Here is a 72,089-nt window from a genome sequence, read left to right as displayed (position 1 = left end):
CTCTCTAGCTAACAATTCACTATATTGTCCTTTAAGTTCTCGTTCCTGCAGAAATTTCTCTGATGTCACCCCCATTTGAATGATGTCTTCTTGCAAGCTTGCTAATCTGTCCTCCAATTCTCTTTTGTTAGCAAAAATATTGTCAAACTTCACTCGGTTCCATTCTTTAAGTTTAGACTTGATGAATTGCAGCTTCTTAACAAAAATGAAAGCCTTAGTTCCACTCACCTCCGGAGCCCCTGACCACCAACCATTGATTAAATCCCTCAAGTTTTGATCCCTCAACCACATTTTCTCAAATTTAAAGGGGCATCTGATGGGGGGGGGCATCAAAGGTTATAGATAGTTCAACAGGTAAGTGGTCCGAGGCAGCCACTGGATGGATAATTGAGGAAAAAAGAAGATTGGTTTCCGCCCAGGGCCCTCCTAAGAAAAACCTGTCCAGCTTCTCTGCAACATGTTGTCCAGTGATCCTACAATTTGACCACGTAAAATGGCCTTCCTTGGACTTGATTTCTCTTAGTCCATTTTCTGTCACAAAATTTTGAAAGTGTGCAAGGTTCGTTGGAATTTCACCGTTGCCCCCCAGTTTGTCACTCAGCTCCAAAATAGCATTTAAATCCCCCCAATGATTAAGAGACCCCCTTCCAGATCCCTAATGAGGGAGGACAAGGATCTCCAAAAACCTTTTTGCAGCCCGGATTTACACGGTCCATAAACATTGATTACTGTGAAATCAACATTGAGAGGGTAAGAGTGGAACATACATACCTGCCACATATTGGAGGCCAAACCTTCCTCCACCTTATGAATATTTTTGTGCCAGAGGATACCCAAACCTCCTGAGGCTCCTACCGAATCCACAAAGGCCCTCGACCACTGCTTCCAGGATCCCAAAAGAGACTTCTTTTCCCCATTGTCCAACTTTGTTTCTTGAAGGAAAACAACATCTGGCCATAATTGATCCAAACCTCGCTTGATCAATCGATGTTTATCAGGGGCATTGTAGCCCCTGACATTATAGGATATGATTTTCATTGTCCTTCAAGAAGGGTGACTCCCTTCCTTACTGTCAGTTTACTTTGGCCTTTCGCACTACCAACCATTGCAATTTTGAATTGGTTTGACTTTCTGCCTCTTGATCTTTTTTCTCCTAGTCGTATCTTAGAACAAGTCGGTTCTAATTGCTCTATGGTTCTTATTTCCATAATGTCTTCCTCGTCCATCCATCCCCATTTATCATCCTCCTCATCGCCCTCCAACTCTCTACCATCTTTGACTTCCTCATAATCCATCCTCGAACCCATTTCCTTCTCTAAAGGTTGCTTCAGCTCCATACTGATACCTACATCCTCAGGAGGAGAGGTCCTGGCATTAATCTCATCCAGGATATTCATTGCTTTCTCAACTCTTGTAATGGCTTCTTCCACCCATTCTGCAGCCTCCCTGTGCTTGTTGAGGATATCATCTTTTGTATTATTTTCCTTTGCTTCCAGAGTGGTGGAGATGGGAATCTTCAAAGCCTCCCCCTGTAATGTAGGGTTTTGAATGGTTTGGATCTCATCCTTAGGGGGTCCCATTCCCTCACATGTGTTAGCCTTGCTTGCGAAAAAGGTCACTTCATCTTCTATCGTTGTCTCCACCGCTTTCCCTTTAAGCCCTGTAGACACCTAAAATTGTCATGTCTAATTAAATAAATATTTTATTTATTTAATTATCTAAGCTTAATTCTTCTATTAATTAAATAAATCTTTATTTATTTAATTAATTCATTTATCCTCTTCTAGCCTTATTTCTCATTTAAATAAATACATTTATTTATTTAAATTATCATTTTCCTAAATTAAATAAATATCTTATTTATTTAATTGATCCCACTTCTTCTATTAATTAAATAAATCTTTATTTATTTAATTAATTCATTAACCTTTTCCACCTATGACACATGTCATTCATCTCTTAATTCATACACTACCTACCCCTCTCATTATTTTATTATTTCTTTTACCTACCCTCTAATCATAGCCGACCTCCTTTTACACCTCTCAATCTTATCCCTCCATTTCATATTGTGTCTTCTATTTAAGGAGATGCTTCCTTCATTATCAAACCCTAATCGTTCTATGCATCCTAATCAATCATCCTAATCATTCATCCTAATCACTGATCTTAAGGACTTGACTACACTACGATCCTACTTGCAACCACATTCCGTTCTTTGTTGAGCTCTTGTGCACATAAAATCTGAGAGCAAATATATCAAGCAAGATCAATGGAGATAGGAAGAATGGAGATCAAAACCCTATTGGACATGTAATGGTATAATCTTTGTGATTTCATTTGATTTGCATTGTCTTAGGTAATCTTCATATGTTATGGTGGATCTTTGTTGATTGTTAGGCTAGGGTTTGGTGGTTGAATTCATTTAGCCTTTCAATATTGTTATTATTGTTATCCATTTTCACCATATACATTTTGGCATGCCCGGTGGGACATGGATTTTTCTTAGATCTGTGTTTTTTGCAGATTTTTCTAACCCTTTATTGCTATTTTTTAAAACAATTTGGAGAATAACCTTGTGCAGCTAGGGTTTTAGACACAAAATCAAGATCTTGGAGAGATTCGATCATATCTCAAAAAACGGCTAGGAAATTTTGCACCAAATTTTTTTTGCAGGTTGAAGAAAGTATCAGGAGCTCTCAAGCCAAAATTCAGAATTTTTGGAGCACATTTTCATTTTCTATGAATTTTTTATGATTTTTCATAAAAAATTAATTTTGAGAGAAAATGAGAGAATTTTTTGGATTTTCTTACATTTTGGAAATCTCTCATAATTATACATAAGATCTTTTTTTGTGATTTTAATTTTGATGCAAAATATTTCCCTAAAAATTGGATCTTTAAAAATTAAGGTTTTTCCTTATTTTGATCAGATCTCACAAACCGATTTGAATTTTGACATCAAATTTTTTGTGCAGGTCAGGAAAAGTATCAGAAAGATTCAGTAAAAATTTCAGATTTTTTGAATCTATTTTGCATTTTGTATGAAGTTTTTATGATTTTTCATAAAAAATTAATTTTGAGAGAAAATTAGCGAATTTTTTGGATTTTCTTACATTTTTGGAAATCTCTTAGAATTATACACAGGATCTATTCTTTTTGATTTTAAATTTGATGCAAAATCATTCCTCAAAAATCAGATCTTTGAAAATTAGGGTTTTGCATTATTTTACTCATATCTCACAAACTGTTTGGATTTGTTGCAGAAAATTTTTTGTTCAAGTTTGGAAGACCATCAAGACTCTCCAGTAAAAATTTTAGATTTTTTGGATCGATTTTGCATTTTATATGAATTTTTTATGATTTTTTCTAAAAAATTAATTTTTGGAGCAAATTAGCAAATTTTTTGGATTTTCTTACATTTCTGGAAATCTCTTGAAATTTTACAGGTGGTATTTTTTTATGATGAATCAGATCTTTGAATTAGTCAACAAAACGCATTATTGAAGGCCCCTATTTCATAAAGTCTTTTGGATCTAAAATTTACCTAACTTGTGTGCTTGCAGGAAGGGGTGATTATTTCAAACAATCCAAACTACTAATAAATCTTTGTTGCAGATCCTTGGCAAGGGTTTTTGGATTTTTATTGTGTGCCTTGTTTTCATAGACTAGCAAACACTTCAATTGGTGCACTAAAATTGAATCATTGTCTTTTGTGTCTTGAGCAATAGGCTCTTTTTGTTTAATCTTTAGAGGGTCTGTCTTCCCGTGTGGTCATTAGGACTACTAGTGAGAAGAGAACGACCCAAGTGGTAGCGAGGAAAACCCACCTCATCCGAACCACTATAATCAAATGTATTCATGGTGAAAACTATGAATAACGTGTGCTGATTAGTTCATACCGACACTATGTCTCCCCATAAACCCATTTGATCAAATTTATTTGATCATTTGTAGGGCGTAATCCCTACCGGCTGGGAGCCTTCTGTATTTACAGAGCTGAAAGTGCCGCATATATGGCCACACGAGTGGATGCCCTTACTAGCACCTTTTTGTTTTAGAAGCCCAAATCCTTCTAGTTGTTGGGGCAGGAGGTCGGACCTCTGGTAGCGGCCCACACACATACGGTTCTTAGTAGAGATACAAAGTTCGCCACGGGGAGTTTTCATGGGGACTGATGCTTGGCTAACCCAAGAAGTGAGTGCCGAGGGTGGAGCCAGTGAGGTCAAGCATCTAAGTATCCGCTCTGAATAGCGTAGCCTCGGGGGTAAAACCTCATGTGGGATCAACAACTATTGTCTTGGCCAGCCATAAGAATTGTGCTTGACTTATTTTAAACATTCAAAACATTCAAAACCAAACAGCAAAACATTGTGTCTTTTGTGTTTTCAAGTGTATGCAAAACATTTTTACATCAAACAACACACTTTTCTTGGTGTCATTTTGAGTCTAAACACTTGCAAACATTGAGTCCTCATCAACATTGTGTCCTCTTGTCAGTCAAACATTCAGATTTGGTCACAACTTCACAAATTGGAAAATTTTTACAGTCCAGCAAACAAGAGCAATCAGTTTCGGAATTCTTGAGCTTCCTAGGTTGTTTCTCCAGGTTTTCATCTAGCATTCAACTTGTCTTTGGGTCTCACAAAATCCATCATTGCTTTACACCTTACATTACATTCACATTTGTCTAAACTTGAGTCAAAAGGTCACTTGCTTGTCCTCATCATACTTTGTCAACACACTACATACAACAACACTTTGCTAAGTGGTCCCTCATCAAGGTTTCTTATCTTTGGGTCTCATTTGGTTTTACTTAGAGTCAAGGTCAACTTACCTCATCAAGAGAAACTATCCTCTCTTTGGAAGTCACACATACTCTACTACATACATATTTGGTCTTACACTTTGGACATTACAAGTACACTTCAGACTCATTTACATTTCATCCAACTCTTGGTCTTCCATACTCTTTCCATTTTTCATCTAGTCTCACACATCTTGGTCAATACCTAGTTCATGGTTGAAACCCATCTTCAAAAATCTAGGAGAGAAACTAAAGAGGCTCAAGAGTCCGCAAACATGAGTTCTTATGAGTATGACAATGAGATCTTTTTCAATTCTGATCATACTACATTACCTGACATGGATGCCTATAGAAACAATCCAAATGTTGAGAACATGGACACTATAAACAACAATGCTACACAAAATGACAATGTGGACAACTTTTCAGTACATTCAGCAGATGTGGAAGAATCCATTATGAATCCCCATTTCAATCGATTGGTTGAGGAAATAATGAGGAGAGATAGACAATACTTCTTACACATGATGGCACAAAGTGGAGCCAAGATACCTCATGATTTTGACATGTCTCAAATAATGGAACATAGACCTTTACAACAACCTCACTCCAATATGGATCAAAGGAGACCTAATAGTGGAGGAAATAGAGGACCACACATGGTACCTGAATCACCATCAGCTTTGCTTCAAAAACCAGAGGTCCCACATACACATGGTCAAACATATGATACTCACCTTCGCAGACCATTATGGAAGTCTTATGGAGAAAAATATGCTCAATCACATATCAATGCTAAGGATCAACCACCAAAGCAATGGGATATTCCAAGGCATGCTCAAAATTTGGACACAAGGAAACCTCATGTCAAATTTGGGGGCAATACAATAGAACATGACATGCCTGTAGAGTATGGTATACATGCACAAAATAGATATGGTGTTCCTCAACATGAATCTATACCAAGTGGTCCATATATGCAACATCATTACAGACCTCCTCCATATGAACATGTGTATGATCAATATCATCCATATATGCAACATGCACCTCCTCCAATGGGTACCTCAAACATAGGATATGGTCCAAGAAGTCGATCTCCACCTAAGAGCAATTTGGAGCAACAAATCAAGGACTTACAAAAGAAAATGAAGGACATAAATACACCGAAGCCAACATACACAATGAGAGACATATGTCCTTATCCATTTGACAAGAGCATTCCAATGCCTCCTTTTCCTACACACTTTGTGACGCCTAAATTTGATAAGTATAGAGGAAAAGGGGATCCTAAGGCACACATAAGACAATTTTTCACAGCTTGCATTGAGGTAGCAGCAGAAGAGACATATTTGATGAGATTATTCCCACAAAGCTTAGGCGATCAAGCTATGGAATGGTTCTCCCAACTCCCACCTGGTATTAAGTCATGGGGTGACCTAGCAGAAGCATTTATTTAACATTTCTCCTACAACATAGAGACAGACATATCAGTCACTACTTTGTGCAACACCAAGCAAAAAGAGGGAGAATCTTTTGCATCATTTTTACAAAGATGGAGAAATCTAGCCAGCAGATGCTCTTGTGAGATTCCACAAAAACAAATGGTAGAGATGTTCACCCAAAATGTTAACAAAGAGATTGGTTATGACTTAAGGAAAGCTTGTTTGTCTACCTTCAAGGACGTTATCGAAAAAGGCCTAGCAACAGAAAAGGTCCTAATTGAACAAGGAGTCATTAAGATACTTAAGGAAAACAAAGATGACTTTAAAGGAAAAGACAAGCCAAGATTTTGGAATAAAAACAAGAACATAGTCAATGATGGTGTTGTTGATGCCAACACAGTGCGACCTAAATTCATCTTTTCAGGATCAAGTTCTACAAACAATCAAGTAAATACTCAAACAACTTCCAGATCACGAAGGAAGTACACTCCATTGGGAGAACCACTTGAGTCAGTTTTCAAGAAGCTTGTGGCAAACAAGGTAATCACAGTTCCAGATTTTCCTCCATATGAACCAAAGGTTAAGCCGAATTGGTGGAATGATGATGAGTATTGTGAATTTCATAAGAGCAAGGGTCATAAGACAGGAAATTGTCATCGACTGAAGAACATCATACAGGATCTCATTGATAGAGGTGACATTGAGATTAAGGGACATTTGTCTAATCAAGAACATGAGATGTTTAAGGAACCATTCCCAAAACATGACAAGGGAAAAGCTAAAGCCATAGATGACCAAGCCAACTATACTAGAGCACCTTACAACTATGATTCAACTATCAATAATATCTTGATGGACAATTACGTCTCTACTATTATCATCAAGGACAAAGCATCTGAGAATTCTACTCAGAGACCCAAGATTGTCCTAAAAGGTGTTGGATCTTCTTCCGAACCTACCTCTGAATGTCACGTTACAACCCGTCGAGGTAAAATTACTTTGCAAGGTGCTCCAGCTAAAAACACTGCCTCTTCATCAACCAAACCTGAGTATGACCTTGTAGAACAGTTAGGGAAGACACCCGCACTCATTTCAATCCTTGAACTATTATGCATATCTCCCACACATAAAGCCATTCTTGATAAAATCTTGAGAGATATTGATGTTCCTACTGATCTAAACGTGGACCAATTTCAAGCCATGGTGGGATACCTTTCCATTCCACACTCCCTTACATTCACAGAAGCCGATGACGCCTCCATAAGTCAGCCACATAATGCACCTTTACACATTGAAGCCTTCATACACAAACATCGAATAAAACGAGTCCTGATAGATGGAGGAGCAGGTCTAAACATTTGTACATTGAGCACAATTAAACAATTGGGATATTTGATAAAGCTGTGAATTCTACAAACAAAGTCACCATCAAGGCATATGATGATGAAGAGCGTTCATCCAAGGGCACAGTCACCTTACCTCTCAGAGTTGGGCCAGTTACAAAGGATGTGGTTTGTCAAATCCTTGATCTAGATCTCACATACAACATACTCTTGGGACGTCCATGGATTCATGAGATGAGCGCAATCCCATCTACATATCATCGATGTATCAAGTTTCCACACAATGGAGTTGAAGTGACCATCAAAGCATATCCAAATCCATTCATATATTGCAACAATCTGCAACCTCAATCAGAAATAACAATCCCAGTCAATCGCGAAGCTGTTCCTTCATCAGCATATGTGGATCCTGAATCCTTAAAAGCTTCTACATCCAAACAAGCAGAGCTAAAAGAAAAGTTCAAGATTAAAGACCTAGGATGTGGTGAGTATATATTTCATGTTGACCAACTCCCATTATCTCCTAAGGTATTCTGTCAACAAGAACAACCTACAAACAATTTTCAATGCCAAGGAATTGGGTGTGAACCACCTAGTGTTGTGGCTACTAAGTCTGAATGCAAATCTCCTCTAGCAGTGCAAGCAACTCTTGATATCAATAGTCCTAAGAGTGGTTCCAACAAAGAATCTATTGAGTCTATCGCCAACCCTCTGGAGAACTCACATAGCCTTACCATTTCATCCACTCCTTCCATTTCCACTCCACTTCCAGACTTGGATCAACAAGAATCACAAAAGCCCTCACTCATTGGGGATCAAAAATCAAGTGTTGAAAAGAAAAATATAAAAGTCACTAATAAAGAAAAGTCCTTTAGTCCAAATCAAAATCAAAAGCTATTGGACTCTACAAAAATCAAAGTCAAGGATAAAAATCCTATGAAGCAAAAAGAGCAAGAGTTGATCTCCCCTAATATCAAAATAATTGGGGGCAAAAATTCTACAATTGCAAGTCAAAAAGATTACTTGTTGATCCTAAGTCTCCATCGTGCTATCCTACTTTAACTTATTTTCACAATCATAAGCCCCCATCACTCATCCACTTGTTCCACACATCCATTCCCTTCTGGCGATACATCATGGACCTTTAATGGAGCTTCCTTGAAGGACTTTGTTATCAGGGATGCCCAAACTTCTTCAGGTGACACGCATACGGGCTTGTGTAGTCCACACACTAGTAATTCTATCTCAATTCCTTCATCAAGGAAGACAAACACTCAAGCTACACATCATTCAGTCAAGGAACAATACATCTACAATCATAAAGTCAAGCCTCGCACATTTGAGGTAGGTGACTTGGTTCTCAGAGAAAATCCTAAAAATCAACAAGACAGAGAGAAGAAGGGCAAGTTCGAACCAAACTGGCTTGGTCCCTACATTATTACAACAACATATGGATCTGGGGCATATCAGCTCTCAACTACAGAAGGTGAACCTTTGGAGGATCCGATCAACAGCATGCACCTTCGCAGGTTCTACACATAGCTCTTTGGAATATCCTAATTCAAAAATACAAAAAAAAAAAAAAAATCAAAAATTTCAAAAATACAAAAAAAAATCAAAAAATTCAAAAATACAAAAAAAATTATAAAACAAAAAAAATCGTTACTTGGTGAAAACCTGGCAAACAGGCGCCTTGTGACACAAAAAAATCGAAAAATCAAAAAAAGTAAAGAAAAATAATTTCGTCCAATGGTGAAAACCACTTCGGTGGCGCCCTGGGCAAGTACCATGGTGAAAACTGGGTCACCAGCGCCATGTGTAGAGACATTGCTCCTCCCTCCTTCAGGATTCTCTTCATCATTTCACTTTGCACACACTCACAACCTATTCGTTCATAATAAACTTACCCATTCCCATCATGGCTTGTTATTGATCTACCCAAGATTGGTTAGCCATTCATAATAAACCTCCCTTTTCGCCTCCCTTTCCATCCATAATAAATCAGATCCGATCTGTGGCTAAGGCAAAATCCTACGTCTAGTGATGGGTGTGGAACTGAGAACATCACATGTTTCAAGGAGTACAGTTTCTTCCAGCTTCCTTCAGTCTATCCGTGCACAATCCGCAATAAAGCAACATTTGCATCACAGATCCGCAATAAAGTTTCATCTTCTCCGCAATAAAGTATCAGTTTCATGGATTCAGTCAGTTTTAGATGAGACACAGCAGCAACAATGGGCTTCAACAAATCAAATATTTCAATAGACTCAGACAACATTATGGTTCAGTGCTATCTATCCTTTCTGTGAAAGTGAACATTGTGACCACAATAAAATAAGACTTATACAAGTGACAAGAGACACTAAACTTGAGGACTACAGTGGATGTTGGTGTCGAGTGTTGGTTTTCTTTTGATTTCATCTTTTTTGGTGACATGTCTTTTAGCTTTTTCGGGATGTCTCTGACTAGAGCTTCTATCTCCAGGATGTCTTTGACTAGAAAGGCGAGGATGGGGTATCGTCACCTATTTGTATTTGCTGTCTGTGGATTGTCTCTTAGTAATGCTATGACTTGTCCAAGGATATGAGGACACTGTGAGTCTAGTGTGAACTGGGGCATTCCTTGTTTGTGACTGTCTTATCTCCATGCAAACAGGTACAATGACTTTCTGGGTCGAACATATGCCTCGATTGTCATAACCTATTTTGCCATAATAAAGCTCAATGATGATAACGCACAAGAAGCTCTTTCACTTTCATATCTTCTGTCTTTCATCCCCCCTTTCTTGATTGACTTCCATCGTCCTTCTTAAGTCCGCGTAGCCTGCTATCACATGACTGAGTATAATGACACACCAAAAACATTTGCATTTCATGTAGCTGCACCTACATTATCACATATAAGTATTTCATACATACATATAGATATCACAACTGCATCACATCTTGCACACAACACCCATTAGCACAATTTACATTTGCATTATCATATTCATCTGCATTACATACATTCACATTTGCATCATGCATACACATATAAAACATAAACGAACAAAAAAATATATATTGCATTGCATCATATACATATTTGCATCCATATCATAAGCATCACATAAGAACATCTCATCACATAGATACACATGCATATAGCTGCCGCAAAGATGAATCATCTCATATATATATATATATATATATATATATATATAAAGTGTCATGATACAATGATGTCAAAATCATATGGCTACAATCACCCGCAGGTGTCTACATCATTATACAAAATGGTACAAAACTGATACAGAGGAACTCATTGATCACTCCTGCCAACACTATTGGTAGTGCTAATCCTATCCATGTCATGGTATCCCATGCCACGTGTCCCACCCTCATCTCCAGTCTAGGATCCTAGAACACTCGTCTAAGGGCATCCCTGTCTCCGTCTCGATCGTACGGAATCAACTCCCCATCAATCGATATCCACATAATCCTATATACATCCTCCAGGGTGACTGTCATCTTACCCATCGGCAGATGGAACGTGCACATCTCAGAGTGCCATCTCTCAGCCAGGGCAGTCAGCAAACCCATGTTTGCCCGAAACTCAGGCACATATAGTACATGTCTCAAGCCCATCTCCTCGATGGCAGCTCGGTCCTCGAACGACAACTCCGGTCGCAACCTCTACGTCAACGGGAATCTCTCCCGTGACTCTAGCATCGGCAAATACTCCTGTAGTCAAACAAAATCATGTCAGTTATAGTGGCATTCATTGTTTATCACAAAATGCTACTCGCTATCTAAATGCATATGGCTATCTACCCTAGTGACACTCACTGTTCATCACAAAGTGTTGCTATTTATCCTAGTGGTACTCACTGTTCATCACAAAGTACTACGTGTGTGACACTCCCTGTTCATCACAAAGTGTTACTCACATTTGCACTCCCTGTTCATCACAAAGTGCTGCTCATATTTTAGTACTCCCTGTTCATCACAAAGTACTCTATCTTGGTACTCACTATTCATCACAAAGTGCCTTGATCTATCCTAGTCTTCCTAGAGGACCTGCTTGAGTGTATCCCCTCAGCAGCTTATCCAATCGACAGCATATGTTCATCACAGAACTGTCGATTTGACCTAGAAGATGCAAATTCATACTTTTCAAACGCAAACGCGCTTACATGACATAAACGCACTCAAAGACTACATAGACGCGCCTGAAAAACACAGACGCGCCTTCTTGACACAGACGTGCCTATGCTCTGCACAGACGCGTCTAGACGTTTTTTGACACTTTTTGGACCCTAGTCCAAGCGCATTTATTGCCTTATTTGACATGCATTAATGACAATAAATGCATCAAAGTACAAGGAGGTTTTGTGGTACTCACCGGCTCTCCTGCCTCTGCTGGCCTCTGAAATCGACGAACACGGTCGAATCTATGCACGAAAGCCATCGCTGCTGACTGCTCCTGCTCTATTTTCGCTCTGCAATGTTCTCTCATGGATGTGTAGATGACAATGAGGATGTTTTTTCCCCCGTGGTCTATCTTATAGACTACCCCTAGCCCTAGCATTCATTTCCCGAGTCAGTCTTCATTATCCCGTGACTTTGTCACTTTATCCGGTCAATCCATTCTATCTTGTCTTTCTTATCGAGAGATTGTCTGCAATCTTTCCAGACATTTTCATCCAATCTCTCGAGGGGGCATATCATTCCCATTCTGGGGCAACTCTGTATCATTTCATCTTATCTTCTTTGAAACAACGTGACAAGCCGCATTGTCTCAAAGAGGGGCAAATGTAGACACCTAAAATTGTCATGTCTAATTAAATAAATATTTTATTTATTTAATTATCTAAGCTTAATTCTTCTATTAATTAAATAAATCTTTATTTATTTAATTAATTCATTTATCCTCTTCTAGCCTTATTTCTCATTTAAATAAATACATTTATTTATTTAAATTATCATTTTCCTAAATTAAATAAATATCTTATTTATTTAATTGATCCCACTTCTTCTATTAATTAAATAAATCTTTATTTATTTAATTAATTCATTAACCTTTTCCACCTATGACACATGTCATTCATCTCTTAATTCATACACTACCTACCCCTCTCATTATTTTATTATTTCTTTTACCTACCCTCTAATCATAGCCGACCTCCTTTTACACCTCTCAATCTTATCCCTCCATTTCATATTGTGTCTTCTATTTAAGGAGATGCTTCCTTCATTATCAAACCCTAATCGTTCTATGCATCCTAATCAATCATCCTAATCATTCATCCTAATCACTGATCTTAAGGACTTGACTACACTACGATCCTACTTGCAACCACATTCCGTTCTTTGTTGAGCTCTTGTGCACATAAAATCTGAGAGCAAATATATCAAGCAAGATCAATGGAGATAGGAAGAATGGAGATCAAAACCCTATTGGACATGTAATGGTATAATCTTTGTGATTTCATTTGATTTGCATTGTCTTAGGTAATCTTCATATGTTATGGTGGATCTTTGTTGATTGGTAGGCTAGGGTTTGGTGGTTGAATTCATTTAGCCTTTCAATATTGTTATTATTGTTATCCATTTTCACCATATACAAGGCCTATAAGGCATGTCTCCTCCGAGTGTCCTTCTTTTTTACAAAGCTGACAGGTTTCGTTAGACTCCTCCATTTCTATTTTTTGGAGCCATTGTCCTGCGTTTGTAATGATCTCCACTTGATCAGGAAGTAGGTAGTGAGGTTTCCAGCCAATACATATTCGTGCGTACATGCTAAAGTCTTTGGCCTCAATGGCTTCATCCGCTCGGATGAAGAACCCCACTTTATTCCCTAATGCTTTAAAATACTCCTCATTCCAGTATTCTCTGGGTAGATTATATAATCTGAGCCAGACAGGAACTATTTCGATCGGGGCTATCACTAGGTTGAAATTTGGCTCCCAATCCCTAATGTAGAGACCCCTTCCACCTATGAAAAAGGACCCATTATTTAATATTTCATGCTTATCCTTACTATCCTCAGTTATTACCAAGAAAAAACCATTTGGGAGGGTTTTAAACTCGATATTGCATTTCCAGGTTTTAGTGCACCAATTTTTCAACTTTCCCATTGTCGGCCAATCCCCAAAGCATTTAACAAAAAAACCCCTCGCCCAGAAGAAGGAAACCGAGTCGTCCGGCTTTTATTATCTATCATCAAAGATATTTTCTCTGTTTTCCTATTTTCTTTTTGATCTGGAGACTTTCGTTGCTTCTGAGCATTCCTTTTCGGATGCCATTCTTTCTCTTGGCAGTACTGCCACATTGTTTTCGGTCCATACTCTGATCTGTAAAGTCCTTGGTTTCTGGGTGCCCCATTTCTCAGATATTAAGGATTTCCATCTGCTCCTTCATCCCCCCATTTCGCGTGAGAGTGAAAAAACCTATCCTGATCCTCCCAAGCCTTTTTTGGGTTTTGCCAAGGCTGTTTGCCAGGTTGTGCCTATGAGAAGTTCTATAGAGGTCCTTAGTCTGCAAATCTTCGCTCTTGAAAGCCATCCTCCTTAGTTTGAAAACCCTGAAAATCCTAAAAATTTTGAAAATTTTGAAACTCCCTTGGGCGAAGCCCTAGCCTCCTCCTTCTCCGCTCCATGATTAAAATGCTTTTTTATTACTTAGTTTTATACGATATATAATTTTAAACTTTTTATTACTTAGTTTTTTTAATTTTTATTTTAGATTATAATCTTGTGAAATATTTTTAATATAATATTATAAAAGAATTTAAATAATGCAATTATGTTATATTTAAGTACTGTGTTATGTATAATTTTTAAATATTATAATATTTTAATATATTTAATATTTTTATATAAATCTATTATTTAATTATATTGATTTTATAGTTAAAATATATTATATAATTTTTTATCTTTTTTGATCGATAATAGGTTTAATATTTGTATTGATTGAAAGGAGAAAATTACATGCCTTCAGCTGCTATGTAGCTTTTCCACTATCATAAGAATATATGGGGTCTCGCCCCTACAAAACTCAAAATGAAACCTGAGATAGAAAAACAACACTAGCTATGCCAACCACTAAGGTTACATTCCTTACATCAATGAAAAACCAACAAAAAAACCAACGACCTACTAACAGAAAATTCCTCACGAAACCATCCTACCGGAGCCAGCCAAGGGCCTCCTCCTTGGATAAATTGGGGATGGCATGACTGGGTCCTCCATTAGACTACACCATCCCAGCACTGGTCATGGTTCCTAGCCATCCTCCTCGCAACTCGTTGCGTTCCACAATCTTCACAATCTTTCGTGGGATTTGATGTTGCACCATCGACCGCCCATCCTCACCAATCGGAGCCTGCGACTTCATCGGGGTCTGCTTGCCACGCAGTTTTTCCCGCTCCATCGGACCCATCTTCCACACAAAGTCCAGCAGATCCCGCCACCCTTTCCTTGCATCCTCTAATTGGGTTTCAATCAAGCGAGAGGCCGACCACACCACTAGAGGGTGCACTGCATCATTTCATCCGCCTAAGCGCCTCCGCGACCCTTGCTCCATTTGCAAACCCACACCAATCTCCACATGTTCCACCAACTCCACCAGGCCAACTGATCATTTTGGTCTTAGAATGAGAGATGCCACCCGTGTCACCTCCTCCCTTGAACTTCCCACCATCAGCGCCAATGCCACAAACAAGGACGATACGACCAAATTAGTTTGTGGGCGACAGTCAGTGTTCAGGAATTCATCTCCAAACATCAAATGAACAGCCTTCCAAAATTCTTCCTCGTCCACCCTAAATACATGCTTTAGATGATGGCTTGAAATAGGGCCTTGAAAGGCAGGCATTTGGCCCAGAGTGAACAATGAGAAATTTGCTTCCATCGTTCCCCTGCCACACAACCTAGAAACAACGCTTGCAAAGAAAATTGCAATCCCTCTTCGAAATGCCAAAAACCAAGGACCATAATGTCACAAAACACTGCCACCCCTTCCATTTATTACTCTGCATGCACCACCTCACACCGCACATCGCCACCAAAACCAAAGTACCATCCACTGTCATAATTGCACATATGCCGCCATTGCAGTGTACTCAATCCACATAAGCTTTCCCCGCCACTCAACATGCATATCTAAAATGGGTTCACACATAGCTTTTCACAACTTCTCAAGTTCACCTTTCATACTCAACACTTCTTCATACAAATTCTAAGGGATCCAAATCCCTTAAGTCTTCAAAGAAATTAAAATATTCAGCCAAGCAACCATCTGCACCTACATTTGAGAGCACATCAGCTTCTGCATTCACTTCCCTTAGAACATGCGATACTTTAAAGTCCTTGAACCCAATCAGAAGGTCGTGTATTCTTCTGATATGTTTATCCAGGTTCCAAGCATCCATCCTATTCACCACTATCTGGGAGTCCCCTTCAAGGTGTAGTTTTTTCACCTCCAATTTTTTCGCCATTAGAATTGCTTCAATTGTCGCCTGACACTCAGCTTCATTGTTAGTGCCATCCACCAATCTCTTTGCTCCAAATGCTAAAATACTACCTTTCTCATCTCGAGCAATGACCCCTGCACCGGAGGTCCTAGGATTCCCCCTGGATGCCCTGTCAAAGTTGATTTTGATCCATCCCTTGTCTGGCGGCATCCACACATGACTTTTTTCAATAGCCCTAGGAGGATAAGCCCTCAAAAGCCCATTAGCAGGCCTAAACTTGATCAAAGGCCAACCCTCCAGGATACTAGCATCAAACTGAGTGAATGGGGTCTTCACCAAATTTACCTGGGAAGTAGCATTAGAGACTAATTCTGAAATTGCCCTCTCCAATCTGATCAGAAATCGCTCCATGGGTTATGTTTTATCCTCAAAGAGTCGTCGATTCCGTTCTTTCCAAACTTCCCACATTACTGTTGATGGCATGACCTTCCAAATTGCAGCGAAGGTTGATGAATTGTTCAAAACCGACCACGATTCCAACCAGTCTCTCAGGTTCCCTGCCAATGACCCCTTCCAACTCAGGCTCTGCAACTCGAATCGCCATGCATCCTGGGCAAACTCGCATCCCAGAAGAAGATGGTCCACATCTTCCTCCTCCTTCTTACATAACACAAAATGGAAGGGACCCACAAACCCCATTCTTTTAAGTCTATCCCCTGTCAAAATACGACTGTTACCCGCCAACCATGAGAACGCACCTGTTTGGGAAGACAAGCGTTGTTCCAACATATCTTTGCTTCCCAATCCACCTTTCTGACATCTTCCTCCAACAAGGCATACCCCAGCTTGACAAAATAAATTCCACTCTTCGCACCACACCAAATGATTTCATCTTGCTCCCTGGAACCCGTTACCTCTCTACTTGCTAGGATATTCCTCAACGTCCTTTGATCATCCTCCCCCAAATCCAGATCGCTAGGATCCTTCCAAGTCATTCTCTATACCAGATCAAATGATTTTGGGACCAAAAAATCGCTCACTTTGTCTCCTCATTATTGGATGGTCTTTTGAATAATCCGCGAAGGAACCCCGACATCCAAGGTTGGGCGACCATCCCAAGAATCCTACCAAAAAATAGCCTTATGGCCATCTCCTATTCACCATGTTAGGTGATTGGTAAACATGCTTCTACAATTCATTAGAAAGTTCCAAAGGGCAGATCCTCTAGTGGGATTTTCAACCGTGAGTATTCTCTCCCTATCTTCATTATCCAAGTACTTGGCCTAAATAATTTGCACCCATCTCTGCTCCAACTTACTATACATTTGGGTAAGTGCACAAAGTTGTGTCCACTTAATGTGGAAGTTTTACACTTAGAAAAAAAAGGCAAATCTCACGGAACGCATGAGAAATGAAACGGGATCTCGTTTCATGTCGGGATCTCGAGCCTAAATTTGAAACGGGATCCTGTTTAGCTTCGAGATCCCGAGCCTAGATCTAAGAAACGGGATCGCGTTTCAAAAACAAAACGGGATCCCGTTTCAAAACGAAAAAAAAATTATTATTTTTTAAAAAAAATTTTTAATAAAAAATACAAGCTATATATACATGAAATATAAAATTTATATATAAGTCACATTTCTCTTTGTCTTTTTTTTTTCCTTTCTATCTCACTTTGTCCCCTCTCTCTCAAAATCTAAAACTATGTCTCTACCTCTCTGTCATGTCCTTAACTCTTTACTCTTTGTCTTTGCTATCTCTATACACCTCCCCTTACCCCCTACCTACCTATATATTTCTCTATATATACATCTCTACCTCTCTCTTAACGTACCATCTCTCTCTCCCAGCCAACTTATCTTTCTCTACATATGTCATAATAGGTCCTACTAAGGGGTCTTATGTCATAATAAGTCCTAGTAAGAGGTATAATGTCTTAATAGATCCTCTTAAGGGGTCTTATGACATAATAGGACCTATTATGTCATAATAGGACCTATTATGTCATAATAGGTCGTATTTTGTCATAATAGGATCTGTTATGTCACAATGGGACCTATAATGACATAATAGGTTGCATTATGACATTATAGGTCCTATTATGTCACAATAGGTCCTATTATGACATAATACCCCTTAACAAGTCCTAGTAAAGGGTATACAGTCATAATAGGTCTTCTTAAGGGGTTTTATGATATAATAGGACCTATGATGTCATAATAGGACCTATTACATCATCATAGATCTTATTATGTCATTATTAGTCCTATTATGACATAATACCCTTTAACGGGTCCTACAAAGGGGTATAATATCATAATAGGTCCTCTCAAGGGGTCTTGTGACATTATAGGACCTATTATGACATAATAGGTCCTAATATATGATAATCGATCTTATTATGTCATAATAGATCCTACTAAGGGGTCTTATGTCATAATAGGTCCTGTTAAGGGGTCTTATGACATGATAGGACACTATTATGACATAATAGGTCGTATTATGTCACAATAGGACCTATAATGTCACAATAGGTCCTGTTATGTCACAATGTGACCTATTATGACATAATAAGTCATATTATGTCACAATGTGACCTATTATGACATAACATGTCGTACTATGACATTATAGGTCATATTATGTCACAATAGGTCATGTTATGACATAACACCCCTTAACTCTCTCTAAAAGTACCATCTCTCTCTCTCTCAACCAACTTATCTTTCTCTGCATATGTCATAATAGGTCCTACCAAGGGGTCTTATGTCATAATAGGTCCTAGCAAGAGGTATAATGTCATAATAGGTCCTCTTAAGGGGTCTTGTGACATAATAGGTTGTATTATGACATAATAGGTCGTATTATGTCATAATAGGACTTATTATGGGACCTCTTATGACACAATAGGTTGTATTATGACATTATAGGTCCTATTATGTCACAATAGGTACTATTATGACATAATGCCCATTAAAAAGTCCTAGTAAGGGGTATAAAGTCACAATAGGTCCTCTTAAGGGGTTTTATGACATAATATGACCTATGATGTCATAATAGGACCTATTACATCATCATAGATCTTATTATGTCATTATTAGTCCTATTATGACATAATACCCTTTAACAGGTCCTAGTAAGGGGTATAATGTCATAATAGATCCCCTTAAGGGGTCTTGTGACATAATAGGACCTATTATGACATGACAGGTCCTCTTAAGGGGTCTTATGACATTATAGGACCTATTATGACATAATAGGTCCTACTAAGGTCCGTTTTATGTCATAATAGGTCCTAGTAAGAGGTATAATGTCATAATAAGTCCTCTTAAAGGGTCTTATGACATAATATGACCTATTATGACATAACAGGTCTTATGACATAATAGGTCTTATTATGTGATAATCTATCATATTATGTCATAATAGGTTCTACTAAGGGGTCTTATGTCATAATAGGTCCTGGTAAGAGGTATAATGCCATAATAGGTCTTCTTAAGGGGTCTTATGACATAATAGGACCTATTATGTCACAATAGGTCATATTATGACATTATAGGTCCTATTATATCACAATAGGTCTTGTTATGACATAATACCCCTCAACTCTATCTAAACATACCATCTCTCTCTTCCAACCAACTTATCTTTCTCTACATATGTCATAATAGGTCCTACTAAAGGGTCTTATGTCATAATAGGTCCTCTTAAGGGGTCTTATGACATAATAGGTCGTATTATGACATAATAAGTCGTATTATGACGTAATAAGTCGTATTACATCATAATAGGACCTATTATGTCACAATGGAAACTATTATGACATAATAGATTGTATTATGACATTATAGGTCCTATTATGTCGCAGTAGGTTCTATTATGACATAATACTCCCTAACATGTCCTAGTAAGGGGTATAAAGTCATAATAGGTCCTCTTAAGGGGTTTTATGACATAATATGACCTATGATGTCATAATAGGACCTGCGATGACATAATAGGACCTATTACACCATCATAGATCATATTATGTCATAATTGGTCCTTTCATGACATAATACCTTTTAACAGGTCCTACTGAGGGGCATAATGTTATAATAGGTCCTCTTAAGGGGTCTTGTACCGTAATAGGACCAATTATGACATAACAGGTTCTCTTAAGGGGTCTTGTGACATTATAGGACCTATATGACATGATAGGTCCTATTATATGATAATCGATCCTACTATGTCATAATAGGTCCTACTAAGGGGTCTTATGTCATAATAGGTCCTGGTAAGAGGTATAATGTCATAATAGGTCCTCTTAAGGGGTATTGTGACATAATAGGTCATATTATGACATTATAGGTCCTACTATGTCACAATAGGTCTCGTCATGACATAATAACCCTTAACAAGACCTACTAAGGGGTATAAAGTCATAATAGTTCCTCTTAAGGGATTTTATGACATAATATGACCTATGATGTCATAATAGGACCTATGATGACATAATATGACCTATTATGTCATCATAGGTCCTATTGTGTCATAATCAATCCTATTGTGACATAATACCATTCAATAGGTCCTACCAAGGGGTATAATGTAATAATACATCCTCTTGAGGGGTCTTATGACATAATAGGATCTATCATGACATGACATGTCCTCTTAAAGGGTCTTATGACATTATAGAACCTATTATGACATAATAGGTCTTACTAAGGGGTCTTAAGTCATAATAGTTCCTATTAAGAGGTATAATGTCATAATAGGTCCTTTTGAGGGGTCTTATGACATAATAGGACCTATTATGACGTAATAGGTCGTATTATGTCACAATAGGACCTATTATGACACAATATGACCTATTGTGACACATTAGGACCTATTATGTACCAATGGGACTTATTATGACATAATAGGTTGTATTATGACATTATAGGTCCTATTACGTCACAATTTATAAGATCTTCTAAAATCTAGAATCTGTATTATAACTCCTAGAGATCTGAAACCATTCTCAAACATCCTCCTAATATATACATAAAATATAACTTAAAGTATAAGAAAGGAAAAAGACAAAGGGAAATGTGACTTAAACTTAAATTTTATATTTCATGTATATATAGTTTGTTAAAAAAAAAAAAAAGGGAAATGGGATCCTGTTTTGTTTTTGAAACGGGGTCTCGTTTTCTAAACATTTTTTTAATTATTTAAAAAAACTAAACGGGAACCCGTTTCGTAAATAGGAACTCGTTTCGTAAACGAGATCCCGTTTCTAAAAATTTCAACTTTGGTTCGGTTGTAGCTTCAATTTTGGCTTGGGAAATGGCTTGGAGAGACGACCCTTAGGCTTGGACCTGGTTTGACCTGCAACTTGAAGGCCAAATCAATCTTCATATAAAATAATGACTTCAAAAATATATCTGAGCATCAAATTTTTAGAATTTTTTTAAACAATGAAAACCCATTATAGTAGAGACTGTCTAGATTCTAAATATGTAATTTTTTTAAAAAAAATTGATCAATATTTTTATTTTAAAAATAATTACTAATGAAAGAGGTCTATAAACTCGAAATAACATGGTTTTTTAGTTTTTTAATAACTTTTTTGTTTCTAAGTTTTTTGAAAAAAAAATAATATGGCATCAAACTAGAGACAATTCCATACAGTTTTAAAAAAAAACCCAAAAATGTTAAGTTTAGGTCAAATTATGCTTGCCGTACACAAGAATTTTTCAAAACAATGATTATGCCCAATACAAAATTAACAAAAAAAAAAAAAAAGCAGAAAAATATTCTCATCAAAGGTGAGGAAGTTATAGATCTTTTCTTAAAAGGATTTATAAAAATAATTTCATTTAGGTCAAATTATGCTTGTTGTACACGGGCATGGTATGGTCCTGAAAAGTGACTTTTAAACTATAGGTTTTAGTAATGTCTATTCAAACTTCATTTTTAAGATCTGGGTATTAAAATAAATTAAATATTTGGAAAGTAGACTTCGAGCACTACATTTTCTATTACTGAAGTTTTTCAAGATTCATTCTTTAAGTGCCTCAAATATTTAGGTCAAATGAGACAAAATTTAAAAATTAAAAATAAAATAAAAAAAGGGAAAAAACTTTCACTTTTTGGCCAAAAAGTGGACACAACTTATTGCACTTACCCATCTGCCACACCAACTTCGCCCCCATAGCTTCATTGATTAACTTCCAGTCATGGAGCCCCGCACCACCACCCCCTTTTGGTTTGCAAACTCTATCCCAAGCCATTAAAGGAATTCTGTCCTGATCCTGGTTACCATTCCACAGGAATTTCTTCATTTTCTGTTGAATGTTCTTGATGATCATACCTGGAAGTTTGAAGCAAGCCATGGAAAAAATTGGCATTGCCGAAATTACTAATTTCAACATTAAAATGTGACCGACCAACGTGAGCCATTTGCTTTTCCAACCCTCCATTTTTGCTTTACAACCATCAATTAGCCCTTTCCAAATCTTCGTCTTACCAGCTCCAACAAAGAGTGGCGTACCAAGAAAATTCCCTAGGAGATGTCCAATTCTGATGCCAAAGAGTCTGGCAATGACCCTTTGAGTGCCTACCTCAGTGCGAAAAAATAATATCTCCGACTTTTGCCAATTGACCTCCTGTCTAGTGGCCCAACTAAATCTATCAAGAACTTGTTTCATCATCGTTGCTTCTTGCATGGAAGCCACTCCAAAAAGGCAAGTATCATCAGCAAACTGAGAATGTGTAGTCGGTTCCACCCCTCTAGCAATCTCAATGCCTTTCCACATCCCCTGAGATCACTTTCTTGCAATCGATCGGCCTAATACTTCCGCCAACAAGATGAATAGAAAGGGGGAGATGGGATCCCCCTGGCGAATACCCCGCGAGGTAGGAAAAAAACCTTGGGGGCTTCCATTGACTAATACCGAAACATTGAACTGCATAATCATACTAGAAATCCACTTAATCCAACCATTACTGAAACCAAACTTAGCAAGCACAACCAATAGAAAAGACCTGTCAACCCTGTCATAGGCTTTCCAGATGTCGAGCTTCAGCATCATTCTTCTCTGTCTGCTCTTCATGGCCGTGTGTATCGCCTCATGAGCCATAATAATCCCATCAACAATGTTCATCCCAAGGGTGAAGCCGCTCTGCTCGCACGATATAAGTTTTTCCAGGATCAATTTGAGTCTATTGGTAGCAACTTTTGAAATGATTTTGTAAATAGTATTGCACAGCGAGATCGGTCAGAATTCCTTAAAGCACACCGATTTATCTTTCTTTGGGCTAAGCGCCACCATAGTACTATTGAATTATTTCAGGATAAATCCTCTAGTCCTAGACTCTTCAACCACCACCAACAACTCACTGCCTAACAAATCCCAAAAATATTGGTAAAAGAAAGCTTGAAAGCCATTCAGGCCCGACGCTTTCCCCCCACCAAGACCAAAAACAACTGCTTTTAGTTCCTTAAGAGAAACTGGCTCCTTAAGCATCTGACTGTCCTCCCTAGTAACTAATTGTGGGATCACAACCAAAAACTCCTCTTTCAATCTAACTTGATCAATCCCGCTCTTGTTCCATAATTTTCCCAAAAAAACAACAACCTCCTGTTAATTCGGTTAGAATCATCTGTCGAAGTTCCATCCTTCAGATGTAGAGATAAAATTCTATTTAGGCTTCTCTTCACCTTCACAAAACTGTGGAAGAATTTTGTATTTCTGTCTCCTGCTCTAAGCCAATTCTGGCACGTTTTTTGCCTCCAAAAAATCTCTTCCCTCTGTAATACTTCCCCATATCTACTGAGTAGGTATTTCTCCGTGAGGTAGTCCACCTCGTCCATTCCCTCTGCTAAGACTTTTGAATTTAGAGCCCCCATCTCTCCTTCAATATTTCGTTTCTCTTCGAAGATATTTCCAAATACAATCTTGTTCCAGCTTTTCAATTTCCGTTTGACATAGCTTAACTTCTTAAAGAACTCAAAGGACAAGAATCCATCAACCACAGGGGCCTCCTTCCATCATTGAACAACCTGATCGCTAAAGCCCTTCTCCCTTAACCACATCTTTTCCACCTTAAAAGGGCATCTGAGCGGAACTCCATCCTTCTGCAAAACTAGTGAGACTGAGAAATGATCCGAGCCGGAGATTTCCAAAACTTTCGCCTCAAAAACAAGGAGAGCCAGGTTCCATTCCCCTACCAAAAAGAACCTATATAGTTTCTCTGCTATGTTAGAGAAACCCAAATGCCTATTAGTCCATGTGAAGTTCCCACCTTTAGTAGCCACTTCAAATAAGGCATTAGAATCCACAAAGGTCTGAAAATCTGTTTAGATCTTGCACATCCTTCTCACCCCTCCTCGCTTGTCCGAGTGGGAAAGGGTGGCATTGAAATCCCTCGCTACAATTGTTATGGCCGTCTTAATTTCCTCTGGAGTCTTGGTAATTTCCTCCCAGAGCTGGCACTTATCTATTGTTTTAATAGGGCCATAAACATTGATTAAGAAACCTGAGAAATTAATAGTCTGTGAGCTTACCTTTGCCATCTGCCAGTATCTAGAGCTTAAGACTGCTTCCACTTTCACTAATTGGGAGTTCCACGAGATTCCCAAATCACTTGAAGCCCCCTCTACATCAACAAAAAAACCAAACCACCTCTGTCTAACACCAAGTATCCTAGCCGCCTCTTCACTACCTAACTTTGTTTCCTGAATGCAAATTACCTCTGGTTTTGCCTGATCAAATCCTCTTTTGATCATGCGACGCTTGTCAATGGTAATGCAGCCCCTGACATTCCATGTTAGGAACTTCATTGCTGCCCAGGAGAGAACAAGTCTCTCCCAGATCTAAGAAGTCTGGTATGTCCCTTCATGTTGCCTGCTTCCTCCAACAACTTCTGTCTATTTTTCCTTCCCCTCATACTCCCTTTAGTCGCCTTATTGGGCTTTGATTTGGTCTATTTGGTGGTCCTTGTGTCTGTCTCCCCTAACTCCACAGACATCCCCAACGAATCATCACTCAAGTCATCTTCATCTCCAGATTCCATCTCCATGGATTTCTCATTGTCCTCCTTGGTCGGGGAGACATGAATATCTTTGAATCTGACCGCCTTTAACTCTTCAAACTCTACAACAGTGTCAAAATTCAGGGTCGTCGGTAGCCTCCCCATGAATCCAACCAAAGGTACCTCCCTTACAGTCCTAAGGGGAGGAGGCGGTGAGGAAGGCAAAGGAAATCCCACACTGCCTACCCCATCTTTAGCTTTAAAAACTGGGTCCAACACCGAGATCGATCCAATTGTTGGAGTGAGACTGCCCCTAAGCGCTTCACCACTTTCTGAAATCGTGTGGGTCTCCCCGTCATATCCTGCTAGGAGTGATCCACATGCCGATGCAACCTCCCCTTCAATGCCTTTTAGATTTGCGACATCTAAACCTATTATAGAAACAATGACCAGAGATTGGTCAACCAACTTAGTCTCCATTGCATCTTTGGTGACTTTCGTGGACACTACTAACTGATCCTTTCCAACATCGCATTTTAGGCTTGCCACGCTTGGACAAATAATAAAATTGGTGGCAAGAGCCGATTCTGTGAGCGTGACATCTGGCACGTCCTTTGCAGATTCCGTTGATGCTACCAACTAGTCCTCCAGTGCTCTGTCAGCCCTGCCTTTGCCTTTCTGACCTGCCATACATTCAGACTCCTCTTGCCCCCACTCTTTACAGGACTTACATTTCACCATGATCTCTTCAACTTCTAAATCTTGCCACTAGAAGCCCTCGGGGGAGCGGATTTCAATGGCCTTGGGGAGCAAGGGATGGGGTTTCCTTATTATGCAGATTCGAGCATACATGCATGAGTCCAATTTATCAATGGCTTCATCTGATTTGACGAATCTCCCTAGCTTGTCACTGATTGTCTTGAAAAATTCTTCCTTCCAATACTCATGCGATAAGTTGTACAACCTAATCCATACTAGGATTTCCTCAATGGAGGCTTGCCGGGGATCAAAGTTGGGGATCCGATCTTTAATATAGAACCCTACTCCCTTCATCATAAAAGGCCCATTATACATGATTCTGGTTTTTTCCACTTCTGACCCAGCAATGATTAAGAAAAAGTTGTTAGTTAGGGTTTTGATCTCGAAATGGCTCCCCCATTCCTCATCAACCCATTTCCTTATCTTTGAAAAAGTAGGCCAATCTCCTCCCCACTTCATGAAGAAGGCTCTAGCGCGCAAAACTTGAACCGATTCCTTCCAAGTCGTTGAATCAATACAGATGCTAATGGTTCTCTTCTCCATCGTCGTCGGTGCCTCCACAGTGATGGGTTTCTTAGTAGCTGTTGATTTTTTCTTCCAAAACCGCTCCTCAGTTTGCTTTTTACTCCACTTAGGGAAGTTCAGGATCCTGGAATGGCCCCATTTATTCTTGTCTAGCTCAAAGGAAATGCAGGCATCACCAAAACTGCTCCTATCCCCCCTTCTTTGATCTGAACCATAATGCCGGAACTGGTTAGCATGAGGTGGAAACCAAGGCCGATGGTTGTCAAGACGCCGTGAGCCATTCTCTAGCTCTCGCGTTCGAAATCCGCCGCCACTTGCAAACCCTAACCTCCTCCTCCGCTCCATGTTCTTTCAATAAAGAACCACTTTATATAATTTATATTATTATTATTATTATTATTATTATATAATTCTTTTTACTATTTGAAAAATGTTTTTATTACTTGTTTTCTAAATGAATTTTATTTTAAATTTTAAATTTATTTTATTTTAGATTATAAAATATAGTTTTCAAAAAAAATCTAGATCTAAGATCATAAAACAAAATTAAATGTTTATATAAATTATACATTATTCTATCTACTTCTTAGGTCAACAGTTTAGGCTAATCCAAAAATGTGCAAATCAATGAAATTGGTCTCGGTTATTTCTAAATGAAGGGTTCTTTTAGTTTATATGGTGATTTTTGTAGCTTCGTCAATGAATAAACTTCTTTACATGTATATGAAACTCTCTACATACATAGGATCGAGACTCTCAAATGCATTTACAAGAATCATTGAGATCTCTCATAATGTCTTCCAATAACTTGAGATGAAACTGCCAATGCACATTCAATCTATGGCTTTGATTCAACGATTGTAGATCTAAATAATCAACTTGTCATTAGAATTCAAATTTAACTTCAACTAGAGAATTTATAAACAAATGAAAAAACTATAACTCGAATGTTAGATTGATAGTTATGTACAACATGTTTAATTTGCTTTACAATCGCTTATGATTTGTGGGACCCAAACTACAAAGTGAGGAAGAAAAGAAAGAGACAATATCCTTTGTAGCCAAGATCCCACGTCCACGAGAAGGAAAAATATGACAAATTTCTTGAATTTGTTGTGCCTTGTCAGTAGTTTCAAATGGATTCTTTCATGCAGCTATATTTGTAGAGGAAACGAAAAAAATGGAAAAGAAGAAATAAGTAGAGGAAATGTTGCTAGAGAAGCATAAGGCAGAATATTGAAATAAAACAATTGGTGTACTTAATCAAGGGGAAAATAATGGTATATAGGTAAATATAATTTATTATATATATATATATATATATATTGATTATGTATTTTCTTTTTATATATTAGATTATAATATTACGAGGGAGTGTATATTTCAATTAGAAGTTATTTAATTAAAATATCACAAGAAAATGATCTAATTCATCAAAATTATTCAAGGGTCAAATAAAGATCAATCATACTAAAGAATTAACTCTAATAAAGACATAATAAAAAAAAGTTATAATTCTCACTATTTAAATACAAGTGATTAAACTAAAACCTTTGATAATTAAGACAAGGCATGCACAAAAAGAAAGATAGATCAAGCCCATTTGAAAAGATAACTCCAAATCCCAACCATATAAAAGTGGAGTTGAAATAATTTTTTGTAGGGTCTCTATGGAAAAAGATAGAAAAATATGATTACATACAAATGGGGTCTAGACCGAGCCCACTTGAAAAGATAACTTCATTGTGTAACCAATTTCTACTCTCATCAATCTATATTTGCTACTTAATACATGATGATCTTTGTGGACAATTTTTCTTATCTCCTTACCCCTCTCTCTTTCACTTTCTCTTGCCCCCTCTATCTCTCTTTACCTCTCCCTCTCTCCCTATTATGAACATACCATGACCTTATTGGCAATGGAGCCTCATTATCTTGATTCAGAGTTTTTGCTTTAGTTATGTTTGGATATGTGTAAGTGAATGCGTAGTTCATTTGAAGTTATTACTTCTCCATTAATACCTTTGTTGGATCATATTATGGTTCCCCCTAACAACTATATCCACTAATCAATGTGTATATAAAATATGTGAAATAAAATGTTAAATTTGGAGTAAAGAGGCATGTTCTCTTCAAAAGAACAAGTTGGATATACTTTCATGGCCACTACTTTCCTAAGAGTTGCTTTGATATAAGTAATTTCTAATCTTGATAGATAATAATTCTTCTAATGCATGTGTATCAAAATGCCAATTAACTAGAATTTAGCATACTAAAAACTATGAACATTCATCTCACTACAAAAGGAATCAATTCTAACATCATGGAATTTTATCGCTATCCAATTAAAATGTACAATGCAACATAGTTTACCACTAAAAACTCTTTGGTAAAATTAATTCTATGCTATATGGTATCCATCATATCTACATATCATCCTATACTATGGTCCTTGTCAATGCCCAACTAGAAAGAACTTCACTCATCATTTTTTAGGTAACAAGTAATGAAGCTTTATAACATACAACCCACACTAACTTTAGAGAGCAATCATATAGTCCACATTATCAACTTTAATCTAATGGGTGGCATTTGAATTTGATCTCAAAGTAAACAAATTTTATGAGACCAAATTGTTTGGTAGAATTCCCTAAAGATGTGTTCTCATGGCTTTGTCTTCCATCTAATTATCCCTCTCCCCCCCCCTCTCTCTATCTCTTCCTCTTGTTCTCTTTATATCCCTCTCCATCTACATACCTCTCTCTCTCTCTCTCTCTCTCTCTCTCTCCCCACATCTATATATTTATCTATATATATATCCCTATGTACCTCTCTCTATCTATCACTTCCTATTACTTGTCTCTATCACCCACTATAAAGAGATGTTTTATTTTTTATATTGATGTCTTTTCTTCTCAAAATTAGTTTGTTTATTTATTTATAATAGATTAATAACTGCAGAGGGGCAACACCCTTGTATTAATCAAAATTTGAAAAGTACATAACTGGTTCAGAAAGAGCCAAAAATTAGTTTGTTTATTGTGAATAGATTGAAGCACTCGTTATAAGGAGATTAGTTTGGGTTCATCCCATTAAAAAAAAAAAAAAAAAATTGCTTTGAAAGGGTTTCATAATAATTTTTCGTGTTGTCAATGTTATTCTTTTTGAAATATTCACAACATTTTAAATTTTAAAATGATACAAAAAACTGATTTTGGACTAATCATTTTGACTTCACAAATGAGTAGTATTTATTATTTCTAAAAAGGTTATAAAAATTTGGTCTTTTTTTGACAGGTTGTTATTCTGACATTCTCTACCAGGCCCTTTTATAATGCTTTAAGATAATTTGACTTTTTACATACATCTATGTAAAAGAAAATAATATACATTATGATTCAATAGGAAATCAATACACGAGTTAATTTTTTAGATGTTTTAAGAGTTGAATAAACAAGAAATTAGGTATATCCCTATCTCTCCTTCGCCATCTCTATCTATATCTTATTATCTCTACCTCTCTATCTTATTTACTCCATCTATCCCGCTATATATCTTTATCTCTATATTTCTCTCCCCCCTCCCCCCTCTCTCGCTCTCAATGTATTTTTATCCATTTTTATCTACCATTATCTCCCTATATCTATTTATTCTCTCTCTCAATGTTATTCACTCTATATCTCTCTATTCTCTCTATATCTCACCCTTCTCTCTATCTTTTTCTATCCAATCTTTCTCTACCTTTTTCTCCCTTTCTCTATATCTCTTTCCCTATCCTTCTTTGCCTCTCTATATCTATCTCTCTATTTATATATATCTCTTCCTTTCTCTTCCCGTCTCTCTCTATCTACTCTCCCTCTTCCTCTCTCCTTATTTCTCCCCTATTTATCTCCCTCTCCCCCCCTCTCTCTATATTTTCTTACATCTCTATTTCTTTATCACTCCATCTCTCCTTCTCACTCTACCCTTTTCTCTATATCTATCCATATTTTCATCTAATGTTTCCCTCTCTACCCCCCTATCTCTCTATATATTTATCTCTTCCTCTACCTCTTTCTATCTATTTGTCTCCCTCTTCCTCTCTCACCATATCTCCATCTCTATCTCATGGGGGCTTCACTTAGTGAACCTAAGTTATATCACGTGCATTCATGACATACTAAAGAATCCCCCTATTTTCAAAAAGTATTGCTTTAAATTCATTTTTTGTCACCTCCTCCCAATACACAAATACACTTAAAAACTCTCCAATTTTCACCAAATATTGTATTTTTCATAGCGTGAATTAAAATCCCCCCTATTTTCACTAGATAGGCAATATATTGAGCTCTTTTTTTTTTTTGTATTAAGTATCATAGAATCACAAAGCTCATTTTTTTCGAGCACCAAACTAGAAACAACAATTGGAAGACCAAGGGTCGCAACTTAGAAATCCACTTTAAACAACCAATGGAAGACCAAGAGTCACAACTTAGAATTATACACAAAGGTGTCCCTCATGGGAGTTGAACTTGGGTCTCCACATTGAGAACTCAATGCTTTAACCAACTAAGCTCAACCCCTTGGACTATTGAGCTCTTTTTTTGGGATATTAAACCCCCCAATATTAATGCACGTGATATAATATTGCCTAGCCAGTGAAGCCCCCGTGCTCTACCTCTATCTTCTTCTGTCACCTTTATCTCTAAACATGTCTCCCTCTGTCCATTGATTCCGCACCCCCCCCCCTCTCTCTCTCTCTCTCTCTCTCCTTATATATCTATATCTCTTTACCTCTATATTTGTCTCTCCATATTTTCTTCCATCTCTCCCTCTCTATCTCTCCATCTTTCTCTACCCTCATATCTCTCTCCCTCCCTCTCTCTACCTCTCTCTATATATTGCTTCCTACCTCTATCTTTATATTTATCTCTCTCCCTCTCTCATTATCTCCTTCTCCCTTTCTCTTTATATATTTATCTCTTCTATCTCTATCTATCCCCATCTCCTCTCTCTTTCTTTATCTCTACTTCTCCATATCTATCTTTCTTCTCATTCTACTATTATAAATAGATGAAATTTTTCCTTAATTGACCTTTCATAACATGTCGACGTACTCATTACACATCAGGTGCGATTGCTAGTAGTAAAATTCAGAGTGAGTGGTAGTGGAAAAAAATAAATAAATAAAATTTTTCTTTTTAACTTTTCATCCATTTAAGTGTCACAAACAAGTCAAATTTAATGCTTCTAGTTTTTAATAACATATATTTGTGCATCCATTGTGTGAGTGACTTTTCATTCATTTAAATGTCACAAACACCTCAAATATAAAAAACATGAAGAGCTAAATAAAACTCAAGAAATGTACAAAAGAAAATGTTAAATTAGATGCACAACTAAAACAACTAGAAAAGTATAACTCTAAATAAAAACACCTTAGTTAAAAGCATCTTAGAGGAATAGGTAGCCCCCACTCCTTAAACTGTTTTAATTTTTTTAAGTGATTGATGACGCTTAATTATCTACATTTTTACTAAAAATAAGAGTGAAATGACAAACCAGATTTAATAATTTTAGAACGATTTCCTATTTTTAATGAGCCAAATCCTAGGCAACCATTAGAGAGGGCTCCCAAGCTTGCAAGGGAGGTACACTTGTCTGAGGGGGCAAAGTACACGCTAAAGTCATGGTTGCGAGCAAAGTAATTGAAATTTCATGTCGTGACAAACAGCTCAACTCTGAGAGGGGAGGGTGAGGGTCCCATCAAACCAGACATCTAAATCTGGGCCCATTTCGATGCTGGTCGCTTTTTCATTTTCACCATTAGAGGGATTCCTCTTTACTCTTCTTTCCTCCACCCCACTTCCCCCTATATTTATAATTGGCCTCCGTCAAAATATTTGGTTGGAGTTGGAGAGGAGAATTGTCAGGAAAGCTGTTTTACTTTAGTCGTGTATGATTTATTCTCTGTTCTTCACTAGTATTGGACGGAAGGACGGAGCGTGAAGAAGAAGCCATCACGCTCTCACACCCATGAAATCCAACACAAGCTGCAAATTCTTGACAATCGTTGTGGCTGTGTACATAATTTAGCAATCTATTTGTACAGACATTTATTCATATCCACAATTTAAATTGATTCAAGCGGAGGGGGCTCAAAATGGTGGCTGCAAACGAAGAAATGGCGGTCTACTGCTTCGATACGCTCGTGTCGCATTACACGAGCGAGCTCGTGCCTCCTCCCGCCTTTGACGAAGGCCAACAGTAAGTTTTTTGATTTTGTTTTCTTTCTTAAAATTCTGCCTCTGACCCACTTGTTCCGTTTCTGAGCTTGTATTCCTCTGCGTGCACTTTGAGAGTGGGTTTGTGGTGAGATTCGAACCTTTGTAATCCTGGTCAAAGATATTGGTATTGGGTCTTTGTTTCTAAGCAGTACGTCTCATGCGTTAGACATGAGCTTTGAGCTTATTCCTATCCAGTAAATTGATTTTCTGGGATTTGAGGCTTTTTCCAGTGGAAGTTTTCTATGATATTGAATGTTTTTCGCTCTTTTTGGGGTTCGCTTGAATAAATTCCCCCCTTCAGAGGCATTCTCTGGCTTATATGCCACACCTGGGTGGTATCATGTCTGTCAAAGTTACCGGGGGCATACACCTGGTCTCATCCGTTGGATGCATTGCATCCAGCTTGTTAGAGTGTTATTCTTCCCTATCTGGCTGCTGCCTACTCTGCACCCAGTGTACCGATGCGACATTTTACCAATTTTAAATGCTTTATACAATCTCTTCCTCAGCTTTATATCTGTGATTTTGTTGTAAAATGGATCTACTTGCCGAGCCTTGAGATGAACCTGGTATGCCTTCTGCCATAACAATGCTGTTTTTTTCATTTTACCTCCTGTTGTTCAAATTTTGTGACCCTTGGTCTTCAACCTCATCTCATTCATGAGTGTCATTGGTCAAAGCAAGGGGGCCTTTTTATTCCCATGAAGTTCACGGTACAACCCCTTCTGCAACATGGGTTTCGACAAATCAAGCCTTTACTAATCCAACTACACTAGGAGTGCCTTAGGGTGCAGTCCTATGAAAGGGGGTTGGGTTTCTATTTTTATTGTGAGGTCATTCTTATGGAATTGCAAAAATGCAGGGAGAAAAATAAAATGAATGTTTCCCTGTGAAACTAAAAAGAGGAGTTTCGCATTTGTAGCATATGTGCGTTAAGCTGGTCCTGCGAAGGGGGCTGAAAGTTTCCTCCACCTGTTTTTAAGTCTATAAGGCAGTTTGCAGGACATTAAAAAAAATCTAAAATTTGAAAAAAAATAGGAACACCCTTTAAATATATAGATTATATTTTATCTAAAACTATTCACTTCCACCCGTAATCCTGTCGCTAGAAAAGAATTAAAAAGGATACGGGACCATGAAGTTGGAAAAGGGTCCTAATTTTTCTTAGCAGCACCAGCTGAGAAATTTTTGTTAATCTCACTTCCTTGTGACCATAGGCTTATCTACATAGAGGGAGGTGATGAAAATTGAACTCTGGTGATCATGGCAGAGGTCGGTGGTCAGGAATCTCTTCAATGGGATTTGTTTGTTAACCTTGATTGAACCCAGGTGTTAAAATCCTGGGGGGAATTAGTCAAGTTGCAATTATAACAAGTAAGGTCATAAGGCCGGCCAAATGGATGGTACAGACCCCATGACTCCTAGATTGGCATGCAGCAACATAGCTACGAAATTAGAAGAATAGCATCTCAATGTTGGATGTTCAATTGAAAAAATTTCTTAATGACATGAATTAAGTACTAGGGAATTATTTTTCCCTAGTACTTAATTGTTTACGGTCCAACCATTTTGTGTATATTATGCTACTATGGTTGTGCATGTACACTGAGTTTGTCATCCTTTAGTTGTAACAAATACTGAAGTTTGTTTTCCCTTTTCTCTTTCATCAGTGCCATTGCTTTAACTTCTCTATTTTTTGATTCATCCTTTCCTGATTAGCAATGGTTTCATCCCTTTGTAATGTTTGAGACACATCGTAAGCTTTTTTGTTTGAATGTTAGCAAAGCTCGCAACTTCTTAAAATCATCAATATTTTGCGGTTGGCAGTGTTAGAATGAAATTAATGATTGAGGGGTAGGCACAAACAAAACCATGTCCAATTTGGGCCGAGGAGCAATATTTTTTGTTCGAATAGATTTGTAGGTAGATAACAAAGTTGGAATAAGTAAATTGAAGTGCTGCATGAGTTCGTTATGCTTTTAGATTGTCCATTCATGAAAACAGGTAGGGGCTAGTGAGATGATGTAGCTCTTTGCCTCTTACTACTTGAATGCTCTCTTACTATCATTCTAGGTGCAGGCTTTGCATTTACTCTCTCCATGTTGAGGATTTCCTAGCCCCACTTGCAAGCTAATTGGGTGATAGAGATAGGCATGCATTTTCATCTGAGTCATTGACATCAGATTTTCATTGTTGTTGGGTGTTATGAGAGGTTTGAGCACAACTTGAATGTCCAAGATTAAGGTTGTGTGCAGAAACCTTGTGTTGGAGTAGTTTAATGTCAATTCCTTCACAACAAATGTAGATGTGTATAACTTCAAAGTGGTGCTCTTCGTACTGCTTAGTGAAAAAGGGGATTTGATTGTCATCTAATCAGTTAAGTAAGAGAGTTAACATGTCCCCTGAGTGGGTAATACTGTTATTGAGATGTTAGTTGATAAAAGATCAAATGGAGTAATGGAAAACCAAAGTAAACTTTTGCATCCTGATGTATGATTTGTATATGAAAACATATACTAAAAACATACTTTTTGTCTTTTATTTGGATTACGATGTGTTACAATTTTTTATTCTTAATGACATGGGTATGTTCTTGTGTGAAGCTTGCCTCATGGCCTGATTCCTGTTCAATCTCATTGAAACTTTATTTGCTCTATTTTCCATAAATTTGTTATTTACACACTATCACTACGCCCTCACTTGAGTTTACACGAATATTCTTTTGCATATATCAAATATTTTTAAAAGCAGAAAAATGCAAATAGAATAGGATGTTATTTAAAATACAAGATTCCAAAAAGATTGTTTCAGGGCTGAGAATTGTTTTAGATCATATAAGATGGCACTTTTTTAATAAAAATGGCATCCTGATGTCATGAGTTGATTAGCCATTCAGAATCAATTTATTTGTTTGATCTATTTTATCCGAGAGTTAAATAAATGGGATGGTTTGAATTGAATGCAAGATAGAAGTGCCTATTGGATTGCTTCAAATTGGTTTGTACTTTCAAAAACCAGTTGCCTTCTGAGGCATTTGATATCAGATTATTATTTTGTTGAGTAATTATTTATAAATCATTTTCTGCCTGGGCTATATGCATGGTATTCTAAGTGTTGTCTTTGTTAATTTTTTGCGGGCAACTGTTCCTTTAGTATGATCCTAAGTTCTAACACATGTTGATTTCATGTTTCTTTTCAGTCCATTATTTGTTACTTGGAAAAAAGTTCTAAATGGTGGAGAGCCTCGACTAAGAGGATGCATTGGCACTTTGGAAGCTCGGGGTCTTTTTACTGGATTTAAGGATTATGCACTAACAAGGTGAGTGTTTAGATATGTTCACTTGCATTCTTTCCCTACAATCTTGTGATGTTACTTAAATGTATATATATTATTTATACTAGTAAAAAGAATAAGTGTCATTTTTCATTATGATACAAAAGGTACATACTGTCTTCACTTTACAGAGCAAACTTCAAACTACAACCTGCTTTTCTTATGTACTTTTAGTTCAGAATGCTAATGAATTTTTTTCTAATAAAATGCAAAAATTATTAATAAATTTTACAAGTTTGAGTTATAACTTATAGAGTACTGCCCATTTTATTACCTTTTTTGCCAATAGACAAAAACACAGCATGGGTAAGGGAAAGATATTTAATCATTTAGATGCAATTAAAGATATTTTTAGAATAGGTTGGGCTTGATTATTTAGGAATGAAGCTAAAGTTTATAGAAATAAAAAGTACCAGCTCTTTAAGCAAATATTGACGGATTTAAATCTTTAGTAAGGATAACTTGTATTGATAGTTGATGTAGGGACATTGGCACAACGTTATTTCCTGGCAATAAAAATGTATCCAGTCAGGATGATGGTCTCTCGAGTTTCTAAGTAAGATATTAGATTGAATCCACAACCAATGATTAATCTGTTGACTTGAAATCAAGTTTGGGAGCATATGGGAAAAGTTTGCTGACATGGGTGTGTTACTTCTACAGTTTCATCTTGTCACTGCAAGCTATTGCATGTCAAGCATGCTCGTGACAATTGATGATTATCTTGAATGCTTTTCTCTGTAACATAATTTCCTTCAGCAATGTAATCTGACTTTTAAGACCATGTCTGTAACCGCCAAAGGATACAGAAGTGAGAGTGAGTGTTATCATGGATTATGGTGATCCTGTTCTACTGTGGCCATTTTCAGTTACCCTAATAAACTTGTTTTTTATTTTCCCGATTATATTAAATGAGGGCTGAATTATGAATTGATGTTGTTAAGATACTTTCACAAGTCACAAAATTCCTTGTGGAGACTGGAGCTAGATGTTTCCAAAAAAGGATCTTTGAAGAGCGAATTCTAAGTGTGCCCTTCTGTGGACTCATTTTGAACTTTTTACATAATGAAGACAAATAAAAACCAAAAATTTACCTGAAAATCAGCAGAAAAATCCTTATGCAGTGTTTCAACTTTCTTTCTGCATCCAGTGATCCTTATGTGATAAGCTAAAACTTTCTACAAAGCTAATTTTTTGCCCGTTTTTGTTAGTACCTATGAAGCTATTGATGAGTCTTGATGTGGTCCTGTTAAAGTGGATCAGATTTATATATAGGTCATTTTAATTGGCCTCTGTGAATTTTAAATGTGATAATTATGCACAGTAGTTGTAACTGAAGATCACACAATGTTCTGTATAATATTACAGGTTGCTGATGTATGCACAAAATATCGACTGCTGTAAGTACAATAATATCGACTGCTCCTGTTTTCACCATGATACTGACTGCACTTGTTATCATAACAACTTCGTATATTCAGCATCAAATGGAATAGGGCTGAGATATATATACACTCTTGGTGGTCCACATAGAGTCACGGCTCTATATGGAATTGACATGATTCCACATAGAGTCGTGACTCCTATGTGGAGGAACGACCATTGGTAACCGATGGTAAACATATGCAATGTTTAAACAATTAGTAATCGGTATAATTAGTGACTGATACTATGACTTAACAAACAACTTTTAATCATCACTCTTGACAGTTGATATACAACATAAACAATGCTATGTATAATCCGATTGTCATATAAATGATTATAGAGCAAATCAATCATCATATAATATCGTGATCTATGATCAGAATATGAAAATACTGTGATGTACGATCAAGGGTAAAAATTATCCGACCGTTGCTACATAGTTTTTCAACACTCCCTCTTAGCTAGGGAGGAATTCTTCTATCGTAATAAGTTATATCACCACATTGAGAACACAATAGCTTCATCTATTGTGTGAGAGAAAAATATCACCTCACTGTGATATCAGGAGTTATGGCATATCCATGGATATCATGTCACATGATGTCCACCATAAATCTTTTAATGTAATATCCACCATTATGGCTTGTCCACGGATATCACGTCTCATGATATCCACCATCATGGTATATCTAAAGATATTACTTCATGGCATGTCCACGGATTTCATGTCACATGAAATCCACCATGAGTATCTCTTTATGTAATATCCACCATTATGGCTTATCCATGGATATCATGTCGCATGATATCCACCATTATGGCATATCCATAGATATTACTATAGAGATATAAACCATTATGACATATCCATAGATATCACGTCCCATGATATCCATCATAATGGTATGATCAATCAATATTGTAAGATCGTCACCTTACGATAATGATCAGATGTACAAGTGTTCATTATTGAAAGATCATCACCTCACAATAATGTTCACAGGGGCTCATCAAGCGCTGAACCAAGTTGTCATGGAGTCACACACATGACATCCACCATGAACCATATCAGGGGCTCATCTCTCAAGAAGAAATGCATTAACAAGAGTTTACACATTAAACATCTTTGCTCAAATAGAAGAATACATTAGTATAACATATACCTAAATCAATGATGCTGAGATTTGATCTCAGTTAGGGCTCCATTCTTTACCATACCAAGTTTACCTCAAAAGTACACAAACTTTATTCTGAAGAGAGGCTTGGTGAGAGTGTCTATTGTTTGCTCATTAGTACTAATGTATCTTAATTGAATAGCATACCTTTCCACTTGATCTCCAGATGCCTCGACCTTTCATGAAATACAAGGTTGGAGTCTGCTTCACTCTTGGTGTATTCCAAGCTCGCCAAGTATCCATCTATCCATGATTCTAATGACCTAGGAGTCAGTATAAAGGCCTTCCAACCTATATACATGAGAATCCATCTCATGAAGCATAGTCCTCTGATTGATCACTAGAGAAATCATCTCGACTTAGTCAACTCCCTCTAAATCAATATGACCAAGATTCTCGGATATTAATCAAAGCACATCCTCTTAGCTACTCCCTTTGTCACCGAAGCATCCCCTAACGTCATAAGATCGGGCCTTGCATAAATGCCTCGATAATTTTCTCCAGTGGACTGTTGCACTTCTGCAGCAAAATATCAAGATCTCCACTGAAGTCCTCTGCATATTCCTCCTGAATATCAATCTCTTCATCACAAAGAGAACTTTAAAACAATATAGCCTGAAAAGCAACAAACTGTGATTCTAAAGATGTCCTAAACATAAGGGACAAATTTCTCATAGTAAATTGAAGAAATTTTAAAACACAAGACATCCAAATGCAGTTTGTCATAAGCAAACATCTACTGACAAAGTTGTTTCACAAATAACATGCATAATGTAATTGCAAGAATTAACCAAAAAAAAAACAAAAAAAACTACATATTAAATTTATGAACATTATTCATCCAAAAGAAAACTAATCTCTTTCAAATCAGAATATGAATCCATCTGAATCCTTTTGTGGAGTAGTCTCACCAACATCCGCAATGGAGGCTTGAGGCATAGTCCTGGTTGTGGACATTTCATTGCGTAATGACCATATTTGTCACATCTAAAGCATTGGATTTCTGAAATGTCCTTCCTTCTTTTGTGTGTAGGAGCACCATTTGATTCCTCATCTTTCTTTCTTTTTGAGTGTCCTTTCTTACCCTTCATCTTTGTGGAGTGGGAGGCAAGAACATGAATGTCTTCATTTATGGAGCTTTGGCCAATGCCTCTTATAGTCAATCTAGACTCTTCTTGAATGCAATCTTGCTTTAATCAATCAAACTTCAGAAGTTTTGATCTTGCATTTATCCCTTGAATAAATGCCCTCCCAAGAGGAGGGGAGACCATTTAGTGCCAGCATGGTTAACTCTTTGCTCTCTATTGTGTGACCTATAGTAGTGAGTTGATCTTTCAATTCAGTAATCCTCATGAAGTATGAGGTGATGAATTCGCCTTTTGTCATTTTGACATGGTGGAGCTGTTGCTTTAATGCAAGAGCTCTACTAGTGTTATTTATCTCATACATACTTTCTAATGATTTGAACATATCATAGGCTGTTTCCAATTTTGAAATAATTGGTACAATATGATCTTTCACTGAGTCAACTAACATCTTCATGGCTTTATTGTTCTTTCTCATCCATTGAAGCTTTTCATCTTCTTCTTTTGGTTCCGGTATGGCTTTCTTTACGAATTCATCTAATTCGTTTTCTCTTAAAGCAATCATGATCCTAAACTTCCAAGATACAAAGTTGGAAGCTCCATCAAGTCGATCCTCGAATCTAACACCATTCACCATTTTGATGAATAGAAGGGAGTTGAAGAATTCGAGAATATATAGAGAGTAGTCTTGCCTATATAAATCTGATCTGATCTATTTCTTATGCTGGCTCGGATACCATGTTAAAGTGGATCAGATTTATATATAGGTAATTTTAATTGGCTCCTGTGAATTTTTAATGTAATAATTATGCACAATAGTGACATGATTCCACATAGAGTCGTGACTCCTATGTGGAGGAATGACCATTGGTAACCGATGGTAAACATACGCAATGTTTAAACAATTAGTAATCGGTATAATTAGTGACTGATACTATGACTTAACAAACAACTTTTATTCATCACTCTTGACAATTGATATACAACATAAACAATGCTATGTATAATCCGATTGTCATTTAAATGATTATAGAGCAAATCAATCATCATATAATATCATGATCTATGATCGGAATATGCAAATACAGTGAAGTACGATCAAGGGTAAGTATTATCCGACCGTTGCTACATAGTGTTTCAACAGGTCCTTTATGGATTCTGTGATCTTTATAGCATATGCTTATTTTTTGTCCTGTGTAGCATGAATAATACTGTATTTTTTAAAGCTGTGCAGTCATACTGTGATCTTCGTATCAATTTGAACCAGCTTGCCATTATTAATTTTCAAAATCCATTCCCTAAATGTGTTTTTGATTAGATGTTGTAGCTGTGAGGTATCAAGGGTAAGGGCATCTTCATCTAGTCTCTGCTGTTGGCAATGGCAGGAGCTACTGGCCAGGAATTGTAGCACACCTACCCTCTTCATTGCACTGTGCCAAATTATTGTTGTTCTATATCAATCTCTTCCATCAACAGCAAAAGAGTTTGAATTTCATTGATAAGAAAAGGTGTTTAATATATTCAATATACTATAAAGCTATACACAGATTTCTGTAATATAAATGTTAGTGGCTCCAATCAAGGCCCAGGGAAGCAGCACTGAAAAGCATTTCGTGGTCTGCTCCCTGGAAAATAGTACGGCCCAACTTTCCTCCCACCCACCCACCCTTCATGGGGGCCTGCCCTGCTTCTTTTACAACAACTAATCGCCGGGGTGGGAGCATATTCAGCACATTTAGATCGATACTGGCATATTTTGTATTCTCACTGAATGAGGTTGTCATCTCTTTTCAAATTCAGGGAATTTTTCTGCAGTGAGAGTAATTCACAAGCCAAGTCCTGCAGAGAAGCTTGTGGGTTTTCTCTGCAGGCTCTGTCATTAATCTTACTTTTCTTGCAAACCCCTGGTAAACCACTGACTTTTTCTTTTTTTTGTCATTTTCCAGCTTCAGCAATTAGGTTTTCAATGACTTGAATTGTTTGTTGTTTGGTTGTAAGGATTTATCAGTGGTTGGTTAAAATGGATAAAATAAGAAAAATGATGCATCATGAAGGTTGCTGTGACTTCAAGGCCTTGATTTGGGCCTGGTGGCAGGGGTTCTAGCCTCTGGTCCCTGACTTGCTGCTCCTGGATCCCTGCTCTGGTTTAAAAAGAAAAATATGAAAATTATTTTGACCTGTGCTGGATGGAAAACCACAGTTTTTTTCCTTTATTTAGCTTGAAATAACAAAAATAGCCTTTTTTTTTCTTTTTTGATGAAATTTTCAGTAGATTCTAGTCTCTTGATTAAACCTCGAGTATTTGAATTCTATATATAATTTTGGTTTGGTGATTCAATCTCAATTTTGAGTAATGCTACTATGATCAACATAGATTTGTGTGTTCTGTAAATTCATCTGTATGCGTCTCATGCATTATTGAAGTTTATATTGTCTATTTATGTAATTTTTTATTGGCCAATTTTTTGCAGAGTCCCAAATCTGATGCAAAACTTTGAGGCCTGGGGTGTTGAGTTTTTGCTGAGGCTGAGTCTTCAAACTATGAAACCAAATTCTCATAATCCACAGGATTTCCTATTATATTGACAATACATTTACTGAATATGTTGTTTTGATCCCCATTGCTCACAATATATTAAAATTTTTTTAATACCCACTTCTTCCAGTCTATTAGAATGATTGGGGGTGTTAGTGTAAATGGTGACAAATCCTTGAGAGATGTTCCCTTTGTTAGCAACTTAGCTGTTACTAGGATCTATAAGACTTCTTTTTGCCGCATTGTAGAGGATCAATGACCCTTCTATACACGCTCTAGACTAAAGATATGTACTTTAAGAATATTTCTTATGTATAGAGAGTCGTCAGCTGTGTTAGTTAGCAGAGGCAATAGGCCTAACTTGCCTCTTGTTCTCGAGCTATTGATATTCTCTTGAGGCCTTCCTTGGCTAGTTTTTTAACAAGAAGCATTCTAGGATTGTTAATTCAACAACTCTTGTAGTTTTTTAATATACGATTTGCATTGTGTGTATGTGGTTGGGTTTATCTCCTTTAATTTTCTTTTATTTCTCCCTAATTTTAGTACCAGATTGCTTTATTTATGGTTCTCTGAGTTAGTTTTAGCCTTTATTATTAACTATTAGAACTTGATTTATGCTTTTAAGTCACATTGGCCTACATTAGTCATTCGTGGACTGAAGTATTATTTATTAAATCATTTCCTTCTTTCTGAGAGAGAGCACCAAATTCTCTTCTGAATGTCTCAGAATCTTTGCTAAATATTTATATTAAAGGGTGAATGATTGATGATATTAAAGGGAATGAGACTGATCCTTTTCTCTCACCTCCATTAGATGTCATTTTTGGGATTATAGGAACCATGCAGGAGGCATGGTGCACAAGATGAAAAGTGATAGATTATTGTTTATTAGCAATTCCTAATCTTTATTAGCTAATTTTTTAAATTTTAATTAGCAATTTCTAAACATCATTAGTTGACAACATAGAATTCTAGCACTGTTGTGCTGCCCTTTCTCTCTTCCCCACCTTCCTCGAGGAAGCCTGCAAAATTCATGATAGTTTAGAGTCTTAGCAGCTTAGAATTGGTGTATACAGAAGAAGTACGATTATGCATTATCACCTTAATCTACAACTTAACTTCCCGATCTTAATAATGATTGCATTTAGGTATTCGTAATTAAATGATCTCGTGCAACAGAAGAGTTTAATCTTAACTTTGTGCCTACTCCCTCTTTGGTTATAGCTGCTTGTTTCATGTGAATTGTGCTTTTCATGTTGAATGATAAAAAAGTCCTGTCAAAGTATATTCTAACCTGTGCCTATGGTTGAATTTCCAAAAATATCAACTTATCCAAAAAAATTAATCATGATTATTCCTAATCCAAAGTCCATTATTTTTAATCCCTTGCTTTGACTTATTTTGTCTTTTGCAATTTTTTCTTTTCTTTTGTTTTTGAAAACCATCTCTATTTTCCTTCATTGCTGCCCCTTATTGCTGCATGAGATTTGGTTTATTTGAAATGGGCATTCACTAGCTTAGTGACCATACTCACGGCTTCCTCTGCAGGGAAAACTAAAAGGAATGCATTTGTAGCCAAGGCTGTGTCCATTCCAGCTCACCATTCCAGCTCACTTGCTTTTAGACTGAGGCTCTTTGTTAGAGATTTATCCAACTCTAACTCTACATAGATTGTAGCATAATTAGCTGATCCTTTTGCAAGGGATAGCTGTTTTGAAAACATATTTTGATCGTAGTTTGTGAGGCGGGGTGCAAGATCTTATCTATCTTAGAGCCCTGGATGGCATTTTTTCCAACAATTTGAACCCAATGTGCTAGTATTTCATGAATAGTCCAGCTATCTGAAGATCCAAGGGTCTCCTTTAAGGATCTTTTCACAACCTGGTTTATTGAATATTCACAAAAGTTGCAATAAAGTACCCCTTTGAGCATGTCTTGATTTCAAATCTACCAAAAATTCGCAAGTTTTTTCTTTGCCCATGCATAAGATTATTCTACATATAGCTGCATTCCCAGAAATCTGTGTATGAGCCCAATGGATATCATTCTCTAGAAGCTCAATTTAAGCTCTCAACACTTGTCTGTCCTCCCTTGTCTTTAGCCTTTAGGCATACATTCATCAATTTTTGGGTCTGTATTCTAATATAGCTGCATTCCCAGAATCTCTATATGAGCCCTATATTACTGTCTAGAAGCTCAATTTAGGCTCTTAATACATGTCTGTCCTCCCTTGTCTTAGGCTTCATCAATTTTTGGGCATGAAAATCTTTTACCTTTCCTTTGGTGTTTTTGATCATATTGACATGCTTATGTGTTTCCTTTGATCTGAGTCAAGTCACTGCTTGCCTAAAAGATGTTTATTGGGGGACTGATTCCCCAGTTCCTTTCTGCATGAATCCTCTCATTTTTACTCTAGCTTGATTGAACAAAAGTCCTTGAAGGGATCCTGAAATCCACAGAAGAAATTCCAAAGCATCAGGATCTCTAGAATATACCTTTCTCTTTCCTTCTGAAGCAGATAATAAAAATCAAATTGCCATGTCCCAAAGAAAGAAATATTATATTGAGGAAGGTAGGCGACAGGGTAGCAGATAGAAAAGTAGGCTGCTTGGTATGTACGCCACATAGTAGTTCACATCCCTTAAGGATAAAATACTAAATTATCAATATATACAAAAGTAATCGTTTACAATGTATTGTGTATTTTATTGTTGGAATTGAAAGTCAATGTAAAAAATCTTAAGGCCTTCAATGAAGGGCAGCTAAAATGTAATTAAAAGAAGTTGTCTCTTCCTCGTACTCATCATCTTGGTAAGTAAAAAGGTGCAAGTTGGAATACACATAAGCTAGCTACTTTGCTTTGCTTGATGCCAATTGGTTGCACTTAATTGAGTGGATGGAGGAGTATGTACTCCCAACTCCATTTAGTTGAAGAATAACCAGCAACGTATTGAAGCAAAGGGAGCTCTCTTTAGAGTTGTTAAATCAACAATTTGTAAATCAAAACTTCTAATTTGAAAATAGTAAATTTTAAAAGATAAATGAATTCATAAACTTGTGATAAAATTTTGAGTGCAAGAACTTGAAGGTGTGACAATTTGTTGCCATTGAGTGTATGACTAAGAGTGAGTATCCTTCCTATACTTGTAATGGAGAGTGGAAACAGTTTGACTAGTGGAGGCTACAAAATCGACAAATTAAATTGTAACTGCATCTTCCATATTAGGATCAAGGAAGAGTTTAGTAAGAGCTATCCTAAACCCTTCATTGACTTATGAAGCATGTTATGGTGGTATCCATGTTGGCATAACAAGGATCTCTTTATCATAATATGTGGGAGTCAATGCAAAGGCAAGAAGATGGAATGGGGTGGGCCATTTGTTTCACCGCTCAAAACAAATTGATTGCACCTCTTTGAAGAAGGTTTTTTTAGGGTCTTTGTCTTTTGCATTTATGATGGATTTCATATTCTCAATCATTAAGTCATTGCTATCATAAACCTCTCTCAAGCATGACTTATCCATGTCAGTAAAGTGGATCATACTCATGATGGGTTTAGTGAAATTAAGAAGATATTCTACATGATCCCACCAAGTGTCATCTAGGATCATTTGTGTTACATTTGTTGCCCTCTTAAGTGTTGGATTAACTCCATATGGATCATGAATGGCTAATAAACATATCAGAAAGTGCCTTTCACACCTTCACAAGTCATCTCAAAAAGATTGTGTTGGATGAAAATCTATTCACAACAACCAATTTGAAAATTAAAAACATAGAAGAATGTATATTTAATTTTTTTTTTTTAATAAAAACATAAATTTGAAAAATTGCATTGTTTGATTTACCTTCAAAAGCTTTAATTGTGAGAATGATTTAAAAATAGCTTGCGACATATGGTGATTTGTGATGAACATTTGGATCTCTTTAGCCTTAGCATAGACTTGTTTGATCCAATCTATTTTTGTACCCAAATTCTATAGAATGAGGTTGAGTGAATGCTTATCACAAAGTGTCCAAAATATATGTGAGAATTGTGTCTCAACTAACCTACTGGTACCTCTGCAATTATTTGCATTATTCGTTATAACTTGGAAAACATTTTGAGGAGCCACTTGTGAATGCATTGTATATGGATCTCAACAATGTGCATCCTTCACTTGCCCCTCACAATCCATAACTTTTAGAAACATTGCCCCTTTAGGTCACATTGTAATTACATTATGTAATGGTCAATTTTTTGCATCTATCTATCCATCGGAAATAATAGACACTTGTTTTTTTCTACAAGGCCTTAATGGGAGCTAATGAAGTTTCTATAGGTTCGATGTTTGATAATAAACTAATAAAGTGCTACACACCTTCTCATAACTTGGGCTTATGAACCCCTTTGGAGAGCTTCATTTATTTTTCTTACCATGTCTTTTGTATAGTGTGATCAAACAACATTGATGACAAACCATTTGCATAGAGGCATCTTGCAATGGTTTCGTTAGCAATATCTCTAGCATCATTAATAGCATGCACCACATTAGTAGCCTCATCTTCATTCCTACCAAAAAATGGATGGTTTTCTACCACAATATTGGGAATGTCACAGTGAATGAGATGGAAAAGTAGGTGGCCTTTGTGAGTCCCTTCCTCTCCTCAACGGATGCCTCGTTTTGTTTGCAACCATTGCATTTTCTTCCACGTGGTCTGTAATCCATTTTGTTATTTTATAAGTTGATATAGGTGACACTAGGTTTTCCTAGACAAGCTTTGTTTTTTTACCTGATTGTAGGAACTTGTATGCCACTTATCACACCCACTACATATCCAAACATATGCCCTCCCACTTGGAATCTGCACTATCATTTCTGCATGCTCAATAAAGGTGAGTTGGGTCAATTTTGAATGAGGGTCGATGGAACTAGAACTAATTTACACGGTAAAAATGTAATAGATTCTCTATGTGCAACCTACATTTTGCAGAGAGAAGTTTGAGAAACAAATTAAACTTAAATCATTTACATAACATCTATACCTCATAATTCAATCAAATAGCAAATATGAAATATGATATATCAATATATTTATATTAATAATTTTTATTAAATATATACTATACTAAGTATTGATATTTAAATATACCATTTAATATATATATTGATGGATGAGCACTACCAAGGGGGTAGCTCTTGTTACATTAATTTCAAGAAAAAAATACATCAGCTTGACATTAAATTTCTTGAAATCAAAATGTCTGAATTAAATTCTCGTTCTATTTTTAAAGGTGAACCAGAAACCTCAAGCCATCTAAGAGATCAAAGGCATGACTGATTTGGGGTGGAGAAAAAATAACTGAGTAATGCCCTAGGATAAAATTGAAGGCCTCCGTATTATTCCAGATGATCTTGTCTCTGAAAAGATGTAACACTTCCTTTTAATTGTTCTCCACCTCGACATTATTCAAGTCAAACACTCTTGCAATAGACTTCACTACAGGGTTCCTATCCGTGATTAGATGCCATTAGATAAGAACATTGCATAGATTTTACCATCATGGAAGTGCTCGTGGCCAATTGGAAAACTAGAGTAGATCATGTAGTCCTATCCAGCTATTCCAGATGTTTCCTCCAAAATTTTGGCTCAATTCGATCCAAGCACATGACATGTTTGATATTTTGAAAAATTCAGTTTGTTCGACCCATTGATTGTCCAGGAAGTTTGCTTCACCATTAGATTTCCTGAAATTGTGTTATGGAGTATTCTTCCATTTGTTCTAGCCTTGACCAAATCTTGTCAAACTAGAACAGCTATTTCCGATTTTTGTTTGTTTTTAATTTAATTGCATTGATACATATTAATGAATGTCCCTCGATTGATCAGAAATTCTCATATATATATATATACAAGAGCGGACTTAATATCTCCTTGGCCCACAGGTGGCAGACACATCTATCATCCACCATGGGGTGGCCTACCTAGTGCATGTGCTTGTCTCTGCCTCCCTATTTGTGTCACCTTATTCACCTATCTATGATTGTGACTTCAACAATCAACAATCAACCATCATAGAGGTTGGAGAAGAAACCACAATAGGGCGCCAAGAATCTTCATATCTAAGCCCAAGAGCAAACTTTATACCCACTTGGACCACATGTGGTAGACACGTCTATCATCCATCATGGGGTGGCCTACTTAGAAGGGAATCTCATATCTACTCTCCCTCCTTGTATTTCCTTCTCTTCTCTATATAATTGCTTGTTGGGGAAACAAGTAATCTAATGATTAAGGAAAAGCATTTCATATTATGGCCAATACAAAATACAAGAAATTATATATACAATATATTATCATATTGCATGCCAAAAAACTCTGTATATTAGTAATATTAAATATACTATCTAATCAGAAAGAATAATATTAAATAATAGATTAGGTTTCAATAGAGGTTTTTGTAATGTCTCCTATTGGGGTATTCCTATATTTTGCCCTAAAGTCACAAATTCCGTAGATAAGAAATGAAGTATACTTAGAAATGCACAATTGCCAACTTTAAATCTTGATTTAGATCTTGCAAACAAGTTATCATTTCTAATATCTATGAAAGATTGGGAAACACATAATCAACAATTTTTTAAGGAGAATACTAATCATCATTTTACAAATTTCTTAAATGCACATGTGAGATTCAATAAGACTTTCCCTAACAATTCATCCACATTATGGAGTTCCTTGAAAAATCATATAAGGTGCCTCGAGCCTATCCCTTTCCATCAAGCCCAAGAGCACGGAATGACACCTGCCATTTGGCCTCCTGGCCTCACCCAGGGTTGGCATACTTGATGGAACTCAGTGCTACCTGCTTCCTTATCATGTATTTCATTCTCTCCTCCATAATGGGACGGTAGATTGGATAAAGTATTAAGGAATCTTTAATATAATTTATTATACATGAATTTCATAATAGCAAGAATAGAAACATATAAATATATATTAGCAGCAGTATGTTAATTACTTATCATTTCTACATGTTATTAAGTGTAAGACATGACAACAAATCAGCAAGATAAGTCTTCTACGCATTATGAATCATAGCAAGCACCTATCAAAGTCTGCTGACAATCCTTTGATTAGTTCTGAATCAGTTATTCTGTTTGGAACGATTGAGTTTGGAACGATTGACTTGCTTGTCTCTTAAATGCTTGATTGGATCTTGCTTGTTCTCCTTCGATTCTGCATATACTCCCCTTTTCAAATCTGCTTATAACATATTTATGTATCTGCTGTTATTCTCAGAATTCTGTTTTGAAAATGGACTCCTATATCATCCTTTCTGCCTTCCATATCCTTTTATATTTTATTATTTTATTGAGGAGACACATCTCTTTGGAAAGAGACATTTATTTAAAGGGTCATGTCTCCTCATTGCTGTCTTACTATTTTAATCAGATCTGCACTTCTCCTTATAGATGAAAAATGCTCCTTCAAATGAAGTTCTCTTGTTCCTTCCTATACCTCATGTTTGAGGGAGTCACAACTTTTCATTTCGTGCCTTTTGACCCTTCATTAAACTTAACTAAATTTCAATTATTTTAATTTTATTATTAGTATTTCTTATTAAATCCTATTTTAAAATGGGGACATTACAGTTTTTAATAATAAATTAGGTTTTAAGTTTTAATAGCTTGTAGTCCGCAAGAAAAAAACAACTGCTGAAGATTGTGATAAAGGTCAATTGAAACTCGCCCTAGAACTGCACCAGAATGGATCCACTTTGTTATGAAACTTTTTCCCCAAAGTGAAAATAAAGTTATGAAAGCATTAAAAGGAGATATACATATAAAGGATAATATGGCCCTTTGGTGAAATAAAGATTAATGAAGACTATTTATGAAAATTCTTTTCAAAAAGATGAATACTTATTTTTATTAAATAAAAATTAAAAGTCAACTTTGTGAAAGGGTGTGATGGTTTGAAAACCAACCGTTAAGGCTTGTATAAAGCATTTTTGTGAGGCTTAGAAAGGGCATGGAGATCATTCAAGGACGAATAAAGTGGTTTGTTTTAAAACTTGAACCAGAATATAGAAAATCTGAGAACAGAAAATAGAGAAAGAAACACAAATGAACAAGCCCTCTTATCCTAGGAAAACCCTCCACCCAAGGGTGAAAAACCCAGCCCACTCAAAATTAACTTTATTATATCTCAGAAAAGAATACAATTGATGATAGTCTCAGAACACTATCAATCATAATAATATGAGTTTAATTCTCTATGAATCATTCAAAAATGAACTCAGTTGATACAACTTGAATACAAACCAAAACCCTTCCTATATCTGAAACTCACTAGGAAAACCCTCCACCCGAGGGTGAAAAACCCAGCCCACTCAAAATTAACTTTATTATATCTCAAAGAAGAATACAATTGATGATAGTCTCAGAATACTATCAATCATAATAATATGAGTTTAATTCTCTATGAATCATTCAAAAATGAACTCAGTTGATACAACTTGAATACAAACCAAAACCCTTCCTATATTTGAAACTCACTATGTAGAAAGAAATACACAATATTTCTGATCTGACAGACACGATCATAAGGAAGAAGAAGCCAATCAAGAAAGCTGCACATATTAGAATATCAATGAAGAGTCACACGAAGGGAGAGGTAGAGGCGGCATGGACAGTTACTTCTTCATGGACAACCTTATCACCTTCATTGACAACCTCATCACCTCCACCGATAGCCACATCACCTTCATCGACAGTCGTTGCAACATGAAGAATCACCGACAATAAACAAGGCAAGGAAGGAATGGAAGCTAAGGAGCCGATGCTAGACAAGATAAATAAGGAGCCGATAATCTCTATCGAAGCTATATCTTCAACACTCCCTCTTAGCAAGAGAGAGATCTTCATTATATCAACATATAACAAGTACACATACTTGCAACTCAGAAAATGTCAACAAAAAAACATCACAGTTTTTATTCAATAAAGTTGTTATCTCAGTATAACAATATTCATCATAGCTACTCCTAGAGGATGAGTAAAACCAAAAAAATAAAAACATAAAGCCATACACATGACTTCCACCATAGCTACTCCCAGAGGGTGGAACAAGGGATTTCACCTCGAACTTCTCTCGTAGAGAAGAACTCATTAACCAAGGGATTTCACCTGAATTTCTCTCACAGAGAAGAACTCATTAAACGAGGGATTTCACCTCGAACTTCTCTCACAGAGAAGAATTCATTAAACACAGGCAATGTATCACTGAAATTGAGACTCTCTCTCAACAAGTGCATCATTCTCCATCATACCAAGCTTTTCTCGGAAGTAACGGAACTTCACTCTCGGAAGTGGCTTGGTGAGAATGTCTGCAGTCTGCTCCTCTGTAGAAATGTACTTGAGTTCAACTGCTTTTCGCTGAACCATGTCTCTCAAGTAATGATATTTAATTTCCACATGTTTGCTTCTATCATGAAATATTGGATTAACTGAAAGTTTCACACAATTTTGATTATCACACATAATCACAGTAGGTTCCAAAGGCTGTCCAAACAAGCCTGCAAGTAATTTCCGAAGCCATATAGCTTCTCTTGCAGCCACGCAAGCTGCAACATATTCTGCTTCAGCTGTACTTTGAGCAACACAAGATTGTTTCCTGCTGCACCAGGAAATCATAGCTGAACCTAGACTAAAACAGCAACCTGAAGTGTTTTTTTTGTCATGCACACGACCTGCCCAGTCTGAATCAGAAAACCCCTGCAAGTTCAGCTCTACACACGAAGAAAATCTTAAGCAAAGTCCAATTGTACCATGAACATATCTCAATATATGTTTGTCTGCCACAAGGTGAATATGTCTTGGTTCACACATGAATCGACTCAAGGTACTAACTGCATAGCATATATCAGGCCTTGTGTTAACCAAGTACATTAAGGAGCCAATTAATTGTCTATACATAGTAATTTTTTCAGATTTACTTCCATAGGAGTCACCATAGACTTACACTCTAACATGTCAAATCTTTTCAAAATATCAACTGCATATTTACCTTGACTCAATATGATTTCATTTGGTCTTTTCCATACCTCTCCAAGGAAATAATGCAACAAACCAAGATCCTTCATTTCAAATTTTGAAGCTAAATCCTTCTTACATATGTCAATGAGATCATCATTACCAGTGAGGAATAAATCATCAACATATAGTACTAAAATCAGCACCTTATCATCACATACCTTGAAGTATAGGTTTGTATCAGCATCATTCTTTAGAAAACCCAAGCTCAAAAGATAGTGATCTATCCTTTCATACCAAGCACGAGGAGCTTGTTTAAGACCATATTAGGCCTTTTTTTCAGCCTGGATACATGAGAGTTTCTATTGTGAATAATAAAGCCCTTTGGCTGCTCAATGTAAACCTCCTCTTCAATTTTACCATTCAAGAAGGTTGTTTTCACATCCATTTGATGAAGTTTTCAACCCTTAACAGCTGCAACGGTTATGATAGTCCTGATAGAAGTGTAATATGCTATAGGTGCAAAGGTTTCTTTGAAATCTATACCTTCCTTTTGGGAAAAAACCTTTGGCTACAAATCTAGCCTTGTACTTTTCTATACTCCCAGCAGCTGCATGTTTGATTTTGAACAACTACTTAGAAGAAACCACTGATTTGTTTTTAGGCCTAGAAACAATGTCCCATACATCATTTTTCATAATAGATTGATATTCCTCTATTATGGCATCCTTCCACACTTGCTGATTTAAAACCTTTTCAACATCTGAAGGCTCAGATGACAAGATATGACTCATCAAAGATACATAACCAGCAAACTTGTGGGGTCTTTTGCTTTCTCTGAAAGTACCACGAGGGGCTGCATATTTTTCAGCATCTTCCATAGTATGTCTAGCCCACAAAGGTATTTTCTTGTTAGCTGAACTAATACTGGGACCTGCTGAAGTAACTATAGAGTCAACTGGATCAATTGGATCAGCTGAATCAATAGGATCTTCTAAATCTGTAAACTCCCTCTGAATGTCTGAAGATGGTTTCGGATCAGTTGTGTCTAAATCTTGAGGGTGCTCAAAATCTTCTTTATCAGCTTCTTTGCTAGATTCTTTGAATTTCATGTAAGCTACATCTTCATCAAAAGAAACATCCCTGCTGATCTCAATTTGTTTTTGTCCTGGAATGTAGATTCTATATGCTTTTGAAGAATCACTATAACCAACAAAGATGCCTTTCTTGCCTAAAGGTTCTAATTTAGATCTTTTCTCTTTAGGAACATGAATATAAACAAGGCATCCAAAGATTCTGAAATAACTTACATCTGGTTTGATACCTGTAAAGGCTTCTTCTGGAGTCAAGTTGTTTAGAATTTGATGAGGACTGCGATTTTGAATGTGAACTGCTGTCCTGCAAGCTTCGGCCCAGAGAAATGTTTTAAGACTTTGGTCATTAATCATAGCCTTTGCTGCTTCAACAATTGTCCTATTCTTCCTTTCAGCCACACCATTTTGTTGAGGATTATAAGGGACACAAAACTCCCTCTTAATCCCAGCTTCAATACAAGTTATGAAAAACACCAAAAACATATTCTCCTCCATTATCAGATCTAAGAATTTTTATTTTCTTGCTAGATAGATTTTCAACAAGAGCTTTGAACTCTTTAAATCTGGACAAAACTTCATCAGAGTCTTTAGACTTAAGAAAGTAAATCCAACACTTACGAGAAAAATCATCAATAAAGGTGACATAATACCAACAACCACTAAGAGAAGCAATTGACATAGGTCCACATAAATTAGAATGAATTAATTCTAGAGCATTCTTTGCTCTACTTTCACTACTATGAAAGGTGCTCTTAATGTTCTTACCTAGAGCACACCCCTTGCAAACACCTTCATGGTTTTGATTTAGCATAGGAAGACCAATGACAACCTTCTCCATTGAAGACAAAGTCTTGAAATTTAAATGACCAAATCTTTTATGCCACAACTCACTTGAACTTGAAGAATCATGAGCTAAGACTTGAATTGGATGAGATGAAAGGTTGTAAAGAGTATCATGACGAACACCAATAACATGAGCTGATTGAATACTAGAGTTCTTCTTCCATGCAAGTACTTTTCCATCAGCAAAAGCAACATGATAACCTTTGTCTTCTAATGCAGAAATAGAAATAAGATTCCTCTTAATACTAGGAACAAATATGACATCACTTAAATGAAGAGGAATACCAGAGTCCAACCGAAAAGAAGTATAACCAGCACCTTTCACACCTAAAACACTGAATTCTAGAAAGGTCCTTCCACTTTTTCTTGGCAATAGGAGCTGACTCATCATTCTTGTCTCTGAATCTTTTGAAGTTACCTTTCTTTCCTTTCCCCTTAGATGCATGGGCAGCAAGCACATGATCATCTTCATCATGAGATTTGCAACCATAACCTCTTGCTTCTTGTCTGCATTCTTCCTGAATGCAATCTGCCCTCAACCTATCAAATTTAGGAAGATCATCTCTTCCACTAATGCCTTGAATGAAGGATTCCCAGGAGATTGGAAGTCCATTCATAGCTAACATAACCGAGTCTTTATCAACAAAAGTATCTCCAATTGCGTTGAGCTGATCTTTTAACTCAGAAATCTTCATGAAATAAGAAGTAACAGATTCTCCTCTAGACATTTTCACATGCAGCAGTTGACGCCTAAGGGCTAAAGCTCTGCTGGTATTGTTGAATTCATAAAGATCCTTTAGAGTCTGAAACATTTCCTTAGCTGAATCCAACTTAGAGATGATAGGCACCTGATGATCTTTAACAGAATCAATCAGAATTTTCTTAGCCATGGTCTTGTTCTTTTTCCATTGAACTTTCTGTGCATCAGCAGAAGGTTCTTCTACATCTTTCGAGACATAGTCAAGGAGATCATTCTCTTTTAGAGTGATCAGAATTCGAAATTTCCAAGAAGAGAAATTTGACGAACCATCTAGTCTATCTTCCACTTTCAATTTGTTCACCATAGTGAATGACTTGGGCAAACAACTGAAAGAAATAAAGAACTTAAAATTCTGGTTCTGGATCGATCTTCTAGACCAGCTTTGATACCATGTTAAAACTTGAACCAGAATATAGAAAATCTGAGAACAAAAATAGAGAAAGAAACACAAATGAACAAGCCCTCTTATCCTAGAAAAACCCTCTACCTGAGGGTGAAAAACCTAGCCCACTCAAAATTAACTTTATTATATCTCAGAAAAGAATACAATTGATGATAGTCTCAGAATACTATCAATCATAATAATATGAGTTTGATTCTCTACGAATCATCCAAAAATGAACTCAGCTGATACAACTTGAATACAAACCAAAAACCTTCCTACATCTGAAACTCAGTATGCAGAAAGAAATACACAATATTTTTGATCTGACAGACACGATCATAAGGAAGAAGAAGCCGATCAAGAAAGCTGTTGAATAAGAAGACGTGACAAGTAAGAATGACAAATATAACATATCGGAATATCAATGAAGAGTCACACGAAGGGAGAGGTAGAGGCATGGACAGTTACTTCTGCACGGACATCCTCATCACCTCCACCGACAGCCTCATCGCCCCCACAGACAGCCACATCACCTTCACCGACAGCCGTCGCAACATGAAGAGTCACTGACAGTAAACAAGGCAAAGAAGGAACGGAAGTTAAGGAGCCGATGCTAGACAAGATAAATAAGGAACCAGTAATCTCTATTGAAGCTATATCTTCAAAAGTTTGGTGGGCTATGGGCATTGGAGAACATGTCAACATAGGGTATACCTTGGATTGTTCTAGCTAGGGTGTTGTGCGAGTAGGCATGGTGCAATGTAGGCACACCTCTTTGTGTGAGTAGGCACACAGCTGGTTTACACATGACCTCTAGAATGTGCCATAGCAAGGGCCAGTACCACTAAAATTTTCCTAGGGTGAGAGTGGCCTTTCCAAGTGTTGTCATTCAAATAAGTATTGAAACCAGTGATGCTAAAAGATACTGGGGATATTATAAATATGATTTTGTAGTTAATCTGATTGAATTATATGGATCAATGTGTTATTCAATTTAATTTATACTTTGGAACTCTTACTAAATTATCATATGTTGTCTTTTACATTGGTTATTCATGTCTATTTTAATAACATTACATCTTGTAAATTATCTTAATTCTAATATTTAATCTGTTAAATCTGCTACTAATATGTAAATAACTTGTAGATAAAATTGACATTACACACTTGGTCAACTGAAACTACTGTCCCTAAAAACCCCCTTTGTTGCTTTCGTCCGTCAACATGTTTGCAAAAATGAATGAAAATGAAGTTTGCATCACATTTTAGGGGTTTATTCCAAAGAAACGGGACTCGCCCGGACTCGCCCAGACTCGGCGAATCCGAGTACGAGTCATGCTCGGCGAGTCCTAGGGACTTGGACTCAGACTTGTCCGAGTCTGGGGAGTAAACTCGCCAGACTCGTCGAGTTGGCGAGTCTGGCTCAAAATCACCAGACTCGGCAAGTCTGGCTCAAAATCACCAGACTCGGCGAGTCCTGAGCCCCAGACTCGGCTACTGGCTGGGTTAATAAAATGACAAAAAAAAAAAACATTTTAAAAAGTTTTTTTAAAAAGTAATAAGTTTTTTTGGAAGGGCGAAATTTGACATTTTGGTCTCTTCGTCAGGATTATTTTATGGAATATAAAATTTAAGTATAACTTATACTTTAAGTTATATTCCATATATACTGTTAGGATGTTTGAGAGTGGTTTCGGGCCTCCAGGAGTTATATTGCAAAATCTAGTTTTTGGAGGATTCTTCAGTTTTCCAGACTTAGTCAAATTTCAAGATCAGGACATTCCAGACTTAGCCAAATTTCAGGGCATTTGAAGATCAGGATGACATTCCAGACTTTATCACTCACCAACTCGACCTAGCTTGGACCTTCAAGAATGATACTCACTCACTAAGCAAGACCCAATTAGCAACAAGAGCAAAACTAGGCCCTAAGGAAGATTCTCAAAGAAACCCTAATTTAGACTTGTAATAAGTTTTTTTGGCCTCACGGGGCGCTGCCCCTCGACCTCGCCCTGTATCGCGACAGGGAGCGCACAAGGGGTGCTGCCCCTTGACCCCACCTTGGGGGCGCTGCCCCCAAACCCCCGTCGAAAAATATGGGGGAAATTGCGTCCATATAAGTAGAGAAAATTTAACCTCCGAGTCTGACACTGATTGGATCGACCAGGTAGATATAGAGGTTGAGACTGTAGCCATGGCAGAGGAGGAGCGGAGAGCACGAGCACAGACAGGAGATTCAGAGGCAGATAGTGACACGGATGTTCCTGATGTTGGTGAGCATGGCATGGTGTCACGGGGAGCGGCTATGGCAGTTGAATCATCCAGGACCTACCTTGGACGCCTTCGCAGGGGGCCGGGGCCGGAGGGTGCAGGCTCCTCTGAGCCATAGACTTGTAGTTGTATTTACCTTTGGTATTTGTATGAAACATTTGATGATGATCATATGATGACATGGATTTTTTATTCCATGAGTTTTGTAATATTGTATACATTTGACAATATTTATATATCTATGTTTGTTATTTTCTTCAGCTACAATTTACGTTTATGCTTATGTGATTGATGTATACTTGTGTATGTAATCAAATGAGCCGAGTTTGATGATGATATTGTGTCTTTAAGGTGTATTCAATAAAGGGTGTCTGAAACAAGTTTTAAATATTTAAAAATCTCTAAATTTCTTGAGTTTTTCACTATCCGGAGTCCAGCTGAGTCTGGAGCCGAGTCTGACGCCGAGTCCCGAGTCCGAGTCCGAGTCGGCCTTGCCGAGTCCGTGCCGAGTCCGAGTCCCGTTTCTTTGGTTTATTCACCTTTTTTGTGTTCGGAAGAGTAAAAATGGTACTAACACTTGGAATTGCTATCTTGTAGTTGGGTTTGCATTGGAAATGAGGGGTTTATCATGGGTTTGTTTTGAGATGGAAAATTTGGAATTGTGGACTATTTGAACCTGTATCCAATGTTGGGATATTTCATACTCGGAATTGGTGGGTAAAATTGCTGATTTGGCAACATAGGATACATGTAAACATTTTCTAATATTTAGAAATTGGTCAATCTTTGGGCAATACACTATTGTCCTAAATTGAGCTCTTAGGATGTTAATTGAAGGGTGGGCAAAAGGTAAAGAAGGGAAGTTTTATTTGCTTCAGAGGAAATAAATATGGAAAGCATTTTCCAATATTTAGAAATTGGTCAAGTTTTTGCCTTAAAAATATATTAATGGAACTGAAATTTCAGTTAAAGTAAATTTTTAGGAGCTGATGTGAGGACTTTGATTGATGGGTGGGCAAAAAGTAATTAAAGAGGGGATAAATGTGAAAAATAATTTTAATATTTAGAAATTGGTCAAGTTAAATTGAGCGCTTGGGATCTTGAGGGAATGGTGAGAAGAAGGTTATAAAATGAAGCTTTAGTTGCTCATAGAGGAAATGAATGTGAAAAGCATTTTCTAATATTTAGAAATTTCAAATTAGTCAAATTTTTGGCAATATTTTTGGAACTGAAATTTGATTTCAAATTGGTATAGGCATTCAGAATTGAGCTCATGGCCACTTGTTAAAGGGTGGGCAAAATGTAATTGCATCAGATTTGTGAGGAAAAACCTTTATAAACGACAAGAGAATTGTATATTCATGCATAAGCATCGATAATTATTAATTGTTTAATCTTGCCTACTTCTTGCCTTATATCTTGATTCCATTATATTTTGTTGTTATTTTGAAGCTTGATGTAGAATTGATCAGAATTCTGAAGGTTTAGAAGTTTGTGATTAGTTTTGATATCAGATCTTAGTTTGGTTAAAGTTTGTTATATCAGATTTATCCTCATGTAGCTTTTGTGTTGTTTGAGTTATCCTTAGCTGAAGAAGTTTTAAATGACAATTTTTGTTGCAGCGCCTTACGTGACCGCCGCTTCCCACCTATACAAGCCAGGGAAATACCATACTTGCAATGCACTGTGTCTATACTAACAGATTATGAGCCCGCAGCCAATTATCTGGACTGGGAGGTGCTTTTCTTGATAAATTACTCTCCATTCTTTTGGTTATTTCTTTCTGAAGCTAATATACCCTTCTTGATTTGATCATGTGTGGGACATTTTATAATTAAGAATATCTAACTAAAACACTTGGTTTGAGAAACCATAAAAATGCTTTGTCCAAGCCTTGTGAATGGACTGATCTTTTTGAGCAAGCAGATTGGTATTCTGCTCTTCTGTCGGGTATCAATAATTATTTTGAACATAGTTTTATTATTTCTACCTGTATTGAAATCTTGTTTTATAATGCCTACAGGTTGGGAAGCATGGTATGATTCTGGAGTTCACTGATCCAGATAATACAAGGCGCAGTGCAACTTATTTGCCTGAGGTGGCTGCACAAGAAGGTGCACCATTATAGATGTTAACATTTATTAATAGTTAAGATCCCTCTGTCTGAAGGGCATTATTTGTTTTTTGTAAGTCTCATTTCATGATAGTTGCAATTTATGCTATCAATTTTAGAGTTTAGTAATTGATATGAGGCTAAATTGGTTCTGAGATGAAATAATAAGGGTCAGGGGAAGAGAACTGCCTTCATGTTTCTGGGCTGAAGGGTATAACAACCAACCCAAAATGCTTGCGGGTTAAGTCTGTGATTTAACAGCCAATTTTAATCTGGGTTTTGGGGAGGGAAACTTTTCTGGATTTTGGGGACAGCTATTAAATAATCCATAAAACTAATATTTGAATATTTAAGATTCAAATAAATTACAATTACCTGAAAATAAATTAGACAAACTAAAAGGAGCTGAAATTTTAAATTTGAATAAGTAAATATATCTAATTAAAAATATAAACATGTGCCCATCCAAAGTACATAATTTGTAATGTTCCCTTGTGGGATTGCCCCTGCCCTAAAATCAATTCAACTGGAATGACCATCATAAGATGGTTGTGTCATAAATCCCTTCATGCAGATGCTATTTGAAGGCTTTTGCTATTACCCTTCGCAGATTTCATATTTGGGGAACTGCCTTCCTATTTTTGGAATTGCCTATGGAGGAAACTCTCAAACTACCCATGAAATAAGCGTTATATGGGATTACTATTTAAACAGATCTACAATACGTTATTCAAACATGATAAGCATATTCATCTTTTGTTTATTTAGGGCCATCTTTGGGTTTGTAAGCTGGTAGAACTTTCTATCGAGATTTAGAGAGGTACAACTTGACATTTTGATCTGGGATATTTGCAAGTTTTTGATATTGCGTTAAACTTGGAAATTTTAATAATAGTGAACATGTTTTAGTTGGAGGTAAATGATCTTTTATTTAAGGGCTCACTCGGCCAGGTTGTAGTTCATAGATTGATCTTCACAGTATGTGTTCTCCATAGTATTCTTTATCTGAGTTATTTTTCCGTAGGAAAGTATTTAATTTGGAAGTTGATGTAAATGGCTTGATAATTGATGTTTGATAATTATACCGATTGTGTGAGAAGTCCTTGGATCAATTTACATTGCTGTCTTCTGATGTATTGATTGTACACAGGTTGGACAAAGATTGAGACAATTGATTCCCTCATGCACAAATCAGGTTATATGGGTGTTATCACTGAGAATCTACGTAAAAGAGTTCGCATTACACGATATCAGAGCACCCTTTTCACCATGCATTACAGTGAATATGCAGCATATGTTAAGAGAGCAAGAGGTGCTGCTCCTCTTATTGGTGCCAAGTCATATCACTGATGACAGGGATTGACTCAAAACATGGTTTCTGTTTTATATCATTGTTTTGCATTAATAAAATTTTGGTAAAATGGACATGGAGGATTATTGAATGACATGATCTATCCATTTACAGTTGGATTGGAAACTTTTAAGATCCAAACCTGCTGAGTCCATTTTCATTTCTCTGGTACATGCATAATTATTGCTGATCTCAACACTTGCAGAAATGATTCTGTGAGAAGTGTTGTAATGTCTGGGGCTGTTGCTTCCATTTATTGAAGCAAAATGCCTTTGAAGATATTTATATGAAGACTCATTTTGCAAATATTTAAAAAATTCTAAATTTAATCCAAATACTTTATCCATTATGTTTATCATTTTATTGTATCATTGCTATGGCTAACTTAGTAAAATCTCATGGTAAAATCTATGTAAAAGCTTGCACTTTGTTAAAAGGCTTTCTCCACATATACAAATTGAGTTAATATTAAAAGATTTAACTTACTGGCACTGGCAAATAATCTGATTTACAGATCAGAGCATTGACTACAATATAACAAGAGCTTTTTATCATTAACATTCTTTAAAGATGAGAATCTTCCTTTTGATATTCATCCCCTAAAATATCATACACCCAGTAATGTTAGTTGTCTTAAGATGTCATTATGTGTCCTGTTTAAGTATGGTCAATCATTACTCATCTTGTTCTTGTTGCTGTGTATTTGACAACCATTTTTGAGTGACAAACTCTTTTTGAATGCTTGTTTTTTCCCTATTTGGCAACTTCTTAAGAAGTGTTTGGCATATTTGCCCTTGTCATGCATCTCTCATCCAGTTGTGTCCATTTTTCTCCAGTGATGTGTAGCAAGTACTACATGGTTGGCGTCTTTTGCCTGTTATTCTTATGGGAATGAACTCTTCATTTTGTAGAGTTGCCCGCTTCAGCAGGTTACTGAAGATTTTCCCTCAGGCCTATTCAGCTACATATGTTGCTCCTTGTTGCCTATGACCTCGACTGAGATTCTTGTTTTGAATGTATATTTCATCAGATAAAATAGGTGGGAAACGTGGAATGCTTACTTCTGAGCGTTTAAAACAATTTAATGTTTACAAATTGTAAATGCTTGCAAAGAGATTCTATTTGAACTGACCGTCTGTATTTTTAATGAGCATAGGAGAACACAGCTTTTTATTCATTAGGTACTTTGTATTATGTTATATGATCAAGACATGACCATTGGTTGGATTTTTGATTGGGAACTGCTGTATAAGTTTATCATTGACCATCGGTTGGATTTTTGATTGGGAACTGCTGTATAATTTAATCATTGCATCAAACTTCACTCACATGTGCCTTATAATTTGGTGGTGGCGATATTCCAAAATGCTAGACGGGCTTATACTTGCAAGAAATAATGTGGAGTTGATCTGTTGTGGTGGACATTGTTCGGTAAATTGTGTTGAGCATTTACTGCCTAAAACTGTGGATAGGAAGCATTAAGAAGATAAGGGCCTATTTATGTGGGGGGTAAATCCATCAAAGTTGACTACTGTCATCCGCTAGGCCTAGCACTTTTAGAAAACCTGTTCGGGAAGATGGCAACCCGGTTGGGAAGTTAGTTTTGATTAAAACGTTGCTCAACGGCAAATAAATTAAGTGAGAAATATTGAACTGGAGATGAATATATCTGTGGATTGCTTTTGGGTAAGACTGGATGATTAGTGACTTAAAAGACAGTATTTTGAACAGTGAATGTGATCTTGAAGAATGATAGAATTTCCGTGTATGAACTACATTGTCATGGCTATACATGGAAAACTTTGATTAAGAATTTATATTTGGATTAATGTCTAATGAAACGGGGTTTTTTTGAATGAGGACAACGAGTAAGAGACAATATTTCCAGAGTCCATGTTAGTGAAATCAAGAATGCTTCTTGATGCAATGATTTAGAGTAATTTACATTAACATTTTGGATCATTCCTACACGGTTTGCATCCAGAAGCATTCGTGATTTCCACGATAATGAAACATCGAATCAAGATTATTCATTGAATGAGGACAATGAATAAGAGATAATTTTTACTAACTGTCCATCTTAGTGAAATCAAGAATGCTTAAGAGTCTTTTACATCAATATTTTGGATCATTCTTACATGGTTGCATCCATGATTTCCACGATAATGAACATGGAAGATTTTTTATTTAGGCAAATGATGTCCATAAGTTTATTGGGAAAATATAACTAGGCAATGTAAATTTAATGTCGTGTATGCATCGAGTTTGGCCAGTGTGTAGGTCAAAGGTGGAGGACAACCGAGGTAGAAGGTAGTAAGTAATATGTTTATTGAGATGGATGAGTCGGTGGGAGTTGCTTAGTTGGCAGCAAGACATAGAGAACTGTATAAATTCGTCAGATTAATGTCTGCAAAGCATAGACCCCAACGCCATGAACTACTTGACAATCAACTTGGAGTGACTTAATATCGATACGACATACCAATCAATGCCCAAGAAAAATAATAACCTTTAAAGCGGAAGAAGCCATGATGAATGGGCACAACTAAGTAGGAAGAAATCTGGATGGAAGGAACGGGCAGTGGAAGAAAGTGAAAATTCAGGTGGAAGTGGGGAACACAATGGCCGAGGCCACTGTGATAGGGCATGAACTACAAACCCAGACAAGGGAATTAGAAAATGACAACCAGATTCCGAGTCCCTTGAAATTGAGCAAGTCCGAGGAAAGAAAAATGATGGTGGCGAGGTGAACGAATCGAAGGAAAAATAAAATCGGACAATGAGTTCACTAACGTTTTGGCCTGTGAGGAAATGCCAAGCATATGCGAATGGTGATGGAGAGAAATGCAATGAGACAAGGAGAAACAAAGGCACAAAGGATGTTAGTTAAGTGAATGTAGGTCAATTTGAATTCACAGAACTAACCAGTATGAAAAGGATGAAATTAACTAGCAGAAGAAAATGGAGCATTGAAATCGTTGGAGAAAGGAGGAAGGGTGAACTGGAAATCGAGTCGGGATTGGCGATGAGGCGAACGGAGCATCTAATTGTGGTTAGTAGCATATGGAAACATTACCCAATACCCCCATATGGCACATCGTACTCAACGAGGGTGGCCGTGTGGAAAAATCATACACAGAGCATATGGAAACGTTACCCAATACCCCCATATGGCACATTGTACTCTCAATGAGGGTGGCCGTGTGGAAAAATCATACACAGCACCTTCGTTTGGTGAGGGAAGCAGCGGTCGAATTTGTTTGAGGATTTCTTGGGTGATAATACCCTTCCAACTTCGTTTCCACTATGCTGAAATGCGCCGTTGAATCTTCTTTGGCGATTGTGCTTAGAGTGGATTTTAAAACTAATATCATCCTAAAACATGTTGAATATTAGAATGGCAGCATGGAGTAAATTGCAGTGTGTTAATTTTGTTTATAGAAACTTTCATAAGCCATTAATACTTAATATAATTAATTTAGAATTAAAATATATATTTAAATCACAGTTCTCAGCGATTGCCCCACTTTCAGTGGATGTTGCTGAGATAGTTTAGGGTTTTTTTTTTTTTTTTTTTGATCGGTAAAGGCAGATCCAAGATTCATATTATTTTTGTATTAATTACAGTATTGACATAGCTGAGTGGTATAGCATCAAAAACCATTCTCAACATTTCCAAAGAAAATGGTTTCCAAGCAGGCAGAAAACCATAAGCACCATGATTTATCCTTTTAAAAATCTAGCAAAATTATGCAGTATAGGATAATAAAGCTAAAAAGAGTTTAGATGGCAGATTCTAAATTGCCTAGATAACAAAGATTTAAACATAAATATGTAGCCAAAATTAACTATAGACAGAGTCTTGGATTAAGCCTCAAAAAAGATTTTTAACAGAACCAAATTAGGGAACCTAGCTTGCACTGGAGGGTTCAGATTGAGACGATTCAATTCTCACTCTCCCACAGCCTTTGCCCGCAGGGCGGCCACGACCCCGACCAAATCCCCGACGACCCCTACTCTATTCAAATGGCCGCTTCCCAGTATCATTTTAATTGCGAGGAGAACATGAGGGCTCGAGTGAAGGAGGAGGCACTTCAGTCTCAAATCTGTGATCCTTCTGAAGGATACTTGGTGCGTGGAAGCCAAGAAAGAAATGAGAGTGTCTGCTCCAAAGCATGAGGAAGGCCTTGGATAAGCACTCATAATGAAACCATGTGGAGCCTTAGTCGACATGGTTGGCAATGGAAGGATTTCGACAATAGAAAATAACCAGAATGAACTATGAAATGGTTTTATCGGGATAGGAATGAAAGCGGCTTGCAGAATACGCTAAGACAAGATCATCGGGTGCACTCTTCAACACCTAATAATGAGGAGTGGGTTTGCATTAATAACTCCAGCTATGTTAAGATATAGCCCTCGTGAATCTAACTGATGGTAAATCGGTTATATATATATATATATATATATATATATATATATATATATATATATATATATATATATATATATATATATATATATATATATATATATATATATATATATATATATATATATATATGGTTATTAAATCGATGCCTGAAAGTCATTTTGGAGAGTGATATATTAACACACAGTCCCGATATGCAGATGGACATTAACTTTGTATGCATTGCGATGATTATCACAGTGAGCACGATATTTATCGTGCCACTGTGACTATAATGTAATCACAGTGGGCACGATAGTTATCGTGCCCATGTGATTCTCGATCGCATTATATTAACGAAGCATGCAGTTCGGAAATTAAACATAAACAAACTAATTGTTATGAACGGTTGCCTCCGTAGGGGCATGTCCATACGTGACAACTGCCACATATGGACATGTCCCTACGCAGGCAACCTTTCCTCTTGTATTTAAAAACCGGATTCAATGATGGAGACGATCAATAACTTACGACAATCAGTCTTCCAGAATCATTGTCATTATTCTTCGATCCATATTTCACAACATGGTATCAGAGCCAACATATTAAGAGAATAAATTAGACAACCATATTACTCATAAGCATTTATCGGAAGTAAATAACAAATCGACGCAGAGGCTATATATGCAGAGGATATATCCGACTAAGAAAATATTCAAAATGTCAAGTAATATGAGAGTGGAAGATAGACTTGAAGGAGCCTCCAACTTCGTTTCCTGGAAGATACGAATCATTGCCATTCTTGAAGAACTAGAATTAGAGTCTTACATAAAAGAAAATATAGACATGCCAAATGACGAACCAGAGAAATCTACCCGGAAAAGGCATAATAATAAAACAAAGAAAATAATTATTGACTCAGTCAAAGATCACATTCTTCCATCTATAGCCAGACTGCCTAAAGCATATGAAGTATTTAAAACCATTAAAAATACATATGGAGTTAACAATGCGAGCAAAATGTTAACCTTGAAACAACAACTTTTAAACATAAAGATGAATAAAGATGATACAATATCTACATACTTTTCAAGGATATCTGAAGTAAAAGACCAATTACAAACTATTGGAAATGAGGTAGATGATCAAGAAATATCTCTCATAGCCCTAAGAAGATTACCAATTTCATGGGAATCCTACATTCAATGTATTAGCGGAACACCCCCCTTACCCAAATTTGAACAACTTAAGAATGAGTGCATTCAAGAGGAATCTTGACTAATCTCAAGAGGATTAGGGCCAAATAAAGAAGGAGAAATCCAAGCACTTAATACAAATACCTTCAACAAAAAGAAAAAGTTCTCCAAATGGAAGAGAGGAAATAAAAACCATCAGAAAAGAGATATGTCTAAAATTCAGTGTTACAAATGCGACAAATATGGGCACACTCACATGAATTGTCCAGAAAGGAAGAAAACACAAGCTACTCTAGCCGAAGTCAAAGGAGAAAACTCACTTTTCTTCTTAGCCCTATCAAGCGAAATAAATACAAATAAAAACACTTGGATCGTAGACAGTGGAGCATCAAGGCATATAACTAGATTCAGAAATCAGTTTGAAACACTTGACGAGCACTCAAGTGAAAAGGTTACTATTGGAGATAACTCCACATATCATGTGAAAGGAATTGGGACCTGTACTATCAAACTAAGAAATGAAGTATCTCTACAATTAAAGGATGTTCTGTTTGTACTTGGAATAAAAAGAAATCTAGTCTCAATCTCATGCCTAGTTGATCAAGGATATCGGGTTACCTTCAATGAAGATAAAGTTCTACTCTGGCCTGAAAATACAAATATAAAAAATGCCATAACAGCAGGTTCAAGAGATGGTAGCCTATACAAACTATGCAGTGATCAAAAGGAAGCACTAAATCTTGAAGTTTCAAACAATAATAAATTATGGCACAAAAGATTAGGACACCTAAGATATAGTGCTCTATCCAACATAAAGAAGATTACTTCAGGACCGCCCCAACTAAAATTTGATCACACAGGCATTTGCAAAGGATGTGCCTTGGGAAAGAATGTGAAAGTTTCTTTTTCCTCAAGCGAGCACAAATCAAAAGCTATTTTAGAACTAATTCACTCAAACCTATGCGGTCCCATGTCAACACCATCCCTAACTGGATCCTTATACTACATAATCTTTGTTGACGACTACTCTTGAAAAACATGGATATATTTTCTAAAGTGCAAAGACTCAAATGAAGTACTATCTAAGTTCAAAGAATTCAAGGCACTAGTAGAAAACTAGTCAGGGAAGAAAATTAAGGTGTTAAGATCCGACAATGGGGGAGAATACACATCTGACAACTTCAAAGACTTTTGTAATTCTGTTGGGATTAAGAGGGAGTATACTGTACCATATAATCCACAACAGAATGGAGTAGCAGAAAGAAAGAACATAAGCATAATTGAAGCAGCAAAAGCCATGATGCATGACCAAAACTTACACACTTCATTCTGGGTAGAAGCTTCAAATACAATAGTCTACATTCAAAACAGATGTCCGCACTCAGTTCTAGAAAACATAACTCCTGAAGAAGCTTTTACAGGGAACAAACCAGACTTAAGTCATTTAAGGATATTTGGTTGTCCTGTATATATACATGTTCCTAAAGAAAAGAGGACAAAACTAGAACCATCCGGAAAAAGAGGTATCTTCATTGGCTATAGTGAAAATACTAAAGGATATCGCATTTACATTCTAGGAAAAAAATCTATTGAGATAAGTAGAGATGTAAAGTTTGAAGAAAACACTACACTCAAAGAACCCGAGGATGATAACATTACTAAAGAAGAAGAAGATCACCTAACTGAGATTGAGAGGGAGAATATCATAGAAAATTCCAAACCTTCAGACACTGAGAGGGAGGACATCATAAGAGCTTCTGAACCTCTTGTTGATGAAAATATTGAAACACTCAATAACAAGAAAAGACCTCTACGGGCAAGGAAAATGATTGAAGAGAATAATGTAGAACCAAATGAAATTTCCAAAGAAAATAAGAGAACAAGAACTCTAAAATGTTATGCTACACTTCTAACCGAACTCACAAATTCTGAACCAACAAATGTCAGAGAAGCTTTATCAAAACAAGCTTGGAAAGATGCTATGGTTGAAGAATATCAATCTATACTAAAGAATGATGTTTGGGATAAGTGCCTAGACCAAAAGACAAATCAATTGTCTCATCCAAGTGGTTATTCAAGATCAAATATGCATCTGATGGCAGCATTGAAAAACATAAAGCTCGCTTTGTGGCCAGGGGATTCTCTCAGAAAGCAGGAATTGATTATGAAGAGACATTTGCCTCAGTTGCCTGGTATACGTCAGTAAGAACAATCATTGCAATTGCAACATCCAAAGGATGGAAAATTCACCAAATGGACGTAAAGACTGCCTTCCTAAATGGTTCAATTGAAGAAGAAGTATATATAGAACAACCAGAAGGATTCACCATACGTGATAAATTTTTTTATGTTTGTAAACTAAAGAAAGCTCTCTATGGGCTAAAACAAGCACCTAGGGCTTGGTATGCAAGGATAGACAACTATTTCTCCAAACTAGGGTACTCCAAGAACCTAGCAGATCACAACATCTACTTCAAGGCTTCAAATGGCAATATGATTATATTGGTCCTTTATGTGGATGATCTTTTGATAACAGGAGAGGATAATCTCATTATGAAATGTAAGCAAGATCTGGCAGCAGAATTTGATATGAAGGATCTAGGGCTTCTACATTATTTTCAGGGATTAGAAGTATGGCAGAAGAAAAACTATATCTTCCTAAATCAAGGAAAGTACACCACATATATTCTAACTAGATTTGGGATGATGGAGTGTAAGCCATTAGCTACACCAATGGAAACTAATTTGCACAAGCTAAAAATTGAGGCAGAAGATTCAGAACCTACAGATCCCACACTCTACAGACAAATCGTCGGTTCACTCATGTATTTGGTAAATACTCATCCTGATATCTGCTATGCTACAAATGTATTAAGTCACTTCATGTGTGAACCTAAGAAGATACATCTAATGGTTGCTAAACACATTCTAAGATATCTACGAGGCACAATCGGACTTGGCTTAAAGTATGAAAATGTTGAGATTCAACTTGAAGGATATTCTGATTCTGATTGGGCCGGAAGTACCACTGACCGTAAAAGTACTACAGGGTGTTGCTTCACTCTTGGTTTTGCTATGATATCTTGGTTCAGCAGAAAACAGTCAGTAGTTGCACAAAGCTCCACTGAAGTAGAATATATGGCAGCCTCCATGGGAGCTCGTGAAGCAGTATGGCTAAGAAAGTTATTATTTGGATTATTTGGAAAAATTCTGAATTCAACCATAATTCACTGTGATAATCAGAGCTGTATCAAGCTATCAGTAAATCTAGTTTTTCACAATCGATCCAAACATATTGAGATCCCTTATCACTACATAAGAGATATGGTAGATCGAAACGTCATAAAACTAGTGTACATCAGTACTGAAGAACAAAATGCTGATATCTTCACCAAGCCACTTGCAAGATTGAAGATAGAATACTTCAGAAGTAAACTTGGTATGACTAGATTATAATTGAGATTATTAGGATGAAATTCCTACCATGTGTAATTTGTTCTTGAATAAATAAATAAAATGTATATTGCAATATTCTAACTGTGTTCAAGAAGATGATGATCTTCTTATGTTTAAGGTTACTATTTCAAGGTGACGATCTTGACAATAGTTGACCAAGTGTCAAGATTGACTACATTAAGTTGTTGTCCCGGACTGTGCCGAATATCTTGATCCTAAAGTATGTGATCATCTCATGATTGACTTCTTAAGTGATTGTCCCGAACTGAGTCGAATATCATGATATTGAGTTTATTGTCATGACAAGAATATATTAAATGCTGTCCCGAATTGTGTCGAAAGTCATGACAGAATATGCTCCCAAGAAAATTACTTAGATCCACTCCTGCTAAGAGGGAGTGTTAAGATATAGCCCTCGTGAATCTAACTGACGGTAAATCGGTTATATATATATATATATATATATGGTTATTAAATCGATGCCTGAAAGTCATTCTGGAGAGTGATATATTAACACACAGTCCCGATATGCAGATGGACATTAACTTTGTATACACTGCGATGATTATCACAGTGAGCACGATATTTATCGTGCCACTGTGATTGCATTACAATATGCACTGTAATGTAATCACAGTGGGCACGCTAACTGTGATTCTCGATCACATTATATTAACGAAGCATGCAGTTCGGAAATTAAACATAAACAAACTAATTGTTATGAACGGTTGCCTCCGTAGGGGCATGTCCATACATGACAACTGCCACGTATGGACATGTCCCTATGTAGGCAACCTTTCCTCTTGTATTTAAAAACTGGATTCAATGATGGAGACAATCAATAACATACGACAATCAGTCTTCCAAAATCACTGTCATTATTCTTCGATCCATATTTCACAACAAGGTGGCGGAGAATATTTGTCCTGGGCAAGCCAAATCTCCCAGGCGCAGTTAAAAGGGATAACCTGCAGACAACGCATACCTTGGGTACAAGATGACGACTCTAACCTGTTGGAGCTTCAGGAAGCGAGGTTAAGAAAAAGCTTAGATAGGTGTAGTGTTTGGTTGACATAATTTGATCCGGGCCCACCCCTAAACCCAAAGCAAAGTGGAAATTAAATTCAAAAAATATTTAGCCGTTTCCCCAAGACCGCCAAAAGTATGCATTTAAACTGTTGCTTAAAATTAAAAAAGCAGCTATAACTATAATCTGCCCTCCTCATTCAAAGTTGATCTAGTGCATTTTTCAGAGGACCTAAAGGGACATAATTCTGTTGATTATTCTGATCTGCATTACCACTTGACCGATCACTCTGATGCCACCAGTGAATGCGTTTAGGATTATTTTAAAGTGGGTCATTTCATGAATATTGTAATGTACTTTAAGCTTAAAAGTTTAATGTCACATCTTAAGAAATCTCATTGATTTTCTTGCATGAGCTTTAGTCTAGTAGTAGTTTGGATTAGGGGTGGAATTCATGATCAAACTATGTTAAGTGAATTTTGTTATGATTATGACTATGTTAAGTGATGATTATGAGTTTTAATGTCAGTATTAATGAATTTTATTATTCTTGTTATCATTATCATGTATATATATAAATTTAATATATTGATTATATTTTATGATTAACCTGGACTCATGTATTGGTGGATTTGTGTGAGAATTTTGGTTGGTTGCAGGGGTGCAAGGTGAAGTGGATCTTGCGATCTTGCGTTGAGAGATCAACAAATGATATTGCAGTTCTAATGTGTAGTATGGTTAAAGGATGCTTTACCTAAAGTTTGAAATCTTACAACTTAAACTAAGGAGTATGTGTATTGAAATATAAGCTAATTGAAACATTATAAAAAAAATTAAAAAAATAATAAATACAATTAGTGGGAACTCATAAGATAAGGAAGATTAAAACAAAGACTTAGAAGAAGTAAAGGAAATATAATTTTTTTTTTTTGAAAAAGAACAAATGTGAATGAGGAGTGAATAGGAGGATAGTGATCTAGAGGAAGAAAACTTC

General features: G+C 36.7%; 2 protein-coding genes across 2 annotated transcripts in view; one reads left to right on the top strand and one right to left on the bottom strand.

The window, feature by feature from the left end:
- LOC131068907 (uncharacterized) overlaps positions 1–1,038 on the bottom strand; it is a 1,317-nt gene extending 279 nt beyond the window's left edge. The window contains exons 1-3 of the mRNA XM_059214630.1: positions 772–1,038; positions 438–655; positions 1–313 (exon numbers count right to left, since the gene is read on the bottom strand). The exon at positions 1–313 is cut by the window's left edge and continues 279 nt beyond it. Of these exons, the coding sequence (XP_059070613.1) occupies positions 1–313; positions 438–655; positions 772–1,038 (798 nt within the window). The remainder of the gene's footprint in view (positions 314–437; positions 656–771) is intronic.
- A 30,914-nt stretch (positions 1,039–31,952) lies between these two features.
- LOC131068352 (uncharacterized protein At2g38710) lies at positions 31,953–61,363 on the top strand. The gene is made up of 5 exons (XM_058003541.2): positions 31,953–32,591; positions 35,811–35,930; positions 59,164–59,278; positions 59,565–59,655; positions 60,805–61,363. Exons 1-5 carry the CDS (start codon positions 32,488–32,490, stop codon positions 61,002–61,004), a joined length of 630 nt encoding a protein of 209 aa, XP_057859524.2. The 5' UTR covers positions 31,953–32,487; the 3' UTR covers positions 61,005–61,363.
- Positions 61,364–72,089: the final 10,726 nt, after the last annotated feature.

Source organism: Cryptomeria japonica, chromosome 11 (assembly GCF_030272615.1).
Source record: "Cryptomeria japonica chromosome 11, Sugi_1.0, whole genome shotgun sequence".
Taxonomy (NCBI): Eukaryota; Viridiplantae; Streptophyta; class Pinopsida; order Cupressales; family Cupressaceae; genus Cryptomeria; species Cryptomeria japonica.
This window is presented reverse-complemented; position numbering and strand designations above follow the sequence as displayed.

What these genes read in the sequence shown, in the direction of transcription:
- LOC131068352 (XM_058003541.2), top strand. Translation starts at nt 32,488, where the DNA reads ATGGTGGCTGCAAACGAAGAAATGGCGGTCTACTGCTTCGATACGCTC. An exon ending in CCAATTATCTGGACTGGGAG is followed by an intron (nt 59,279 to 59,564) that starts GTGCTTTTCTTG and finishes TAATGCCTACAG; the next exon opens with GTTGGGAAGCATGGTATGAT. An exon ending in TGAGGTGGCTGCACAAGAAG is followed by an intron (nt 59,656 to 60,804) that starts GTGCACCATTAT and finishes GATTGTACACAG; the next exon opens with GTTGGACAAAGATTGAGACA.